General features: G+C 42.5%; 4 protein-coding genes across 5 annotated transcripts; 3 read left to right on the top strand and 1 right to left on the bottom strand.

Moving 5' to 3' along the window:
- Positions 1-654: 654 nt before the first annotated feature.
- Positions 655-8,334, bottom strand: LOC103723409 (citrate synthase, glyoxysomal). Its single transcript, XM_008814315.6, has 13 exons — positions 7,980-8,334; positions 7,324-7,504; positions 7,154-7,239; positions 6,877-6,981; positions 5,493-5,555; positions 5,130-5,239; positions 4,799-4,918; positions 4,650-4,725; positions 3,980-4,053; positions 3,753-3,873; positions 2,863-2,960; positions 2,670-2,793; positions 655-1,061 (listed from the first exon to the last, which is right to left on the bottom strand). Exons 1-13 carry the CDS (start codon positions 8,244-8,246, stop codon positions 930-932), a joined length of 1,557 nt encoding a protein of 518 aa, XP_008812537.2. The 5' UTR covers positions 8,247-8,334; the 3' UTR covers positions 655-929.
- Positions 8,335-46,726: 38,392 nt separating this feature from the next.
- Positions 46,727-47,461, top strand: LOC149768791 (uncharacterized). The gene has a single exon (XM_089927707.1). The coding sequence runs from the start codon at positions 46,727-46,729 to the stop codon at positions 47,459-47,461; it is 735 nt and encodes a 244-aa protein (XP_089783833.1).
- A 3,483-nt stretch (positions 47,462-50,944) lies between these two features.
- On the top strand, positions 50,945-57,188 carry LOC103723411 (transcription elongation factor 1 homolog). Of its 2 annotated transcripts, XM_017846720.5 has the most exons (6): positions 51,052-51,180; positions 53,818-53,901; positions 54,844-54,977; positions 55,494-55,564; positions 56,741-56,762; positions 56,862-57,188. In XM_017846720.5, exons 3-6 carry the CDS (start codon positions 54,865-54,867, stop codon positions 56,920-56,922), a joined length of 267 nt encoding a protein of 88 aa, XP_017702209.1. In that variant the 5' UTR covers positions 51,052-51,180; positions 53,818-53,901; positions 54,844-54,864; the 3' UTR covers positions 56,923-57,188. The 2 variants fall into 2 exon arrangements, with proteins under 2 accessions (XP_008812538.1, XP_017702209.1); XM_008814316.6 differs by lacking the exon at positions 53,818-53,901 and having other exon boundaries at positions 50,945-51,180.
- Positions 57,189-58,793: 1,605 nt separating this feature from the next.
- Positions 58,794-70,685, top strand: CAD1 (MAC/Perforin domain-containing protein). Its single transcript, XM_039125409.3, has 6 exons — positions 58,794-59,357; positions 62,523-62,761; positions 63,030-63,225; positions 67,668-67,851; positions 68,027-68,190; positions 69,933-70,685. The coding sequence occupies exons 1-6, from the start codon at positions 59,073-59,075 to the stop codon at positions 70,542-70,544; spliced, it is 1,680 nt and encodes a 559-aa protein (XP_038981337.3). The 5' UTR covers positions 58,794-59,072; the 3' UTR covers positions 70,545-70,685.
- The last annotated feature ends 724 nt before the right edge of the window (positions 70,686-71,409 follow it).

Raw genomic sequence — 71,409 nt, 5'->3', positions numbered from 1 at the left:
ACCTGGAATAGTAGCAGGAGCTCGTATGCTGTGCGGACCCGTTGTTATCTTTTGAAACGTACAAGAAGGCATTGTTCAAGTTGTTAGGCTGAATCATCAGCTCAAGCGCATGAAAACCTATCCTACACGGTGTGCACTATAAAATTATTTACACCACCATAAGATTGTTTACACTGATAAGCACAATCGCTTATTTCTATAACTGTGCCTCAAGATCAGTACTTGATAATGAGGCCCACTGGATCGAGTGGCTATGATTGGTAGTGTACACAGCCTCATTGTGCGCAAAGTATAAGATATAATTTCTCGACAACTATAGACCTGCCTGCGTCCAAATCCGTGGGATCTAACACATCCGACCCATTCCCCACGGCAGCCATTGACGAGACTCCGACCAAAAAATTAAAAAGTTGCTTTTTCAAAGAGAACCATACAAATTAAAAGAGCATCACGCAATGCAGTTCATTAATTCTATGACAAGGAAAATATTTAACTGATAGTAATGATCTAAATCTGGTATAAAAATTCTTATTTAAATGCACTGACAATTAGACCCTCGACTTTTGAATGATGTGCTTCTATTGTGAAAAACAGTAGTATGCACAACTAGAAAGCACAATATCAGTCAGTAAATAGTTTATAGATTGTACTGTATGCTTTTCATGATTCCGTTTCTTGCTTATTTATTATAGCATCCGAATTATCACATAAATAACAAGAAGCAAGAAAATACTGCATACATCAGCCATTCAGGAAAATGAAAAATAGAAAAGAAAAAAAATAAAATAGCTGCAAAAGAACTTGCTTTAGACATCTGATCATGAAAGTTTGCTGAAACAGTCATCTTCAAAGCTTCGGCATCAATCCTGCAATTAAGACACAAGGACGAAATTGATGCTTAGGAATTTTATCATACACTTTCCTGCGGTCTACACCCCGGACCCTGACAGACGCCTCCTTGTTGCATTTGAAATTGCCAACTGACCAAGCTTGTCAGTCTCAGCTGATGAGGTTCGCTCTTTGGGAGGCATATAATGGCGGAGCCACGCGCCCGTATAGACCTAGAAGATCAGCCAGGATAAAGAAAGAAGCAATTACAGACATGTTAAGGGCATAAATTCCAGAAGCAAGTTGATATTTTCCTGGAAGAAATAGCACATGCTTATTGAAAGACTGCATATCAGCCAATGAAAACTAAAAGAAGAGTTTCAGCTCTCATAGCAGCAGCCGAAAATGCTTCAAGAAGAAACATGGAGGGGCGCCTCTTCCATGCAAAAGATTGATTACGTAAGAATAAACACCTGGTATCCACCTTTACTAGAGAGAGGACAGATTGGATAGCATCTCACAGCTTTTTAAACTTGCCATTTTTATCAGCTGGCCATTCATGGAAACATAACAGACCCCAATAACAGATTTCTCATATGAAGTAGGATAATGAAAACTCTTGGACACCGAGAAGGCGAGGGACTGAAAATTTGAGGAACGATCAAAAGGGACTACTCATTGCTATCAGAAATCTTGACATGGACACTTCCTGAAGACTGACAGACTACTATGGAGAAGAGCACTGTGAAATAAGATACCAGAAAAAATAGCAATATTTATGGGGTCTATAAGGCAAGACATGTATCTAAAAGAACTTGGAAGGAAAGTTAAGATTCTTACACACCAAAATTTCACTACAAAAAACAGAAAAAAAACAATCTCTAACTGCCATTAGTGAGGCACAGTAATTGCTAGCTTAAGGCTTATTGGTCATGTTTTTGGTCGAGTGCATATTGAATGTACTCATCAGAAAACTGATATCAACATTTGTAAAATGTACTCAGACAAGCTAAGAAAAATACATATTACAACACTGAGAAGAAAAAAAATCAGTCAGTGATATCTACAGGAATGCTGATTATTACATATTTGCATATGCCTTGTAGAAAATATTACATATTTACAACACTAAGAAGAAAAAAAATCAGTCAGTATTGCTGTGATCACAGAGTTGGAAAGACACTAGAAAATAGAAACCACCAGGTTCACACATAGGTTACTTGTCATAAGTGACAAAGTTTATGGAACAGAGCCTTGAATGAGTCTCCATATTTTTGCCAACATGGTGACCAAAATCCTAAGGACATGCATGTGCAGTCTTGCGTTAACTACTACAAATTACTCAGTTTCTTTCATGTAATCCTCTAAGAGAATTCAAAAGATCCCAACAATGCGTGCATCCAGTCCCTCCCTAACACCTGGCATGGCCATCAAAATTGAGTCCATTTGCAAGGACAATCTATGCCCAGGTAATTCTTCTCCTACCTAGTGTTACCAAGAACCATCACCTACATCTTCTCTACCAAATGTCCTAAGCTTTTCAGAGACCACCTTATTCTTCCCCATTACAGATCCACCCCTAATATATTAGACCCACAAAGCCCTTCAAACTCAAAGACCTTAGAATTGAAACCTGCATTCACCCTCTATTTTAGTTCTTCCCAATCAACAAAACAAAACTAGAAGAACACAAAAGAAGAAAGAATTCTCAATAGTTTTATAATCTCCACGCCAAAAACCATGAACACATGACATTTTCTCACTGTGCTACGAAGGTATACTTTTTGAAGCTTACATCAGGAAAGAGGTTGAGGATCATTTCGATGTATGTTGGAATATACCTGCTGGGGTCTCATAATCTTCGTGTCAGGATCATCAAGTGATTCTCGCCAATGTGCTAAGTATCCAGCCATACGAGGGATTGCAAACAAAACAGGAAAAAACTCCGTCGGAAATCCCATTGCCCTGATTCACAATTAGTTAATTACTAGCAAAATTATCATGAAAAAATGATGCAGATATTTTCAAGCATACCGGTAAATCAAGCCAGAGTAGAAATCAACATTAGGATATAGCCTTCTCTTAACAAAGTATTCATCTGATAATGCAGCTTTCTCCAATGCAACAGCTACCTGAAAAGAGCGCATGATAGCAAAATGAACTCTCGATGGTACTATTATAGTATACTATATGTACCAAAGCTGTAGAAAAAGTCCTTGTAAGAATGAGCATTCAGTCAAAAAATGGCCATTGGCTTTGTCTGTAGTTAAGGTCCCCATGTTCGAACCAACATCGGCAAGTCCATATGCCTATTTGGGGATCTGAGTACAAAAATAAACTCAGACTTCTTTAGAAGTAATTTTTGAAAAAGATAAAAAGGAAAAAATCTAGTGGTTCCTACACAGAGAGAAGACCATGAGCAAGTTTAGTTTATCCAAAATTTGCATGTGCCAACAGAGAACTTAAATTCTAGGTCACACACTCATGCTTAAAGCCCAAAAAAAACGAATGTTCTTTTTTTTAAAAGAAGAAGAAGAAGAAGAAGAAGATATCATGCAGCTCAGACGCGCACATTGACTCCCATACATCCACTTGTCACTACCACTTGTTTTGTGCACACCATTTAGCTGATTATCAGTACCTACTGACTTCAATCTTGCACCTCCTCTACCAAAAAGATAATTGCTTGCAAAATTATCAGACACCAAAACAAGTATACTTGGTGCTTAAAGCCAGGCAAGCTTAAGCAACCATAATATTGAGAGCATAATACCAACGAAAATATGTCATATCTGACAATAAGCACAGATACTTGCGCTAGGACAGCCACAACCCAGGCATATGTAACACAACCTTATCGGTAAAATCTCACTATATAAAGTCATAGAAATATATATTTTCATGTAGAGAAGATAAAAAAAAACCTCAATGAGAGGATCCCGTCCAACAATTGAGAAGACCTCCTCCGCCAACTTGCGGATAACTTTAGCACGAGGATCATAGTTTTTGTATACACGATGGCCAAAACCTGACATTTTTCGCTTCCTATGTACAACCATGTTTTGGAAAATTCAATGAAAAATAATAAGAATCCATAGGCAGCTAACGACTGTTGTTTGGGTAATCATGAAACTGCAAAAGCATAACATACCTGCTTTTCACACCTTCGATAAACTCTGGAATATTCTCGACTGTTCCAATCTCATTCAACATCTTAAGGACAGCCTGCAGTTAACAAATCAAACCAATGTATTAATGGCAGAAAAATGAACATGGTCAAACAGAATTTACAGGTCCACAGATGCAGGCAATTTCCCAGATTGGTTCTGAAAACAACGTGATCCAAACTCCAACCTTCAAGTTAGATGATACTGATAAACTGGACCGTTCAGACTAAACTACTGGGCCCAATATGGTAGCTAATAACAGATTTTATACTTCAAAATAGAAAATGTAGCCAAGATATAAACCTGAGAGGATCCTTTGATACATTACATTCTTCCACTGTGCCAGAAAGCCATATGCGATATTATCAACATTTATGATTGATAAAATTTTCCACTTCAGCCAAAAAGACCAGCCAGTTGAATAAGTTTAGACCAGAGCAGACTCATTTAACAAATATAATGTTCTATTATACTTTCAAAACACAAAATTTAATTTGTGTGGTACAATCCTCTTGCCAAAATTAACTCAAATAAAGTTGGGTTTCCCAGAGAATGGGTCATTTCAAATCATGCACTTCTCACTCATCTCCAGGTTTGATTAAATAAAAATCATGTGGACTATAAGCTCACAGGATATGGAGTTCTATGCCTCACCTCATTTGCCCCACCATGCAGAGGGCCATACAATGCTCCAACAGCACCAGCAATAGCAGTATAGACATCTACACCACTGTGAATGTCACACCCGAAATGAGCGACAACATTTGAGTATCTGGGTTAAAGTTCTAGATCAGGTTGCGAACCTTGATGCAAGATGCCTTGCAGCAGCTGTAGAGCAGTTCATTTCATGTTCCGCATGCAGTATAAATAGAATGTCAAGTGCTCGAGCAAGTCGAGGATTTGGTTTGTAAGACCTATTACCCCTGCATTTCCAAGAAATATAATGAGGGGACCAAGCTTTCAAGAGTAGCAAGATTATTTTCTTACTCAAGCTCGAATGCATAAGCATCCGCCATGTCTAGCAATTCTTTCCCCCTATCATTTAGGTGCTTTAATTATCTTCAAACGAAATTTATACATGCATGAACATCAGAACAAGTACTGCAAAGAAGACATGGTAGCATGAACACTTACAAAGAGTCCAACATATACAAGAAGTTCTCTGAATAAGAAAGGTTGTTCGAAGGAAGCACTGGAGGCCTTCCAGCTATTCTCAAATAGGCTGCTGCTGCAATAGTGGGTGCCTGTAGATATAAAATATACATAATCAATAGGTGAGAGATTACAAAATCAATGGTTTCTATAAAAAATGGTAGATACCAAGCACATCCTTAACTTTAAAATTCAAGCCTTATTCCATTTATACTGGTCAGGCAAAACCTTAACCCAGCAGATACTATGATGCAAACATGGAACTAACCAGCTTCACTGGACCAGTATAAATGGCCACCCACAAAAAAATTGCAAGCCAGAAAAGGGAAAGAACACAGGACACACCTTTCCAAGTATCCGCACTATCTGCTTGTCTCTTACTTGCTTTGACTGATAAAGACTTTGGCCCTACATGAACAAAAGAATACATACATTCAGGATTCTTCACACAGATGCCATATGAGTTTAACATGCATGCTTAATTGATCACTAATGAGATGCTGCATATTGTAAATTAGAAGAAGAAGAAGACAAAGATCAAAAGATGTCTGATGAGTTTTGATAGATCAAGGGATGTCTGGAGATTCAGATGGTGGTTTCAAAAGAAACGGAATGGGTGACAATACATAAGAGTGAATAAGATGCAATACATCTGGGTAGCCAAGAAGCACAAACATCCATAAGGAGACCTTTTAGAAATAATAACAACAAGCAAAAGACCTATATAATTAAATTATGAAGAATTTAGTGCTAATTTACAAGGAGCATGTAAAGAAAATCCAGCTACATGTTCAGGAAAGAAACACCGAAATTTACTTGCATAGATTCTTTTTTTTTTCTTAAAAAAAAAAGTGGCTGGATAAGGACTTGAAAAAAAAAATTAACCATTTAACTTAACATGGTCAATTGATGTCACCCTCTCAGAAGTCCTTGCAGCTTCATAGGTGCTGGTTTGAGTAATTAGCACAATGTGATCAGCTAGTATCTGGTACCTATGTCTGCTGGAACCACATGCGCTATGGATACCACATTACAGCTAACCAAAACCAATACATGTCCGATGCATGATAAAGAAGAAACAAAAGATATTTTGTTGCATAACATGCTTCTCTTAATATTATCATTTTTAGCAGATTTTTATGTTAGCTCTCCACCTATCTACCTATTTTCTATGAAAAATATATATCCCACTCTTCATCTCTTAGATATGTAGTATACAATTTTCATATCTTAAATAACTAAGTGATGAATAGAACTAGGTTTCTCATCTTGTGGAACTTTGGCTTCATGTGGAGGGTGGTTACACCTAGTGCATGAAGCAGAGGTATGAAACACGAGGAATTCAAAGTCTATAAGAAGTCAAGATACAAATAAATCGAGCATGGCTACATCAATTTAAGCATATCTTTTTAGATCCTGCTAATTGTAAATATCTGACTGTTCATCTATGTCACAGTGTGGTCTGCCGGACAAAAACTTCCTTCCATAATTCTTTTTAATTTTTGGGTACACTTGTTGCAGGAACTCTCCTCAATGTATGTTTCCAATCCTCACTCACTGCTCTTTCTTTTTTATCAATATAATACACACACACTGTACCTTTTTTTCCAACAAGAACTTAACCTACATGAAATACCAAATTTAAATGTTCAGTGTGTCTAAGCAATTGAAGTAAAAAAAGTGGCTGTTGCATCTCAAACTACTTCACTTGTTAAATATTTATACTCACTCTGAGAGCAGGATTGGCATCTGGGTGGAACACAGAGAGTGCACTCATTGCACTGACGAGTACACCCATTGGGTGCGCATCATGAGGCATTGATTGTATAATGTCCTGCAAAAGAGAAAAATCAGTGACTAAGCTATTAGCAACTCAAGTATATATAAAAATCATTTTATTCATAAAATGTAAACATCATTTTCATCATAAAAACTAATTGGTGGTTACTGGCATTAGTACTCCAGAACAGTGATGGGAACATAAATTCAAGCACTAAGGGACTTACCAAAAGACCATGAGGAGCAGCAGAATGCTGAGAAATTGCAAACTCCCAGTCTGCCAATTGGCTCTTAGAAGGCAAATTCCCATACACTGAAAAGCAAGCAAGTTCGGAACTTAGACCATATAGATGAACTAACTGATTCAAATAAACTTGTTAGTAGGTAGGACACTCACTTAAGAGATAGGCCACCTCGACAAATGTGCTGCTCTCAGCTAGCTCCTCAATTGGGTAACCTCTGTACCGAAGAATCCCCTCATCTCCATCAATATAACAGATGGACGAACGGACCGGAGCCGTATTAAGGTAGCCTGGATCATATAGTTTAAGCCCCTTGTCTTGTTTTCCGGTTGCTATCTGTCATAACCCGCAATGAAAACTAACATCAGCCAAAGCAACTTTGCATGCCAGGTAAATACAAAACAGAAAGCTACCATAGTCAAAATTCGTGCATGTGATTTCAATGACTATACAAATTTCTGGAATCTAAACAAACCATCACAGCCACCAACCACTCTGTGACAATAAATAAAAATATATTACTGTTCCAACAACCACAGAAGCTACAACGACTAAAATAAGTCAATGGTGGATAAATTTTCATTTACGTTTCGTTTATTTCATTTGCGTGTTGTTTACCAAAAGGCGATTTTTTAACTAAATATCACAAAATTTAAGAATAGATGTATGACACAAGTCAAGAATTTTATTTTCTTCAGCCAGATGAATCTAGTTAATTTAACCCAAAAAATCAAAAAAAAAAACTCTCAAATAGGCATCCAGAGGCCGAAAAAAAAAGTTAAGACGACCTTGGGTGGGGAACTTTTCGTACCTTTTTGAGATCGGTGGCTTTGACGGTCCCTTCCTCGGAGATCTTGAGCTCGTATTTTTTCCCGGTTCTTCCGTCAACAACTGTCAAGGAGCCGCCGAGGTTCCCCGGAGGGAGAACGATCTCCTGCCGGGAGGCGGGGGAGGTCTCGAGGATCGGCGGGAGATCACCGGAGGAGGAGGCGGGGGATGTCGCGGCGGCGGCTAAATGGGCGGAGAGGACGGCGAGCCGGCTACGGGCAAGAGTCGCCGGATCGAAGCTCCGTTCCATCGTCTTCTTCGAGAGATATGATCGAATAGCGAGACCTGGGAAAAAGGTTGGGGAGGGAGATGAATAAAGGACTGGGTTGAATCGGAGCCATGGAAACCAGTTTATAGCCCAGGGGCTGCAAATGGATCGGATTCGGGTCTCCATGCATGACCCGATCCAGTCCCAACCCGATTAGACCCGATCTAGCCCTTTTTGAAACACAAGGATTGGGATGGGTTCAAGAATCGGACCGATCTAAAATCTGTGCTGCATCTGGGTCTTGCATTTTTAATCCCAACCCCACCCAATCTGCCTCATGTGGATCTAATTTGGGTTAATAAAAAATAGACCCGATTCAACACAAATCCGATCCAATCAAAATCCAATCCTATTCAACCCATAAACTCATATAATACAAATCTTCTTCTCCCATATTCTAAATAACTTTTTCAATTTATTAAATAAACTCTCATTTAAAATAATATCTCTCTTTTTATCTCAATAATCACAACTTCTCTCATCTATTTTCACTTAATTATATTAAAATATTTATATTTTATTATTTATTTTGATGAATTCTTATTTATAATACTCTCAAATTTATTTATATATAAATATGTATTAAAAATCATAGATTGTAAACCTAAGAATAATTAATTACTTGGATGAAAATAAAATTCTTGAATGAAAATTCAATTTAGTTGGCTCTTTTTATTTTTTTAAAAAACTCATAATTTTATATTTAATTATCAACTATTATATTTTAGTTATAAACTAAAAATTAAATGTTTGATTTGAAGTACAAATCGGATCCAACCTAGTTCCAACCCGAGTATGAACATTTCATGTTGGGTTTGAATCGTACTTAACCCCAACTAGACCCAAATGACCCATTGGATCAAAAATCTTTTCTATGGACCCAACTGAACCAACTTGATCAGCTAATGGATTAGATTCATGTTTAGAATCGAAGATCACATTCAAGCATGCCCTAGCCAATCTTACCCACTTGCAACCCTACTTACAGGTCTTTGGTTAGATATTTACTTTATATACCAAATCCACTCATTATTTGGCTACGAGGATGTTGATTCCTAGATGAAACTTGATTGAATCTCTAGTTCCTAATTATCTATTATAGGTATTGTCATATTTAATTGTGTCGATCAAAAACCAAATACAAGCAAAACTATTAAAGCTCGGCTCGAATTTTTTTTATAAAAAAAAGGAGCTGACTCAAGCCCAACAAGAGCTTCGAAACTCCACTTCGAGCTCAGCACATGTATTCTCAAGCCAGCACGATGTCAGCTTGTTGAAGCTCAAAATTTGATGCCAATCTTAAGATCATGCAACCGATGTTTCACTTGAGAATTACGCACCTTCTCCCTGTTCTCCTCCACACCCTCTTCGACAACAGATTGCCCATGGTCATAACAAAACCATACCAAATTTCAATAAATTTTAGAAAACTGAGACTAAACTTAACCCTAGTTTATCTGTTCATGTTGTGTCTCTTGATGTTGAGAAAGTTAGCCATGAAATAGGTGGAGGTGGCGCTTGGGGAGAGCTATACTCGTAGGAAAGTTGACGAGCTCCAAGATCTCCCAACTAGGATGTTCTTAATAATCTTAACAGGTACTCAGTCCATTTATCTAGGTAGGTATGTTCTTAACACTTACAAATGTCTTCAAGTACACTTTGTTGGGTGTCAATTTTATAATATATAAATTTGAGGATGATAGTGTTATTTTGATGATTAACAAGCAATTATCTAGAGCATGCTATAAGTTAAATTGATACTTCATTTATAAGTTCATTACTCTCAGTATATTTGTTTAATTGATATAGATACATGTCTTTGTTCATTTGAATGAATCTAACCTTGAGAATGCAGCAAAGTGTGGATTGAGTCGACCCAAAGATTGTTTGAGTCGACCCCGGCACATCAAGAAAGCATTTGGCACACTTCTGCAAAAATGACACAGATGAACAGTGAGTTGGGTCGACCCAAGGAAAGCATGAGTCGACCCAAACATCAAGATCCTCAAACAACTCAGAAAATGGTTCTCTGGATTTACTGAGAGGGTCGACCCAAGATGAAGTTGAGTCGACCCAAGCTTGAGTCGACCCAAAGAAAGGTTGAGTCGACCCAAGTGAAGAAAGGCTGAAATTCAAGGTTCTGATTTTCCTGAGTTTGGGTCGACCCAAGAAAAATGTTGAGCTGACCCAAGGTTTGAGTCGACCCAAAGAAAGGTTGGGTCGACCCAAGGCAACAGAAGGCTGAATTTCAAGTTTCTGTGTTTTCTGATAGGGTCGACCCAAGAAATGGTTGAGTCGACCCAAGTGAAGGTTGGGTCGACCCAAGGACAGGTTGAGCCGACCCAAACACGGGCTGAACATAACGGCTAGTTGTGCAGAAATGCTTTTTGGACTCCCAACGGCTATAAACGGCTAGTTTCTTCAATCCAACGGTCAGAAAGGACTATTTGGAGGTTGGAGAAGTATTTAAGAGGGAGTATTCATCAGAGGAAGCAAGCTTTTGAAAAAATACATCAAGTGCATTCAAGAAAGAACCCTAGCAAGGCAAGCTTCATCCAAGTGCTTCATTCAAGAGTCAAAAGAAAAGGGTTGAGCAGATTCAAAGAGTCATCAAGAGCTCCATCCTCCCTTGAAGAGTGAAGCATCCTTGACAAAGAAGAGAGAAGCCACTTCAAAGCGATAAATATTTTCTAACTCTTCTTTGTAGCTTATATTGTTTCATTTGCTCATTTAGGAGTTTAAATCTTTCTTTTTGTTTGTTAATCTCTTGTAAAGGTTGGTTGGTTAGCCCGCAAAACCAACGGGATAGGTTTTTGGTGAGCCCGCAAAACCAAGTGTAAAGGTTCATTGGTGAGCCCGTAAAACCAACAAAGGTTCGTTGGTAAGCCCGTAAAACCAACATAGGTTGTTGGTAAGCCCGTAAAACCAACGTAGGTTGTTGGTAAGCCCGTAAAACCAACGTAGGTTGTTGGTAAGCCCGTAAAACCAACGTAGGTTGTTGGTAACCCCGTAAAACCAACGTAGGTTCTTGGTAAGCCCGTAAAACCAATTGTGAAGGTTTGTTGGTGAGCCCGTAAAACCAACATAGGTTCTTGGTGATCCCGAAAAACCAAATTGTAAAGGTTTTGGATTGTGAGCCCGGAAAACAATCCTACTGTAATCCGAGGGGTTATAGTAAAATTCCCAAGGGGACGCTTGGGGAGTGGACGTAGGTGCCTTGGGGTGCACCGAACCACTATATATCGCTGTGTTTGTGTTGTGCTTGTTCTTATGCTTATTATTGCATTATCTTTCATCTTTACTCTAGTTTAATTCATTCAAGTAATTTAAGAAAGCATTCACCGCACTTAATTAAGAAAACTTTTAAAACACCAAAAGTTTAGAAGAAACCAATTCACCCCCCCCTCTTGGGTTGTCACCTCGGGCAACAAGTGGTATCAGAGCAGGTGCTCTATAATTCCTTGCCTTTTTTTTTTGTTTTGACCTAACCGTCAAAGAGCCAAAGATCATGACAACTCAAATAGACAGTTTCCTAGGAGAGGGACAGTTAATTGATCGACCTCCACTATTTAATGGCATAAACTATACACATTGGAAAATACGCATGCGGATTTTTATACAATCAGTTGATTATAATTTATGGAGCATTATAGTCAATGGAACACACATAAACACTAGACATAATGAGAAAATGGTTCAACAAAATTCAAAAGCCATGAACCTATTATATTATGCGTTAGATAGGAATGAGTTTAATTGCATATCTTCTTGCATGACTGCTAAAGAAATATGGGATATGCTTGAAGACAAATATGAATGCACTAACAAATCTGAAACATCATGTGTAGAAGGAGAGCAGTATCATATTGAAAATCCATGCTTGGTGGCACAAGAGGTACATACTGAAACTGAAAGCAATTTTACATTTGATGAACTCCATGATGCCTTTTTTGATTTGTATTTAGAATATAAGAAACTTATTTGTAAGAACAAGAACTTGAAGATTGAAAAACAAATTCTAATAGATGAAAAACTGAAACTAACCAGTAAAACTGAAATCTTAATTAAAGAAAATCAAGAACTAAATCAAAGAGATCAACTTCTCACTGAAAGTCATGATAAACTTAAGAAAGACAATGAATTACTTTCAGAAGATAACAGAAGATTAACTAAAGAAGTTGACAGATTAAAACCTATTGTTGAAAGATTTACGCTCAGCTCTGAAAAACTGAACCTAATGATAAATAATCAAAGAGCTGAATTTGATAAAGTTACATTAGGATATCAACCTTGGTACACTCAAAAATCTTTTAAAAATATGTTTGTTAAAACAGTTTTTAATTATTCTAAAACAGATTCTTATAAACAAAAGCTAATTAAAATCTCTTCTGTTGTTCCTAAATCTATACATTACAAATTTGATAAACCAAAATGGGAGAAACAGAAAACTGGAAGTTTTCCTACTACTCATGTTCGATCTAAGTTTGTTAAATTCAACAAGAGGATACAGAAATACATCCCTTGTAATACTAAAATCTGTAAATTCATGGACAAAATAGCTATTAAGAAAATATGGGTTCCAAAAGGAACAATTATAGCTAACCTACAAGGACCCAAAAGAGCTTGGGTTCCTAAGTTGAAAATATGATTATTTTTCTGCAAGCATGTCTAGCTATCCAAGGTTCTAATGAAAGACGTTATCTAAACAATGGGTGCTCTAGACATGTGTTAAAGAATTGAATGTAACTAAGAAGAATGATTCAAATGAAAGAAAGAATGAAATAAGTAATTCTTACATCTTCTCGTGTTGAAATTACTTCATTAGTTGATTAAAACATAACTTGCAAGTATTAATCATTTTTGTGATATAAGTGATATTTTTTTATGAAAAGAAAATATATTCAAATCACTTCATTTTTATAGTATGCTCCACTTACTATTGGATAAGTTGCAAAATGGTTAATTAATTTATTAAAAAATAACTCGATGAATTCTCTATATGCTTGATTAAGAATTTTTATCCATGGCATTATTTTTTATTGATCATGAAAATGATAATGTGTACTTGGTATGCTTTTGAATATTTGCACTATGAATACCAAGATTAAAGAAACCATCCTTGGCACATAGAATCAACTCATGCTAGTATGTACTTACTCCCAAAAGATCTTGCCATAGGCCCACTTAGATTATCTACTTAAAGGTCAAAGTTTTGCTATGCATGCTAACTAAGGAAACAAACAAAAATCTTTTCTAAATCTAAAGATGTTGTTTCCATCTCTAAGTTTTCAAAAGCTTACGTTGGATTTATTCTTGGGAAATAAAACTGAAGTATTTTTCTGTATTTACTAAATCTTGTAAAAGTGTTTCAAATGATAAAGGTTTCCAAACTGTGAAGATAAAGAGTATCATGGCACAGTGTTGAAAACCAAAATCCTGATAAAGGTTATACAGAAAATAATATTAAATCCAACGATTTCAGCACCAAGGACACCATAAGTAAAATAGAGTTAATAGAATTCTTGAAGAAATGCAAAAGATAATTATGTATGATAGTCATCTACTTAAATAATTTTTAAAAGACTATCATCACTGCGTGTCATACATATGATCTCTCTTAAATCTATTTTTTGATGAAAACTTCTTTTGATCTTCTGAAAAATAGAAAAAGAACTATTGCATATCTCTCATATTTTTCAGTCGTACATGTTATGCTTGATATGTTCCCATGAAAATAATGCCAAATCTGATAAAGATATTTCTATCCTTGGATATCATTCATCAAGCAATGCATATAGAACATTCATGAAAACTTCTAGTTGTAGAAGTATCAATTCACTTTATTCTTTATGAGACTAATGATTTATTATCAAAATACTAAAAACAAATTATATATATGTATATGGTTAATCTTTTACATATAACAATCTGAAAATATGTTAATAATTAGAACCAAATTGAGTTTTTCAGAAATGCACTTAATGAAGAAAAATTGATGACTACTAAAAGACTAAATCAAGAAAAGATAAAATAGATCTTGATGAGATTCTTGTATGATTAGAAGTAAAGATCACCATTATCATTTGCTTGCTTTATGAGCTTTATATGCTATCAAATGAATGTGTAGAACTCACCCCTATGTGGTTATTTCATTAAAAAGGAGATCTATGTAAAATAACTACCATACTTAAAAATACACATTACATATATGATAAAGCAATATGTGATTTGGTACAAGCATCAAAAGCATGATATATAAAAGCTTAAGTAACCTTTTTGATAGAAAGTAATAGTGATAAATCTATGCATCAAAAAGAAGAATTTGTAATATCTTATTTGCTCAAAGTATGCATTGATGACATCATTTTTGGGTTCTACTAATGAAGAATTATAATGAAGATTTTACTTAGCTCATGTAAGGTGAGTTTGAAATATGTGTGATGAATGAATTAACATCTTCTCTCAATCTCCAAATTAAGACAAACAAGAAAGGGAATCTTCATTGACCAACGGTAGTCCACAAGAAAATTCTTATAGAAGATTGGCATGAAGAAGGTACATCTATGACCCCATCTTGTAGAATTTGAAAAGGATGAGCAAAGTAGATCTATTGTTTAAAGCTGTATTGAAGCTTGATAGAATAATTATTTCATCTTACAGCTAATAGACCAGAATGTATGCTCATTATGTGCACTTGGGCAAGACTTCAATCTAACTTTAATGAATCTTATTTTATTGATAACAAATAAATCATAATCTGAATTTTTGATAGAAACAACTGATTAAGATAAAATTGATTAAAACTTAGCTAATATGTCTTATTGATAATTATCTTAAGGAAATAGAATCTAAGCTAAATTGATTCTGAAAATAAAAATTGACTTGACCTTGATAAATCTTTCCATTGCTCACATGCTTGTCATTGAACTATCTTGGTTAATGAAACTATCTCTTTAGTTCAAGTGATATGTGCTTGCTTATATTTAGGCAATCTCTTGAGTAAAGTGACTCAACAAGCAACTATTGTCATATCTTATATTGAGTCATCTAGTTTAAAACAAAGAATATGTTGGATGAATGTTTTGTATCTTGAAGAAACTAATGACTCTCCTTCAAGAAAGAAAAGGAGTTTGTTAATAATGCAGGATCCTTGAGCAAGAAAAATGAGAGATCTCAACTTGAAGGATATCTCCATATAAGGTACAATAAACATTCACATGCAAACAAGAGAGAGGACCTTCCTCAGCCAAAAGTTCATACATAAGAAATCTAGTAGGTATTTGACTGAAGAATGCAGAATGAAATGGTAATTCTAGATACTTCTCTCATAAATTAATTGAGCAAAGTCAATAACTTAAATCTTATTATGGCATGATTGAGGCCTTTAATTATTAATTTTTGATATCATGTCTATAATTGATTGACTTATACTTTTAGAGATTGTTTCATGGTTTGCCCAAACTAGAATATATCTTTGCATATGTCATAACCATGAAATACACAAGTTTATGCTTAAAATTTTGATCTAAAATAACTTGTGTGAAATTATGAATCCATGAACATAATGAAAATGTTGTTTGTATGATACACAAGATTAATTCCTCATTCTGCTCTTTCATGTAAATTACTTGAGAATAACAAAAAGAGAGAGAGATAAAGAAAAGAAAATGAATATTATTCAAGAGGTGTAGAATCTAAGCAAAGGCAAATACTCCAATCTTAAGGAAAAGTAAAACAAGCATAATATATTCGGGACATTTGGAAGGGATAAAATCCATAATTAATTACACTAAAACAGGAAGAATTCGAAGTAAACATTTTAACCCTTCTATATTGCTCATCATAGGGATGGTGCCAATGGGGAGGCTAGTGGTAGTACCCGGCACTATTTGACCCAAATATTCGGTGTAGGGCATATTAGGGACGGCACAAGAGGGAGGCTAGTGGTAGTACCTCGTGCCCCTTCCCAACTCCACCGGATAGGGAGCAAATAGAGTATAGAGCATAAGAAAGTAAAAATGAAAGACAAAGTAAATGAAAGTATATAAGAAGAATCAAGTCAAAATGGTTAATCACTTGAAAACATACTTTAAGGAATATATCAGTGCGAAATTATATTTAAATAGGGGGAGTTTATTTGAAAAGAACTGATTTTGATCCTTGACATTCTTGTTTTTAGTATTTTAATGCATGACTTAACACATGATATATTTTGCATATGGTATGATGTCTTGATTTATGGGTTCTCAATGTTTTGTAATGCTTCATACTTGGACAATTTGATTGAATGTTTGAATTGCTACATAACATCTTTTGTTTAGGTTTTATTGAAAAGAAATTTCAGATTTGTCATTCACAATCATTGTTAAAATCTGAAAGCTAAATAAAATTGTAGAAAGGAGAAGAGAAGAATATCTCTATTTAGGAAAAATAAATTGATTTTGTTCTATCCTTCAACTTGCCTAAATTTGGTATATAATATTCTAATTCATACCAAAACTCAACATTAAATACAAAGATTCTGATTATGCTCTTATATGTTTGAAATATGTGTTTTCAATCGTAATAATTTACGATGAGCTACAATGTGGAAGATACATATCTCAAATTATGACTTAAAAAGCCTCTAGTGAAAATTCTATGTAATTCAGAATCTGATTTTGTATAAACGTTTAAACTCCACATGATTACTAAATAAAATGTTAATGTAAGAAAAACAGAATTAATTTTGATGCCTTGGTTGATTGCTCTGATACGCATCCGAAACATATCTTTTCTTATCATTAAAATGTACTAATATTGGTCTAAATAATGTGTCTTTCAATGATCTTGATTACAAGCAAACATTTTTAAATATATGATTATGTTTTGATATTTAAAAATTCATTGAGCTTCATGTATACATTGCTGAAAAACTGTGATTAAGAAATTGAATTCTATAAATACACGTACCTCAATGATCATCTATAAAAACTGTGATTTAGAAAATCTCTTTTGATATTCACTAATGAATCCTAATTGACTTGATCTTTAGAACTTAAATTGTGTGCCAATTCATATTTTTATGTATCAAATTGTGCTTATTTTCTAAAGGGATAAAAGAAAGTTTGTAAAAGAACTCTAAGATGTATCAAAAACTACATGAATTCACATTTTGGTACTTGTGCCCCAATGCTCTTTTTATCATAAAAGAACCTTGAAGTCATTAAAAATTAATGATCCAACATGATGATATGACTTTCAAGTATATAAGTTTTGATCTTTCACTCTGAAAATTAATTAAAATTACTCTCCTGTTGATAAAATACTTAATAAATTGGGCAAAAGGTCTTAAACGAACAAGCTTTCATACTTAGTGAAGAGAGAGTAGATTTTCACTCATGTCCTTCCTTGAATATCATTCATGGTACTTCTTGAATTAACCTAAGGAAGATTCCACCTACACTTGATTAGAAAACTATCTTTGGAATCTACATTTAGAAATCACTTCTGGCTTACATCCTAAATATCTCATTCCTAAAGACAAACACATAGAAATAAGATAAGGGATCATGTGCAAAATGGAAACATATGTATTGAGCATATATGCACTGAAAAACAATTAGCCGATATATTCACAAAACCCTTGAGTGAAGATAGATTCTGCACGCTAAGGAGGAAATTAGGCATATGTGATCCTTTTTATTGAAGAAATATAAAAGGGAGCAAGTAGTCTCATGATACATTCCTCCAATTTCTAAAAATTCATGAAACATGAGTCAAACTTGTTATCTATAGATTCCTTACTCATGTATCATTGTCCCAGAAAGAATTTATAAGGATTGAAAGCAAGGAAAATTTTTAGAAGCAAAAAAAAAGGAAGAGAAAAGAAAAAATTCTGCACTTGGGTCAACCCAACCCAGAATAGGGTCGACCCAACGTTGAGTCGACCCAAGAAGTTTCTTGAGTCGACCCAACGTCGGGATCCCACTGTTAAAAGGGAGACCCGTGAGCTATCTAGGGCACTGTTTACCCTTTGTCCTCTTCCGAAAATCCTATTCCCCACTCTCAAATCTTCTTCAATCATCTCCAAACAGTAGATTACTTCAAGATCTTGGAGAAATAGGACCCAAGCGATCCGGGAGAGTCTCATGATCTTGTTTAGAGCCTAGAAGATATATCTAGGAACATTGTATCTGTTTTTGTTTTTGGTCTAAATGTATGAAAATGTTCCTATTTTGATCAATGAAGTTTGAAGTTTGTTATTTATTGCATCTTTTCCCATATATCTTTTTGATGATAACAAAAAGGGGGAGAAGTAAGGAAAGAGTATTAGGGGAGAAGTAAAGATATTTAAGAGTAATAGGGGGAGAAGTAAAGAAAGAGCAATAGGGGGAGAAGTAAAGATAGAGTAATAAGAGGAGAAGTAAAGAAAGGAAGAGAAATAACTTATAAAACAAATTGAAAATCATATAGGAAATCATATACATCCAAGGGGGAGCAATTTGTAACAATGAAAATCATCAAATCAAAAATTTCTATCAAATTTCAGAATTTGGCACATATAAATTCAGAATTTGGCACGCACTTCTCGCACCCCGATACATAACCTGAAACTCATATTTTATCTCAAATTTTTGAAGTTTCATCGCTAATGAATTATAAATGAAAGGGGGAGCAAGTCAAAGAGTCAAATTGGCAATATTTAAATGATATAGGGGAAGATTTCACTCTTATATATGAAAAGCTGAAATTCAGCAATTTAAACCCTTTTATAAACTGTTCTTAAAGACAAGTATCAATAGGCTTATACTCTTTATTTTGTAATCATCAAAAAGGGGGAGACTGAGGATGATAGTGTTATTTTGATGATTAACAAGCAATTATCTAGAGCATGCTATAAGTTAAATTGATACTTCATTTATAAGTTCATTACTCTCAGTATATTTGTTTAATTGATATAGATACATGTCTTTGTTCATTTGAATGAATCTAACCTTGAGAATGCAGCAAAGTGTGGATTGAGTCGACCCAAAGATTGTTTGAGTCGACCCCGGCACATCAAGAAAGCATTTGGCACACTTCTGCAAAAATGACACAGATGAACAGTGAGTTGGGTCGACCCAAGGAAAGCATGAGTCGACCCAAACATCAAGATCCTCAAACAACTCAGAAAATGGTTCTCTGGATTTACTGAGAGGGTCGACCCAAGATGAAGTTGAGTCGACCCAAGCTTGAGTCGACCCAAAGAAAGGTTGAGTCGACCCAAGTGAAGAAAGGCTGAAATTCAAGGTTCTGATTTTCCTGAGTTTGGGTCGACCCAAGAAAAATGTTGAGCTGACCCAAGGTTTGAGTCAACCCAAAGAAAGGTTGGGTCGACCCAAGGCAACAGAAGGCTGAATTTCAAGTTTCTGTATTTTCTGAGAGGGTCGACCCAAGAAATGGTTGAGTCGACCCAAGTGAAGGTTGGGTCGACCCAAGGACAGGTTGAGCCGACCCAAATACGGGCTGAACATAACGGCTAGTTGTGCAGAAATGCTTTTTGGACTCCCAACGGCTATAAACGGCTAGTTTCTTCAATCCAACGGTCAGAAAGGACTATTTGGAGGTTGGAGAAGTATTTAAGAGGGAGTATTCATCAGAGGAAGCAAGCTTTTGGGAAAATACATCAAGTGCATTCAAGAAAGAACCCTAGCAAGGCAAGCTTCATCCAAGTGCTTCATTCAAGAGTCAAAAGAAAGGGGTTGAGCAGATTCAAAGAGTCATCAAGAGCTCCATCCTCCCTTGAAGAGTGAAGCATCCTTGACAAAGAAGAGAGAAGCCACTTCAAAGCGATAAATATTTTCTAACTCTTCTTTGTAGCTTATATTGTTTCATTTGCTCATTTAGGAGTTTAAATCTTTCTTTTTGTTTGTTAATCTCTTGTAAAGGTTGGTTGGTTAGCCCGCAAAACCAACGGGATAGGTTTTTGGTGAGCCCGCAAAACCAAGTGTAAAGGTTCGTTGGTGAGCCCGTAAAACCAACAAAGATTCGTTGGTAAGCCCGTAAAACCAACATAGGTTGTTGGTAAGCCCGTAAAACCAACGTAGGTTGTTGGTAAGCCCGTAAAACCAACGTAGGTTGTTGGTAAGCCCGTAAAACCAACGTAGGTTGTTGGTAACCCCGTAAAACCAACGTAGGTTCTTGGTAAGCCCGTAAAACCAATTGTGAAGGTTCGTTGGTGAGCCCGTAAAACCAACATAGGTTCTTGGTGATCCCGGAAAACCAAATTGTAAAGATTTTGGATTGTGAGCCCGGAAAACAATCCTACTGTAATCCGAGGGGTTATAGTAAAATTCCCAAGGGGACGCTTGGGGAGTGGACGTAGGTGCCTTGGGGTGCACCGAACCACTATATATCGCTGTGTTTGTGTTGTGCTTGTTCTTATGCTTATTATTGCATTATCTTTCATCTTTACTCTAGTTTAATTCATTCAAGTAATTTAAGAAAGCATTCACCGCACTTAATTAAGAAAACTTTTAAAACACCAAAAGTTTAGAAGAAACCAATTCACCCCCCCCCCTCTTGGGTTGTCACCTCGGGCAACAAACTTCATGACCTTCTTTAAATAACAAAGAGGAACTAACCACCCGTGAAGTAGGTTCTATATTGTTTGTCGATAACCTAGACAGTATTGAAAATTATTGAGTCATGTTTTTTTTTCCAAGGGGTGGCAGTTTCATTGGGTTGGGTTGGTTCAAACCTACTCGGATACATCATACATCCTCAATTACATTAGTATGTAAGAATCTTCTGAGATATTTAACCAAGTGGACAACCATATCATCTACAAAATGCACCTAATTAGTGTTAAATAGTTACAGCAGAAACAATGAAGAAAGAAAACAAAGCAACTTTGAGGCGCGTCTAAGACACTTTTTTTAAGGTGATATTTGCCCCCACTCAAAGAGTTTGCTAATGGGTTATTGGCAAATCACCTCCATGATACAACAAAGTCACAAATCTGCAGATAGCAATTCTAAAGATTTTATGTAGAATTCTCATCAAACAGTATATTAAAACTGAGAGCCTTAAAAGATAATAAAATTATGATTTTATCCTTAAGCCTATACTTCTATTTATTGAGTTTGAATAGTTGTAAATAACTGCCTTTTCTAACCCTAATATTTCTGAAGAGGTGTTTGATTTAAATTTAAATAGGTGGTTATCTATCTGCAGTTGTAACCATATAAAGTTATAACTACTTTAAGGACTTTTAATCCAATATAACTTTCTCACTATATTATTGTACACCTAACCATTCAAACCTATAAATTAAATTACCATCATATTACAATCTATATAATATTTCTAACAATCCCCTACTTAGATTGTAATATAGAGGCTCTCAGTCTTAATATTGATATAATTATGCATAGAAGAAGGTATCTTTCGATTTAAACCTTCAATTAGTATAGATACTTCAAAGTTCTAATTAAGTCAATGGTGGCCTAAAGCTTAAACCAAAACTTATTCATATTAGAGCCGGAAATATTCCACACATAATTCTATCAGTTACAATGAGTAGTTTACCAATCATAATATACATATAGCCATAACTCAATCCTAGACTTCATGAACATGTCCAAAAGTAAACCCAAACTTTTGTTTGAAGCGGCTCCACTTCTTATGTTCTATAGGTGAGATTCCATCGGTGTCCCACTTTGAAAATATTCTTGAATCTCATTAAGAGTTTAAACTCATCCTAACTAGCGTAACAGGCAACACTGAACATCTTAGAATGAGTTTCAGTAAAGATAAAATTCCTCAGTGTTATATCTGTTATGGGGGAATTAAGCCGCCATGCCCCACGTGACCGGCACGCGCGCCCAGGAAGACTACGGCGGTCCTTTGATCCAGCAATCCGACCCCGAGCCGGACATCCTTGGCTCCGCAGCCCGACCCCGAGTCGGTTGCCCTTTGATCCAGCAATCCGACCCCGAGTCGGACATCCTTGGCTCCGCAGCCCGACCCCGAGTCGGCTGCCCTTTGATCCAGCAATCCGACCCCGAGTCGGACATCCTCGGCCCCGCAGCTCGGCCCCGAGTCGGCCGCCCCTTGATCCAGCACTCCGACCCCGAGTCGAAGATCTCTTGATAACGACAGGCTATTCCCCAGAGGCACGCCGCGGCCTCCTGCTCCACTACTCCCTGCAACGGCTGTATCCGATGCTGCTCCACGATCTCCTGTATCAGCCGTACAAAGCGGAACTCCACTACGCCCTGTCATGGCCGTACCCAGCGCTGCTCCACGACGCCCTGTAACGGCCATGTCAGTGGCCACTCCATCGTGCCCCACGATGACAAACCCCCCTGAGAGACCCCCCAGCCAGGTATATATGCGGCAGGGGGGAGAAGGGGGGGGTAAGCAATATCTCCCAGAGCATTCTCTTACTTGCTACGATCGTCTCTACTCCTCCTCCAATCTCCTCTGACTTGATCGTCGGAGGGCCCCCACTACCCCAGTGGTGGTGCGAGGCTTGCTTGCAGGTTTTCCGGTGGAAGGTGGAGCGTGATCAACACCAACCAAGGCAACTCAGACGGAACCCCGTTCACACCGCAGTGCCAATCGTTCTCGGTTTGGACCATCAGCAACAGTTGGCGCTAGAAGGAGGGCCCGAATCTCAGAACGATCGTAATGGCACGGTGAGGTGGTCGTGGAGCTTCCAATGCTTCCGGTCGCGGGGCCTCTCGCGCCTCCGGCCGGGAGGCAGCCGCATCTCCAACACACTCTCAGCAACATTCCACCGCCCCACCTCCCATTCAGATGGTCGAAGCCGCTCAGTTCGACCAGTTAGCCCAGCAGGTTCGCACCCTCGCAGAGGCAGTGCAGAACCTGCAGGGTGTGATGTCTCGAGCGCCGCAGCGGAGCCGCTGCTCCCGGAGCGCTCACCTGTCCTCCTCAACCCGCGTTCCTTCCTCTCCCATGGGGAGGAGCGCCGGCGCGAGGAAGATTCTCGAGCACGGTCCGTTCTGCCAGGACCTTCTCATCGGAGCTGCGCGGGGTACGAGAGGCGGACCCGGGCGCGTTCCCAGACCCCCCAGTCCTCGAGGAGCCCGCACTCCAGTCGGTCCCCCTCGCGCCGCTCCTTGTCTCCCACCCACCGGTCGCGCTCCCTGGACCGGCGGGTGGACGATCTCCACAGACAACTCCAGGTCCTGAAGGGCCATTCCAAAGATCCCTTCGCCGACTTGGAGATCTCCTTCCAGCCGGCGCTTGCCTCGAGGATCCTGCGGACCCCAAATCCGCCGGGATTCAAAATGCCGGCGATCGAGCCCTATGACGGGGCGGCGGACCCGCGGGATCACGTGGAGAGTTTCAGGACTCTTATGCTCCTCCATGGAGCATCAGATCCTCTCCTCTGCAAGGCCTTCCCGGCGACCCTCCGTGGCCCGGCAAGGGCGTGGTTCGCCGGTCTGGAGGCTAACTCTATCCAGTCCTTCGACCAGTTCACCCGCCTCTTCATCAGCCATTTCGCCGTCAGTAGCCGGCGGCGACTGGTCTCCGACTCCCTCTTTGATGTCCGGCAAAACGAGGGAGAAAGCCTGCGGGATTATCTCACCCGCTTCAACAAGGCTACACTGGAGGTCCGGAACCTGAGCCAGGAGGTGGCTCTCTCAGCCCTGAAGCGTGGCTTCCGGAAAGGCAGACTCACCTTCTCCTTGGACAAACGCCTGCCGCGGAGCTTCCCGGAGCTGTTTTCTCGGGCGAACCAGTATGCAGACGCCGAGGAGGCGGCCGCCCACCGGAGCAAGGAGGCCGCCGAGACTCCTCTAAAGCTCGGGAAGAAAAGGCGAAAAGAGGCGCGCCAGAGGAGGAGCCCGACGCCTCAACGTCGGCGCAGAAGCCCGTCACCGGCGAGGAACCACGGCGCCCCACGCCCTCGTTCTCCGTCGCGACGCTTCAACCGGTACACCCCACTCCTGACTCCCCGGGCCCAGATCCTTATGGAGATCAAGGGACGGGAGGACCTCCCGGTCCCGAGACAGATGAAGAAGATCCCTGGGAGGAGGCCCTCTCGGGCGTACTGTGAGTACCACCGAGACCACGGCCACGACACCGAAGACTGCTTCCAGCTCCGGGACGAGATCGAGGCTCTCATCCGCCGAGGGCGTCTCGGTCGATATGTAAACGACCGACGTCCCCCTGCAGACCCGCGTCCGGCAGACCCGGCCCCTCAGGAGCCTCGGGAGCAGAATCGACCCGTCGCGGGCGTAATCCACACCATCACTGGGGGCTGCTCTCGGCCCGTGAGGAACGCAGGGGGCTCGGCGGAAGCATCAGGGGTGGCCGTCGCGAAGAGGCAGCGGGTCGGGAATGTAATCACTTTTTGTGATGAAGATGTAAAGGGGGTTCAGACCCCCCACGATGACGCCATGGTGATCTCCCTCACTATGGCGAACTATGATGTAAGGCGTGTTCTTGTGGATAGTGGAAGCTCAGCTGACATTTTGTTTTACGAGGCCTTCCAAAAGATGAGCTTGTCCCGACAGTTATTGCACAAAACATCCACCCCCCTCATAGGATTCACCGGAGACGCTATCTCGGCCGAAGGTGTCGTTGAGCTGCCTGTGACTGCGGGCATTGCACCCGCAGAAGCCACGGTGCGGCTCGGGTTCTTAGTCGTCCGTGTTCCCTCGGCCTACAACGCCATCCTCGGACGACCCGGACTGAACGCCCTTCGCGCGGTGGTTTCTACCTACCATTTGCTCATGCGGTTCCCCACGGCGGCCGGGATTGGAGAGGTCCGAGGTGACCAACCGACCGCACGGCAGTGTTTCCTAGCAACTCTCAAAGGGAAAAAGCCCGTGGAGGCCCTAAGCGTCGAGTCCCTTGACGCCAGAGACGAAGTGGCCTTGCGGCACGGGGAGCCGGCCGAGGGCGTAATCGAAGTTCCCCTCGAAGAAGGTCGCCCGGACCGCACGGTCCGGGTCGGTGCCAATCTCGACTCGGGAGCTCGAGCCCGGTTAGTGGAATTCCTCCGAGACAATGGTGATGTGTTTGCCTGGTCGGCGGCCGATGTACCCGGGATCGACCCGGAGGTCATTTCTCACGCCCTCAACGTCGACCCGACCCACCGACCAGTAAAGCAGAAGAAGAGACACTGTGCCCCGGATCGGATCCGGGTGGTTGACCAGGAGGTAGACAAACTCTTGGAGGCAGGCTTCATAAGGGAGGTGAGCTACCCCGAGTGGCTGGCAAACGTTGTACTTGTCCGGAAGGCGAGCGGGAAGTGGAGGATGTGCGTCGACTACACCGATCTGAACAAGGCGTGCCCCAAGGATAGCTTCCCGCTTCCACGAATAGACCAACTGGTCGACGCGACTTCCGGATATCAGCTGCTGTCTTTCATGGACGCCTTCTCCGGCTACAACCAAATAATGATGGCTCCACAGGACGAGGAGAAAACTGCTTTTATAACAGACCGGGGGCTGTACTGCTACAAGGTAATGCCCTTCGGTCTGAAGAATGCTGGCGCCACTTACCAGCGCCTCGTCAATAAAATCTTCAAGGAGCAGATCGGCCGGAATATGGAGGTGTACGTGGACGATATGCTGGTGAAGAGTCGCCATGCAGACCAGCACATCGCGGATCTGGAGGAGACTTTCGCCACCTTGCGGAAGTTTCGCATGAAGCTGAACCCAACGAAGTGCGCCTTTGGTGCTTCGGCCGGGAGGTTCCTCGGTTTCATTGTCAACCAGCGGGGGATCGAAGCCAACCCGGACAAAATCAAGGCCATCCAAGATATGTCCCCTCCGACCAAAGTGAAGGAGGTTCAGGAGCTCGCTGGAAGGGTTGCCGCGCTCGGACGATTTGTGGCGAAATCAGCCGAACGCTGCCAACCGTTCTTCAAGGTGCTGAAACGCCCGAAAGACTTCCTCTGGACGGCCAAATGTCAAGCAGCATTCGACCAGCTCAAGGAATATTTGGCGTCTCCTCCCCTGCTGTCCAAGCCGCAAGAAGGGGAGATGCTCTACCTCTATCTGGCGGTCTCCCCAACCGCAGTCAGCGCGGTACTGGTTCGGGAAGAGGCAAAGCTCCAGAAGCCTGTGTATTACATCAGCCGGGTCCTACGGGATGCCGAGACGCGGTATACGAAGGCGGAAAAGATCGCCTTCGCGCTGCTGACCGCGACCAGGAGGCTTCGCCCCTATTTCCAGGCTCATTCTGTCACCCTCTTGACCGATCAACCACTGCGGCAGATCCTTAGCAATCCTGAGAATGCGGGACGGCTGGTGAAGTGGGCAGTAGAACTTGGTGAGTTCGACATCCGCTACCAGCCCCGACCCGCCATCAAGGCCCAGGTGCTCGCGGACTTCCTCGCTGAGTGCACGGTGCAGGAAGCGGAACCTAGGCCACCGGAAACGCCCAGCCTCGACCTCTCGATCTGGACGCTTCACATCGATGGGTCGTCGAACCCCGAAGGTGGAGGGGCCAGGCTGGTCCTTACCAGTCCCGATGGAGTGATAGCCGAGTATGCCTTGAGGTTCGGATTTCCAGTGACCAACAACGAGGCGGAGTACGAGGCCCTAGTCACGGGACTCAAGCTCACCAAGGAGCTCGGCATCCGGCGTCTGAAGGTCTTCACCGACTCCCAGCTGGTGGTCGGGCAGGTCCGAGGGGAGTTCGAGGCTCGGAGCCCGACCATGCAGAGCTACGTCCGAAAAGTGCAAGCACTCATTCCCGACCTCGGCAGTGTTGACATTCAGCAGGTCCCAAGAAGCGAGAATGCCAGAGCCGACAGGCTGTCCCGCTTGGTGGGCGCAGAGGCGCACAACTTGTCAAGGGCAATATACCTGGAGACCCTAGACGCCCCGAGCATCGGCGAGGCTGGAGCGGTGATGGCGATTGATCCGGAGCCATCTTGGATGGACCCGCTTGTAGCCTACCTCGCCGAAGGGATCCTCCCTGAAGATGAAGATCAAGCTCGGCGACTTGTTATGAAGTCCGCCCACTACGTACTCTATGAAGGGAGGCTGTATCGGACCTCGTTCACCGCCCCCCCTCTTAAGGTGCCTCCGCCCCTCGGAAGCGGCCTACGCCCTCAGCGAAGTCCACGAAGGCATCTGCGGATCGCACTTGGGGGCTAGGTCCTTGGCGCATAAGATCATGAGGCAAGGCTACTATTGGCCGACCTTGCTGGAGGACTCAAAGGATCACGTACGGAAATGCGACGCCTGCCAGCGCTACGCCAACGTCCAGAGAGTCCCCTCTGTTCCCTTGGCGCCAATCACCGCGCCCTGGCCCTTCGCCCAGTGGGGAATGGATATCCTCGGACCATTCCCCGTCGCTTCGGCTCAGCGAAAATTTTTGATCGTTGCAATCGACTACTTCACCAAGTGGGTGGAGGCGGAGCCGCTGGCCACTATCACGGAGGCGCAAGTCCGGAAGTTCGTGAAGAAGAGCATCATTGTCCGATTTGGGGTACCTCGGGTCCTCATCTCGGATAATGGTCGACAGTTCGACAACAAGCATTTCCGTGACTTCTGCGAGGAGTTCGGGATCGAGCATCGGTTCACATCCGTGTCGCATCCCCAAACCAACGGCGAGGCCGAGGTCACAAACCGGACAATCCTCCAAGGTATCAAAGCGCGGATCGGTCGAACGGGGCAAGCTTGGGTCGAGAAACTCGAGAATGTCCTCTGGGCGTATCGGACCACGCATCGGACCCCTACCGGGGAGACGCCTTTCAGCCTAACCTATGGCACGGAAGCCGTTGTCCCTGTAGAGCTCGGACTTTCCTCACCTCGGGTGGCCGCACACCGACCCGAGGCCAACTCGGAGCAACTCCGAGGGAACCTGGATCTCTTGGAAGAGGCAAGGGAAATGGCGCAGGTTCGGATGGCAATGTATCAGCGGAGGGTGGCCCGATATTACAACTCCAAAGTCCGACCGAAGCTTTTCAGAATTGGAGATCTGGTGCTGAGGCGAGCTAAAGTATCTCAACCTACGGAAGGTGGGAAGCTAGCGCCAAATTGGGAAGGCCCGTATAGGATTCGTTGGGTAAACCGACCTGGCTCCTACCAGTTGGAAGCCCTAGATGGCCGAAAAATTCCAAGGAGCTGGAATTCCGCTAACCTGCGGATGTATTACCAGTAGAACGACAAGGCCAGAAAGACAGTTTGAAAATGTATAACACTTTTCATTTCAATAATTTCTGGTTACAATGGCGTGCTCGTGTGATTACAAGGAATTCCCAGAGGGGAATTAGGGAGTAAAGAAAGTAAAGAAGAGGTGGAGACTCCGAGGAACTGAAGATCTGGGATCCCGAAACCTCCCTCCGAAGCAGCTGCAATCCCGCCGGAAGTGGGTGCTTCCAACCGGAGGCGCCATCGACGTCTCACGAAAAAGACGAAGAGCCGGCACGGATGAAGAAGAAGTGGACGAAGGAGAAGTCCACACTGCTTCTAACCAGAGGCGCCGTCCACGCCTCACGAAAAAGACGAGGAGCCGCCGCAGAAGAAGCTCCCGCTGCCCCCAGGGGAACGCCACCTCCAAGGGATATTCCGGTCCTCCCCAGTGTTAGGGAAAAGAAGGAATACAAGGGAGAAGAGCATATGGAGGCGCGGCCCCGGATCAAGCGTCTGGTGCAGAGCTCAGTCGGGAGGCTGAACTTCAAGGAGGGGAGATGTGATCCCGGATGAAACGCCTAGAGCGGAGTTCCGCCGGGGAGAACCTCCTTGTTGATCCCAGATGAAACGGCTAGTTGGCTGAAGTCGCGAGGGGCGCGCCTCCCGTTCCTCCAGTAGGGGCCTCTCTGCTATGCGCCGGAAAGGAGGTCCACGATCCATGGCAACCTGAACAGCTCCGGCTTGGCAGGCTCCATCGCACCTGCACCTATATATAGCCGAACTGCGGCCCCCCGATCGTTCCGATACGGGTGGCTCCAATAAATACGGGCGCATTGAATCCGGAGCCGTTCTGGCTCTCGAGGCGTATCTCCCCGCGACTTCCTAAGCGTCATTCTCCTTAATCCCATTCTTTGTGCAGGACACGCCGGGTGGCATGTACCCCTAGGTCAACCTATCTCCGCTCGCGTCCAGGCCGCATCCGCCTCGAAGAACGCGCGTATCGCGGCCGCTTAACTGACACTCCTCACAAGCAGCAACTGGCGATCTGATTTCCCAGGTAACGCATTAATTAGCGTTTAATGCCTTTCTGGTGTTCCCCAGGCAGCGCTTAGAGAAGAGGAGAAACACGATCGTAGCTGACCACGGAGAAACCCCGTCGGGTGGCAAGCAACAGGCGCACGACCAGCGAGCAGAATTTCTCGAGGCTCGGCCCTCGGATGCCAGGCTAACCCGATGATCATCCCGGGAGCAGACTAGCCTGAAGCCCCGACCGGTCACCTCGGCTTGCGCCAGCCTTGGTCGACCAACGAGCGGAATTTCCCGAGGCTCGGCCCTCGGATGCCAGGCTAACCCGATGATCATCTCGGGAGCAGACTAGCCTGAAGCCCCGACCGGTCGCCTCGGCTTGCGCCAGCCTTGGCCGACCAACGAGCGGAATTTCCCGAGGCTCGGCCTTCGGATGCCAGGCTAACCCGATGATCATCCCGGGAGCAGACTAGCCTGAAGCCCCGACCGGTCGCCTCGGCTTGCGCCAGCCTTGGCCGACCAACGAGCGGAATTTTCCGAGGCTCGGCCCTCGGATGCCAGGCTAACCCGATGATCATCCCGGGAGCAGACTAGCCTGAAGCCCTGACCGGTCACCTCGGCTTGCGCCAGCCTTGGCCGACCAACGAGCGGAATTTCCCGAGGCTCGGCCCTCGGATGCCAGGCTAACCCGATGATCATCCCGGGAGCAGACTAGCCTGAAGCCCCGACCGGTCACCTCGGCTTGCGCCAGCCTTGGTCGACCAACGAGCGGAATTTTCCGAGGCTCGGCCCTCGGATGCCAGGCTAACCCGATGATCATCCCGGGAGCAGACTAGCCTGAAGCCCCGACCGGTCGCCTCGGCTTGCGCCAGCCTTGGCCGACCAACGAGCGGAATTTCTCGAGGCTCGGCCCTCGGATGCCAGGCTAACCCGATGATCATCCTGGGAGCAGACTAGCCTGAAGCCCCGACCGGTCGCCTCGGCTTGCGCCAGCCTTGGCCGACCAACGAGCGGAATTTTCTGAGGCTTGACAACCCTCAGATGCCAGGCTAACCCGATGATCATCCCGGGAGCAGACTAGCCTGAAGCCCCGACCGGTCGCCTCGGCTTGCGCCAGCCTTGGCCGACCAACGAGCGGAATTTCTCGAGGCTCGGCCCTCGGATGCCAGGCTAACCCGATGATCATCCCGGGAGCAGACTAGCCTGAAGCCCCGACCGGTCACCTCGGCTTGCGCCAGCCTTGGCCGACCAACGAGCGGAAAAGTCTCTTGAGGCATAGCCCTCGGATGCCTGGCTTAGCGCCGGAAGAATTTCCTGAGGCCTAACCCTCGGATGCCTGGCTTAGCGCCGGAAGAATCTCCTGAGGCCTAACCCTCGGATGCCTGGCTCAGCGCCGGAAGAATTTCCTGAGGCCTAACCCTCGGATGCCTGGCCTAGTGCCGGAAGAATTTCCTGAGGCTTAACCCTCGGATGTCTGGCTTAGCGCCGGAAGAATTTCCTGAGGCCTAACCCTCGGATGCCTGGCTTAGCGCCGGAAGAATCTCCTGAGGCCTAACCCTCGGATGCCTGGCTCAGCGCCGGAAGAATTTCCTGAGGCCTAACCCTCGGATGCCTGGCCTAGTGCCGGAAGAATTTCCTGAGGCTTAACCCTCGGATGCCTGGCTTAGCGCCGGAAGAATTTCCTGAGGCCTAACCCTCGGATGCCTGGCTTTGCGCAGGAAGAATTTCCTGAGGCCTAACCCTCGGATGCCTGGCTTGGCGCCGGAAGAATCTCCTGAGGCCTAACCCTCGGATGCCTGGCCTAGCGCCGGAAGAATTTCCTGAGGCCTAACCCTCGGATGCCTGGCTTAGCGCCGGAAGAATTTTCTGAGGCCTAACCCTCGGATGCCTGGCTTAGCGCCGGAAGAATCTCCTGAGGCCTAACCCTCGGATGCCTGGCCTAGCGCCGGAAGAATTTCCTGAGGCCTAACCCTCGAATGCCTGGCTCAGCGCCGGAAGAATTTCCTGAGGCCTAACCCTCGGATGCCTGGCCTAGTGCCGGAAGAATTTCCTGAGGCTTAACCCTCGGATGCCTGGCTTAGCACTGGAAGAATTTCCTGAGGCCTAACCCTCGGATGCCTGGCTTAGCGCCGGAAGAATTTCCTGAGGCCTAACCCTCGGATGCCTGGCCTAGCGCCGGAAGAACTTCAAGAGTTAGGAGTCGGCGAGACGCTACCAAGAGTTAAAAAGAAAAAGGACAAAAGCGGGATGAAGAAACATTCAACTTGCATTAACTTTCATTGTTTCAGGGCCGAGACCCATACAACTTGGCAAAACGCCGACATACAAAGAAAAGGACAACGAAAGCTACAGAAGGTCAGCTTGGAGGAACCCCCAGGTCGGGAACGTCGGGCTCGTCCACAGGGGGTAAGGAGGCGGTTGGAGAATCAGCAGGCAATGGCGCCGGAGAGGAGTCGAGAAGGGAGATCCCACTCAGGTCAACTTCGGGGTACTTAGCCGACACCCTTGCCAGGCCTTCCTCGAAGCCTAAGATGAAGGACTCGGACCCCGCGTCCGACGCGTCACGGACGAACTCGTCAGACTGACGATAGGCCCGTACCGCCTCCGACATGTCACGGGTGAACTCGGCGGACTGACGATAAGCCCGCACCGCCTGACGCCCGATCTCCGCACTCTTCTCGGCCAGCGCCGCCTCCGCTCGCTCCGTAATCTGAGCTTTAGCCTCCAAGACCTTCGCCACAATCCGGTCGTCAGCCTCGGAGGAGACCCTCAGCAGATTAGCCTGAGCCTCCTTGTGCTTCGCCTCGGCAGCAGTGCGAGCGGCCTCAGCTTCCTCCAGGCGCGAACGAAGCTCTTGGTCGTTCGCGCGGGACTTCTCCAAGGCCGACTCCAATTCACCCAGTTTCGCCTCAAAAGACCGGGTTCGGTTGCGGGCGTTATCGGCAGACCGCTGGGCTTTCTCCCACCTCTCTCGATAGTCCGCGACCTTCCGGGACAGCTTTTCGGCTCGTTCCTCCGCCTTTTTGATCCCGCTTTCGAGGCCCGAGGCAACCTTGAGTTGCTCCTGAGCCTCCAACAATTGCTTCTCGAGGGCGGCGAAGCTGAGTGCCCGCTCTTCGGCCTCCCGGAGCCTCGCCTCGAGGTCCCCGGTCGTCCTGCCCGCCACAGCCGGGCCTCCCTCTTCCACTGCTTTCAGTCGGTCCTCGGCCTTTGCCAGAAGCCCCGCCTGTTCCTTGTAGCACTCCTCCAGACGGATCATGTACTGGGCGAGCTAAGAGATAGGAAAAATGAGGGCGTCAAGCGGAGAACAACAGAGCCAATAAACGGTGAAAAGCGGCCAGAAGAACACTCACCGACATGAGACAGACGCAGCTGGCAGCCCCGACGTCAGAGACCCCCAACTCCCGGACCCGCCGACGGTCCTTCTCCAGCAGCACTGTTTCGATGAGATTTCGGGCGCCATCGGTAGTGAAGGCCGACCCCGATTTCTCCCCGGAGCCAGATGGTGGTTCTGCAGCCTTACCCTTATCCATCGCCTGGGGAAGAGTCCTGCTGATTGTGCTCGGGGCGGGGGTCACCCCAGGAATTGATAGGGTCCCGCTCGGCCGGGGCCTCGGCGCGTCCCTCCTCGAGTCATCAGGAGCCGACTGAGTCGAAGGCCGGGCCGGGGACCGATCACGCCCGACCCGTCCGTCTCGAACAGGCTCGGATGATACCTCCGGAATAGCGGCAATCTCACCACCGGAGGGCTGATACAGCGTCAGCTGCCGGTCCGTGCCGACGGCGTCTCCCTGATCGGTGGGCCCGGACTCGTCGGTCGGCGTCGGAGGCACCTCCTTGCGGGACTTCTTCGCCGGTGGGGCCCCGCTCAGAAGAGCTCGTTTCCTCCTCCGGACCGCTTCCAGTAGGGACGACCTACCAACAGCCGGTCCCTTGTCCGACCGCATGACGTCGTCAATCTCTGCAACAAGAACGAGATGGTCGGAGGCGGAGAAACCAAAGGAAAGAACGAGACGAAAGATGGGAAAAAAGTCAAAAAAGAAACGGTGGCGGGCTCACGGTCGGTGGGGACCGAGCTCAGACCGACATTCACCAAGGTATCCTCGGAAATAAGGCGGGCCACCGGGGGGAGCTGGCCCTCGGCAACCAACTCCTTCAAGGCGGCCAAGCCATCGGATTCCTCCCTCGACAGTCTCGATAGGCCGATCGGAGACTTCATTGGCGTCTCCCAGGTCGCCCTGATTTCCCAAGAGGGATCTACATCGATGAAGAAGAAACGCTCCTTCCAGCCGTGAATGGAGGAAGGAGCCTCTTTGACGAGGCCGCACCCTCGCCGCGCCGCGAAGCACCACCACCCTTTGTCCTGGGGGTGACCGCTCAGGCTGTAGAACTCCCAAAAAACATTCAGGGTGGCGGAAATCTCGTGCATGCGGCAGAGAACCTGGAAGACCGTCAGGGCTCGCCACGAGTTCGGCACCAGTTGCGTCGGCGCCACTCTAAAACCCCGGAGCACCTGCACGACCAAGTCCGAAGGGGGAAAGCGGAACCCGGCCTGGAGAATGCCCTCATTGATGGCGATCTTCCCTGGAGGGGGATGGGACATCCTCTCCTCAGGCCCCGGGAGCGTGACGTTGCAGGCCTCGGGAAGGTGGTACCGAGCCACGAGTTTGTCTAAGCCTTCGGCGACCAGCTCCGACTTAATGTGGTCTGCTCTCACTTCGCCCATTCCTAATGGCCAATAAACCTACGGTCAGGACGGGGACAAGAAGGGGGGAAAGACCGGAACGACTGGAGTACACTAGTACGAAAGGAGAAAGTATGGAGAGTCCTAAGTAGAAGAATGGGGTAACTCACCGGAAGAGAAGGAGGAACGGCTCCGAGAGCGTCAAAGGAGCAAGCGAACAGTCCGACGGCAACGACGGCAGCGCAAAGGAGAAACTCGAAGATGTCTGTAGAGAGAAAGGCGGACGGGGGAGGGCCCCCGGTTAAATAGGCGGAAAGGCGGGTGACGCCTCGATGGCGCCAGAGGACGCCTGGCGGCCGAAGGGTCGCTCGCGCCCCAAAGGCGAATCGACACCATTAAGGAAGGATGTCCGCCGAAATCCTCAGACTGCCAGGTCAGCAACAACCGCCATACGCCATAAAGAAGGCGGGGAGCTCGAAGCGCGCGCGCCTCTCCGAGGAATGGCGGCAATCTCGAAACATCACTCCCTTCACCTGTTCCCCTTCTGGTTCCAGGCTCGGAAGTGGGGGGCTACTGTTATGGGGGAATTAAGCCGCCATGCCCCACGTGACCGGCACGCGCGCCCAGGAAGACTACGGCGGTCCTTTGATCCAGCAATCCGACCCCGAGCCGGACATCCTTGGCTCCGCAGCCCGACCCCGAGTCGGCTGCCCTTTGATCCAGCAATCCGACCCCGAGTCGGACATCCTTGGCTCCGCAGCCCGACCCCGAGTCGGCTGCCCTTTGATCCAGCAATCCGACCCCGAGTCGGACATCCTCGGCCCCGCAGCTCGGCCCCGAGTCGGCCGCCCCTTGATCCAGCACTCCGACCCCGAGTCGGAGATCTCTTGATAACGACAGGCTATTCCCCAGAGGCACGCCGCGGCCTCCTGCTCCACTACTCCCTGCAACGGCTGTATCCGATGCTGCTCCACGATCTCCTGTATCAGCCGTACAAAGCGGAACTCCACTACGCCCTGTCATGGCCGTACCCAGCGCTGCTCCACGACGCCCTGTAACGGCCATGTCAGTGGCCACTCCATCGTGCCCCACGATGACAAACCCCCCTGAGAGACCCCCCAGCCAGGTATATATGCGGCAGGGGGGAGAAGGGGGGGTAAGCAATATCTCCCAGAGCATTCTCTTACTTGCTACGATCGTCTCTACTCCTCCTCCAATCTCCTCTGACTTGATCGTCGGAGGGCCCCCACTACCCCAGTGGTGGTGCGAGGCTTGCTTGCAGGTTTCCCGGTGGAAGGTGGAGCGTGATCAACACCAACCAAGGCAACTCAGACGGAACCCCGTTCACACCGCAGTGCCAATCGTTCTCGGTTTGGACCACCAGCAACAATATCCATCACTTATCAGTAATTTGTTGTTACCCTTTAAACCTTAGACTTGCTTAAGGTTGGGTTCTCATTACTGGTGATTTATTTTTTTAAATAAAAAAAAGGTTTCAAACCCATTCCACTAGATATACTTTTAACCAAGTCTCTTGAGAGTCCTTTCATCAAAGGATTTGCTAAATTATTATTTGATCTAACATACACAATTATGATAATTCTATCTCGTATTAATTGTCTTGCATATTCATGTCTCAAGCTAATATATCTAGACTTTCCATTATAAATTTTACTATATGTTCGAGACATAGTTGCTTCACCATCACAGTGTAAAGAAATAGATGACATCGGTTGTGGCCATAAGTCTATATCTAGTAACATATTTTTTAGCCATTCTGCTTCTTTACATGCTACAAGCAATACTACAAATGTAGATTCCATGGTGGAGTGTGAAATGATTGTTTGCTTCTTTGAAGCCAATGAAATGGCTCCTCCACCAAGAGTAAAAATCCAGCCATAAGTTTATTTATTGTCACTTGCACTAGTGATCCAACTAACGTCACTATATCCTTCTAGTACTATTGGAAAGTTATTAAAGTACAATCCAATACCAATAGTTCATTTAAGATATCCAAAAACTCTATTGATAGCTTTCCAATGATCTATGCCAGGATTGTTGGTATATCTAGAAAGTTTGCAAATTGTAAATGCTATATCTAGCCTAGTGCAATGCATTGTATACATCAAACTACCAATTGCACTAGCATATTCTAGTTGGGCAACTGATCTGCCTAAATTTTCAGTCAATTTGAAAGAAGAATCATATGGGGTACTTGCTTCTTTAATTCCTAGATGCTGAATTTAAGAAGCATTTTTTCAATATAATGAGATTGGTTTAAAGCATAACCCTCACTATGTTTCTTAACTTTGACTCCTAAGATAGTATCTACTTCATTAAGATCTTTCATCTTAAATTTTGAAGTTAGATACTTATTAATTTTAGACACACCTATCAAGTTGGTCCCAAATATAAGCATATCATCTACATAAATGCAAATAATTACACCATATTCTTTTGTAAATTTAGAATAAATACATTTATCAGCACTATTATTTTTAAAACCATGAGACAAAATCACAGAGTCAAACTTCCCATGCCATTATTTTGGTGCTTGCTTTAATCCATATAGTGACTTAATTAGTTTGCAAACTTTTTTTTCATTTTCTGGCATAACAAACCCTTCAGGTTGTTTCATATATACCTCTTCATCAAAATCATCATTTAAGAAGGCTGTTTTGACATCCATTTGATGAACATAAAGATTATATATAGAAGCTAGTGCCAAAGTACTCTAATAGATATTATTCTTGCCATAGGAGCATATGTATCAAAATAATTTATACCTTTCTTTTGTTTGAAACCTTTGGCTACTAACCTAGCTCCGAAAGTTTATAAAGATCCATCTGTGTTGTATTTCCTTCTAAATACCCACTTACATCCATTAGGTTTAGGTCCTGGAGGCAAATCAACTAATACCCAAGTATTATTAGATAATATTGAGTCCATTTCATTATTAATTGCCTCCCTCCAAAAACCTGCATCTCTTGAATCCATGGCTTCACTAAACGTTTTTGGATCTTCTTCGACATTTAGTAAGATGGGTATCTCACTTAGGATAGCGTTTCTATTTCCTTCCATAAGGAAGACAAGAGCTTGTGAAGAAATAAAATCAGAATCTAAGTGTTTCTCCTTTCTAGCTCTCTGACTTCTCCTAGGTTCAGCAGATATATTAGACAAATTTTTCTTATTTCCAAGCGAAGCTCTAGGATTAGAGTTTATTTCCAAAGTTTGAGTAGGTGCTGAGATTATTGTGGAATCATGATAGAATTTATTTTCTATAAATTCAACATCTTTTGATTCTACTATTATGTTGGAATCCAAATCTAATAATCTATAAGCTTTGGAATTTTCAGCATACCCTACAAAAACACTTTTGAGAGCTTTTGGTCCTAATTTTGTTCTTTTTGGATCTGGTACTCTGTAGAAGGCTAGATAACCCCAAACTCTTAGATATTTTAGAGTGGGTTTTCTACCTTTCCATAGCTCATATGGTGAGATTTTCATTTTTCTAGAAGGTATTCTATTATGCACATGGCAGGTAGCAAGTAATGCTTCTCCCCACAAATTTGAAGGCAATTTTGCATTCAAAAGCATAGCATTTACCATATTGTAGAAGTTTACAATAGGATATAGCCGAAGGTTGTTTTCCCTTGAGAGATTTGTGTTACATGATGGGGTGTTATATAGAGAGAGGATTGACAACCACTTCTAGAGATATTCGGCATATACAGAGTATGAGGTTTGAATAAGTCTTCTATTCTTTAAATGTGCATCTGTTACTGAACAGTTGGAGAGGTCCTAGAATCTTGGATCTCCTCTTCTTCTGCTTGTGACTTGGTAGAGTCAATAACTGCTGCTGCTATTTTGGTGCAGTTAAGCATACTCCCCCTCAATTGAATGGGAAGGCCTTCCACATGAAGATTGTGCTTGAGTAACTTGAACCAAACAGAATTTAAGGTTTGGTAAGTAGATCAGCTAACTGATCTTTAGAAGAAACAAAGCAGACTTGGAGCTTTCTCTGCAACACTTGATCACGCACATAGTGAAAGTCTATTTCTATATGTTTCGTCCTAGCATGAAACACTGGATTTAAAGATAAGTATGTAGCTCCTATGTTGTCACACCACAACTTTGGAAGCTCTTTGATAGGAAGCTGAAGATCACTCAAAACTAATTGAAGCCATTGCATTTCTGCTGTTGTGTTGGAAAGGGATTTATACTCAGCCTCAGTGCTACTTCTAGCTACTGTGAGTTGCTGCTTGCAACTCCAACTTATCAAGTAGTTTCCATGGAACACACAATAAACACCTGCAGAATGCCTATCATCTTTGTCACTGGCCCAATCGGAGTCAGAGAATCCTTGCAAGGAATGTGATGTATAGGCAAATAAAAAAAGTGAGTAAGACACCGTAAATTTAAGATATCTAAGAATTCTTTTTACCGCATGCCAATGAGGCATACGTGGCTCATGCATATATTTGCTCACCTTGTGAACAGCAAAGGCAAGATCAGGCCTAGTAAATTCAAGATATTGTAAAGCTCCGATAGTACTCCTACATAATTGAGGATCAGGATAGATATCACCTTCAAAGTTAGAGAGCCGACAATTAGACACCATAGAGGTGTTGCATGGTTTGACTTTATCCATTGAAGTTTTCTTTAGAAGTTCGACAATATAATGACGTTGTGATAAAAACATGCCATTTGTAGTTCTCAAGGCTTCCACTCCTAGAAAGAAATTGAGATCACCAAGATCCTTGACAGAAAATTCATGATTAAGAATCTTAATGATACGATCAACTTGACTAGAATCAAAACCAGTCACAATAGTATCGTCTACATAAATAAGGAAGTAGACACAAAATTAAGTAGTAAGCAACATATAGAGTGAATTGTCAGCTTTGGATCCAATAAAGCCTAGAGATATTAGCTTATCAGTAAGATGAGAGAACCATGCTCGTTGGGCTTGTCTAAGACCATAGATGCTTTCGTGGAGCTTGCAAATGTGATTTGGATAATCAGGATGTGCAAATCCAGGAGGTCGAGACATGTAAACTTCTTCACACAATATGCAGTGGAGGAATGCATTTTGAATATCAATTTGTCTTAAACACCATCCTCTAGACAAGGCAATAGATATCATCAATCAAATGGTACCTGGTTTGACAACGGGGCTGAAAGTTTCATGGAAATCGACCCTTTGCTACTGGTGATATCCTTTAGCAACTAGCCTTGCTTTGAAACGCTCAATATGACCATTGGCATTCCTCTTGATTTTGTAAACCTATTTTGATCCTACGAAATTCACATTAGGCCATGGGGGAACTAATGTCCAAGGGCCATTTTGTAGTAAGGCATCAAATTCTTGATTCATTGCGTTGCGCCAATGGGCATGTTTTTTCGCATCAATGCAATAGGTTGGTTCAATGAGACCGAAGTTAATAGCAGCCAGCAAGGCTCGAGGAAGTGGGTACCTGATGGTGCCCTCATGAGGAACTCTGGGCTTCAAGGAATTGGTTTGTGACCTTGTGACCATTGGATGTTGTTTCTGTGTTTCTGGTAATGGAGTAGTATCTGCGCTAGATGGAGAAGGTTCAGTTGCAGGTTCAATAGGGACACCGGCATCTGCTTCAGAATCCATCATGGGAGAACTCCCTCCACCTGAATCTTGAGAGTGGTGAGCAGCTGAATCATGTAGGATGGGGAAGGATTGATCTGGAGTACCTACAGACACAATGATAGCTCTTAAAGGAATTTGATTAGTGGTGAGGTTTGGGGGAAGGTTGATACGGGTTGGGCTAGTTTGAGCTGGTGTTTGGGATTGGGCTGAATAGGGAAAGATGGATTCATTGAAACTACATGTCTTGAAACAAATATTTTTCCGGTTGATAAATCCAAACATTTGTATCCTTGATGGCAAAGACTATAGCCAATGAAAATACAAGTTTTGGAGCGAAAATCTATTTTATGTTTATTATAGGGTCTAATGTTGGGCCAACATGCACCACCAAAGACCTTTAGGAAATTATAGTTGGGTTTTCTATTATAGGCTACTTCAAAAAGGCTTTTGTTGCTTAAAATTTTTGTAGGAAACCTATTTATAAGGTAGGTAGTTGTTAAGAATGCGTCCTCCCAATATTACTTAGGGAGATTAGAATGAGCAAGAAGTGCTAATCCCATTTCTACTATTTGTCAGTGACGTCGTTCTACAACACCCATTTGTTGATGCTAAACGATGTTGGATGCCACAAGTTTTGAAGAAGGTATTTAGCCTTCGATATTCACCACCCCAATCAGTTTGAATTGACTTAATTTTGCAATCAAAATGTCGTTCAACAAGGTGTTGAAATTGAAATATGGATTCAACTTCAGATTTTTATTTTAATGGAAAAAGCCAAATAAATTTTGTAAAGTCATCCAAAAAACACACATAGTAAGAGGAACCATATATAGGTAAAATTGAAGAAGGTCCCCAGACATCTGAATAAATTAATTCAAGAGGCTTAGAAGCCGTAAATTGAGATAAGGGAAAAGGTAAATTATGACTTTTAGCCATTTGACATTCTGGACAAACAGGTTGTCTTTTATTAACAACCGAAATCTTATTTGCTGAAAGAACTACAATAACAATGGGAAATGAGGCATGTCCAAGCCTCTGATGCCAATCAGAATGAGAAAGACAAGTACCAACAAGGGCCGAACCGGAGATTTGTTGAAGTGGTGGCGAGAAACAATATAAGCCATCCCGAAGATAGCCTTTATGCTAGATGTTCCCCAAGTAGTCCTTGATCAAGGAAAAAAAATCATGAAACTCAAAGCAAACATGATTGTCACGAGCAAATTTTGCAACAGATATAAGATTTTTTTTGATTTCAGGGACAACAAGAATTTGATTGAGGACAAAATATTTGGAAGGTGTTTGTAGGTTAGCTATACCAGTGTGAGAGATATCCAAACCTGATCCATTCCCCACTTGAATTTGATCGGATCCACCATACTCATCACTACGTATGTTGAGATTACTGATGTCGTTTGTCAGGTGATGGGTAGCTCCCGAGTCGAGATGCCAAGCAGAGTCTGTGTTCTGTTGGTTGTAGGCAACCATAGCTTGACCATTGTTATAGGATGGAGGCTGGAGGTAGTTGATATTGAATATGTGAAAGCACTTGTGGACTGTGTGTCCTAGTTTCTCACATAACTGGCACCAAAGAGATGATCGATCAGAATTGGAATTGTGATTATAAATTGGAGGGTTACCTCTACTATTGTTCTGGCCTTGATTATTACGGCCCCGGTCGCGATAGTTATTGGTGGGATTGCCACGACCTCTCCCATGATGTGCTGATTATTGCCGTTGCACAGTATTTGCGCTAGCACTAGGAATAGTGATCGGCTGAGTGTTATGAATAATACGAGCTTCTGCTGTGAGAAGAAGAACATACAGTTCTTCAAGAGGTATAAAGTCTGCGCGTGCTATAACCATAGTGACAAGAGAATCATACTCTAGGCCAAGCCCTGCAAGAACATAAGTGACAATGTCGTCATTGGGAATGGCTTGCCCTGCAATAGCTAACTCATCGGTGAGCTTTTTGATATGAATGAAGAAATCACTGGCAGTCATATTGCCTTTGTGAGTTGTTGCAAATTGAGAGTGAACTTGTACTGCCTTTGCGTGAGACTGAGAGGCGAAGCATGTCTCCAACGCAAACCAGATATCGCGAGAGGTTTTTGATCGATACACCTGGGCCAGAACCTCATCTGTCAAAGAGGAATTGATAATGCTAGGAAGCAAGTTATCCTGCGTGGACCACTTTGCATATAAAGGATTGAGAGTTTGGGTGCCATCTGTAGCAACAAGTTTTTGAGGAAGTGCTTTCACAGATCCCTCAATGTACCCGAAGACACCTTGGCCTTTCAAATATGGAAGCATCTGCGCCCTCCACATGGGGTAATTGATTCTTGTGAGCTTGGAGATATTGATGTTGGAGGAGTGGTGGAATACTGGGTATTCTGTGGTGGAGTTCTCAGAGGAGACGTCAGAAGACATTCTGTTTTTGGGATTGACATTGGTCTATAGGCGGTTCTGATATAATGTAGAAGTTTACAATAGGATATGGTTGAAGGTTGTTTTTTCTTAAGAGATTTGTGTTACGTGATGGTGTGTTATATAGAGAGCGGACTAACAACAACTTCTAGAGATACTCCGCATATACAAAGTATAAGGTTTGAATAAATCTTCTATTCTTCAAATGTGCTTCTATTACTGAATAGTTGGAGAGCTCCTAAAATCTTGGATCTCCTCTTCTTCTGCTTGTGACTCGATAGAGTCAATAACTGCTACTGCTGTTTTGGTACAGTCAAGCATGGTTCCTTCAACACATATCAACTAATGTTCTATTTTTTCTTTCGGCCAAATCATTTTGTTGTAGAGTGTAAGGTGCACTTTTCTGATGTATAATCCCATATTCTTCAAAGTAGGAGTTAAAATCATTGGAAAAATATTCACCACCTCTATCACTTCGTAGAATCCTAATTTTCTTTTCCTTTTGATTTTCAACAATAGATTTATAGAGTTTAAACATCTCAAAGGCTTCATCTTTGTGTTTCATTAAAAATACATGTGTGTACTGTGAAAAATCATCAATAAACATTATGAAATATCTATTGACTCCTCTAGTTAAAATGCCATTTAACTCACAGATATCAGAATGCACAAGTTCTAATTGTGAATTTCTTTCTACTTTAGGAAAAGGTTTCCTGGTCATTTTGGCTTGAATGAACACTTGACACTTGTCATTATTATCATGAGTATAAGAAATCAAACCATGCTTAGATATATATATTTCAAAGATCTATAATTTAAATGTGCCAAACGAATATGCCATAAAGTAGAAGATTCAATAATATAAGTAGAAATATATTGTGCTTTATTAATACTTAATTTAAACATTCCATCATATATCATATGAGTACCCTTTTCCAACAAACACTCCACTTTTTGACAGTATTAATTTGTCAGATTCTAGAACAACCTTTATGCCTTTCTTACATAATAGGCTAGCAGATACCAAGTTCTCGATTTCTGGAACATAAAGGACATGAAGAAGAACAAACTTCTTTCCTGAAGTAAACTGAAGTTCAACACTTCCTTTTCCCAAGACTTTGGCAGAATTGTGGTTCCCCATTAAGACTTCCTGTCCTTCTGCAACATCTTCAAAGAACTTGAACTAAGATTTGTTATTGCAGACATAAACAGTGGCTCCAGAATCATACCACCAATCAGAGAATATGGTTGTTGTTGCCATATGTAATTCTGTAACCATACCAATTTGCAATCCAGAGACCATGGCAATAATTTCAGTAGTTTCTTTCTCAACCATATTTACACTATTGGTATTTCCAGCATTTTCTTTCTTTTGTTTCTTCCTATATCTGCATTCACGTTTCAAATGACCCTTCTTTCCGCAATTATAACAAGTTTTATTTTTTTTGTTATTATTGCTGGAGTTGTTTGTGTCAGGGAACTTTCTTTTATTTCCTCTAAGATTTGTCTTATTCTTTTGGTCCACATAGTTCACTTTAGAGTCAAATTCAACTGGAATTCTCTTCTCACGAATTCTGGTCTATTCTGGTCTCCTCTTCAATTCGTAAGTGTTTTTGAATTTGCTCTATAGTAAAATCTTCTGTGATATGGAGAAGTTTCTTTCTATAATCATTCTAACTAGGAGGAAGTTTTGCATTTATTGCTCCTACTTGTAATGATTCTGGAACTTCAATTTTCAAATCTCGAAGTTTACTCACAAGAATTTGCAATTCATGAACTTGATCCATAACAGAAAAACTATCAACCATAGAAAATTCAAAATACTTGAGAGTAAGAAACTTATCTGCACCCTGTTTCTTAGTGTTGTATTTGGACTCCAAAGCCTTCCATATCTCTCTTGAAGATTTGACAGAAGTGAATAGATCATAAAGTCTGTTCGATAGCGCATTTAAAATATGTCCCCTGCAAACCAATTCATCTTCTTCACGTTTCTTTCTATCTGCCTTAGTTTCTTCAGTATCATTTGGACTTGGTTCTGTAATTGGCGGCAGACTTGGATCAAGAACATACGATATCTTCAATGCAGTAGGTAAGAAAAGCACTTTGTCTTGCCAACGAGTGAAGTTTGTTCCATCAAATCTGTCCAACTTCACAAAATCTTGATTCGTAACTTTGAAAGCCGCCATGTTTGATCCTTCTTCCATTCAAATATCACCTTAAAATTTTAAATAGTTACAGCAAAAACAATGAAGAAAGAAAACAAAGCGACTTTGAGGCGCATCTAAGACACTTTCTTTAAGGTGATATTTGCCCCCACTCAAAGAGTTTGCTACTAGGTTATTGGCAAATCACCTCTAGGATACAACAAAGTCATAAACTGCAGATAGCAATTCTAAAGATTTTCTGTAGAACTCTCACCAAACCGTACATTAAAACTGAAAGCCTTAAAAGACAATAAAATTATGTCTTTATCCTTAAGCCTGTACTTCTATTTATAGAGTTTGAATGATTGTAAATAACTGCCTCTTCTAACCGTAATATTTCTAAAGAGGTGTTTGATTTAAATGCAAATAGGTGGTTATCTATCTGCAGTTGTAACCATATAAAGTTATAACTGTTTTGAGGACTTTTAATCCAATACAACTAACTCACTACATTATTGTACACCTAACCATTCAAACCTATAAATTAAATTACCATCATATTACAACTATATAATATTTCTAACAATTAGCTTAACCTCTTCCCTTTCCTCTAAGAGTGATACTTGATTGGTACAACAATCAAAACCAAAAATACATTAATTATTCAATATTTAGTATAATTTTTGATTTTTTTTTGTCTTGACAATATGCTGCCCATTTGGTTGTGCGCTAAGTGATGGCCCATGCATATGAAAGGCAGTTTTGATGAGAACTCTCAAACGCATTTGCTTATAGAATTGAGTACAAAGTTGAGAGGAGTATGGGAGGATTTGAGGTATGCCCTGAGCAAGCCGCGTCATCCTAAAAAGGGATTTAGCGAGGATGGGTGGCTAGGCCAACTGTCTATAGGAAGGGTTACTTAAGAGTGTTTGGAGTATGACCAGAAGCCTTGATAACTTTTGAGCGCTCTATATTTATGATAAGATGAACAATCGAATTTTTTTTTAATGGGTAAGCTCAACATGTAAATTTTTAATAATAAAATTAAAAAGTGCGGAGACATGATTCGAACTCAAGACTTCTGCTCTGATACCATGTTAAAATCACGACTTGTCCTAAAAAATTAAGCTCATAAAATGAGATAAATTTATTTATATATTTTATATTTTTTTTATTATATGATAGAGTATTCTGGAGATGAAAGATTTATGATGCTCTTTTTATTTACTTACTTTGGAAATATTTTATTTTTGTTTTTTTTTTTTATGTATTCAGAATCATCCGGTCAAAAAAAAAAAAAACAATAAAAAGTGAGGAAAGGAAACTAAAACCTATTAGGCGCCGGGCAGCGGTGCGAGGAAGAAGCCGGTTAGCTCCCCTCCGAGCCCCGGAACGACTGGAGATACTCAGGCAACGGCGGCTTCTCCGGTGGACCTCGATGGTTGGCAGAAACCGTCGAAGGTGGCCCGCCGGAGAACGCCGGAGAAGGACGTTTCGGTGGCGAACGCGGGCGGAACGATGGGGGAAATGAGTCAACTCGGCCCGCGATCCGAGTTCGAAACCGAGTCAGGGGCTGGGTCTGACTCAAGCCGGTCCGTTCCTTATCAGGGCCGGAGTGAGGTGAGGCCCAGCTCTAGTGATGGGCTTCGCCGAGGTGGGCCGGGCCTGAGCCCGCTGAAGCGGTCCAGAAGCATGACGGGCATCCAATCCGTGGAGGGCTCGATTGGTGGCCACCTGAAGCCGAAAGGAGGGAGGATGCCTTCCTTTGTGAAGGGCGGACGTCCGGTGCTCCGTCGGAGGAGCAAGAGCTCGCCACCGCCCCTCGCGCCGGCGCACGGGCGACCCCCGGTTGTGCCAGGTGGAGGCGCTTCACGGCAAGGGGTGGAGGAACCCTACGGACGTCGGTTGTTCCGAGCTCTCTCGGTGGCGACGGGACTGTCGGAGCAAGCCCCGGCGGCGACACTCGGGCCGTGTTCGGTGGAGGCGGCGGAGCGGCGGAGGTTTGATGGGGATGGTGGTCTCGATGCTGGTCGGGAAAGGAAGGTAAGCTCTCCATCCCCTGTTTCCACTTCGTGCCATTTGGCACGGTTGAATAGTCCCAGTTCCACTGTTCTTAACAAGGGGAAGGGGAAGTTGGTTGAATCGATGGAAGGGATCAAGCCGGATGCTTGTGGGAAGGAGTTTGGGGAGTCTGGGGTTTGTGGCACGGGCTCCATGGGCACTGTGGACCCTATGGCACAAGGTAACAGTGGCGGGCAGCATCTTCAGATATTCCACCAAATGATGGCTTCGGCGAAGGGAGTGAATAGGGAATCGCAAGGTTTTGAAGAGGGTATGGTAGTGGACACAGGTGGCAGCAACAGCTCTGGGGATGCGGGCTGTGCGGTCTCATCCGGTGATTTATGAAGATTTTTTTTTTGTGGAATTGTCGTGGTGCGGGGAAACCATCCTTTGCCCCGGCTTTTCGCAGGATGATGCAACAGCATAATCCGGATATTTGTGTTTTATTTGAGACCCGGCTTTCGGGAGGTAGTGTACAGAAGGCAAGAAGGGCGATTCCGAGATCTTGGGGGTTCTATGCTGTGGAATCCCAAGGTTTGTCAGGAGGCATTATTGTTACTTGGGGACATGGACGGTGTCGATTGGATTGTTTCAATGTCTGCAATCAGGAGGTGATTATGGTGATTTCAGAGGACAATCGTAGCCCTTGGGTATTGTCAGCGGTATATGCTAGCACAGATTATAGGGTGAGGAGGACTCTGTGGGAGGAGGCTTCACAGATGATTAGTCAGGGCTATCCTATGCTGGTGGCAGGTGATTTCAATTGCATTGTTGATCCTCAGGATAAGATGGGGGGTAAACCTTTCTCCCATGAAAGGAAGATTAAGGAGTTTCAGGACTTTCTTACATCAAATGGTCTGATTGATTTGGGATTCACGGGCCCTAGGTACACATGGTGCAACAATCAGCAGGGACGGGCACGTGTGTGGGAGAGACTAGACAGAGCATGTGCTACAGCTGGGTGGATCCAGAGTTTTCCTGATCATCATGTTAGACATCTGCCGAGGATAGCTTCGGACCATAGTCCATTGTTGGTAAGCACGAGGTGCACATCCCAGTCCGATCCCCCTTCAGATTTGAGAAGTTCTGGCTATGCTACCCACGGTCCTGGGATATGGTGCGGGAGGCATGGAGTACCCCAGTGAGGGGTGATGCTATGTATCGGGTGTCCCGGAGGTTGGAGTTGACCAGGAGGCGGTTGCGTAGGTGGAACCGCGAGGAGGTGGGGAACATTTTCAGGAGAACAGAGGAGGAGGAGGCGGCCATCGACAGATTACAGGCTCAGGAGGTACAGATGGGAGGGTTATCGGAGGACGAGATGGGGGAGCTCAGATCGCACTTGGCCTTACATGATTCCTTACTCAGGCAGCAGGATACATTATGGAGACAGAAGTCCAGGGTCCAGTGGATCTTGGAGGGAGATCGGAACACTAGATTCTTTCATCAGGCGACAGTGATCAGAAGGCATCAGAACAGGATCAGAGTCATCAGGAGTGAGGATGGGCAGCTGTCGGAGGACCCGGACACGATCCGGAGGATTATGGAGAGTTTCTTTAGAGTGAGGTGGACGGAGCCGTTAGATGGGGGGAGTCGAGTGGAGATGCCGATGCCTACTGGGAGGGTGTCGGAGGAGGAGACAGATGCACTGATTAGACCGGTATCAGAGGAGGAGATTAGGGCGGCAGTGTGGTCACTTGAGGGGGAGAAGGCACCAGGGCCAGATGGTTTTCCACCGTTGTTCTTCCGGAGGTACTGGATGGTAGTGGGACAGGATGTGACGGCGGCCATACAGCAGTTCTTTACCACAGCTGTGATGTCACCGGACTGGCAGAGAACTTTCATCACCTTGATTTCGAAGCGGCAGGATGCTACTGAGCCGGGTCACTTTCGACCGATCAGCCTATGTACCACTTTGTATAAGGCAACGGCGAAGATTCTTGTTGTCAGGATGAGGGACTTACTCCCGAGATTGATTAGTTTGGAGCAGGATGCTTTCATAGGCGGTCGGAGCATCTCCGACAATGTATTGATAGCTCAGGAATTCATGTTCGATCTGGGGAGGGCCCCGATGAGGAGGAGCTTGATGGGGGTCAAGCTTGATATGGAGAGGGCCTATGATAGGATGCGGTGGGACTTTGTCCATCAGTCTCTGCAGGTGTTTGGCTTCCCGGAGATTTGGATTCAGTGGATTATGGGTTGTGTCAGGGCTCCTTCTTTTGCCATCTTGGTGAATGGCACACCCTCCCGCTTCTTTGTGTCGTCAGGAGGTTTGCGGCAGGGATGCCCGCTTTCTCCCCTACTGTTTATTATCTGTGCGGACGCTTTATCCAGATTCTTGCATCAGGCTGTATCTTCTCAGGAGCTGGATGCTTACAGACCCGCAGTGGATGCCCCCTCGATCTCTCACCTGCTGTTTGCGGATGATCTATTGCTATTGGCCCGGCCGACACGACAGGACGCCCGAGTGCTGGGTAGGGTTCTACGGGACTATTGTGCTATATCAGGTCAACGGGTTAATTTATCGAAATCTGCAGTTTGCTTCAGCCCGTTGACCAGACGAGAGGAGAAGAACCCTATCATGGAGATTTTGGGGGTGGCAGAGCAGGATGGCTTGTTGAGGTATCTGGGGGTTCCGCTGTCTGGTCGGCGGCTTCGCGGCAGGGATTGTACTTTTCTGGAGGCTAGCATCAGGCAGAGGGTGGAGGGTTGGCAGAGGCACTCACTATCTATGATGGGGAGGATCACGTTGGTTCGGTCAGTCCTTTCCTCGATCCCTACCTATCTACTTTCTACCTCCTTCATCCCGGTGGCGGTTCTGAGGACCATTGAGCAGCTTCTCAGAAGTTTTATCTGGGGGAGGCAGGGTGGTAGAGATGGCATTCATCTGCTGGCATGGGATGTGGTGTGTCAGTCGACTAGGAGGGGTGGTTTAGGGGTACAGTCTTTGCTGGTGAGGCGGGAGGCTTTAGCGGCGCGACATGTCACTAGATTTGTTATGGAGCCCGATTGCATGTGGTCCTCGCTGTTGAGGGCTAAGTATGGAGTTTTGATTCCCGGAGGGAGAGCAGCCCGTCACCACTCTCCAGTGTGGAGGGAGATGTGTGCTAGAGCTGGGGCGGTACTGCCGGAGATCAGATGGGTTGTTGGCGATGGATGCTCGATTGATGTGCTGGAGGACTGCTGGGTGACTGCGCAGCCGATCAGCCGCTTGCCCACCATGGTGGACTCCGGACGCTTAGCCGGATGTAGGGTCAGCGATCTGAGGTTCCCAGATGAGGGCAGGTGGAGGGTGGGGCTGGTCCGAGAGATGTTTGGGGAGCAGCTGGCAGAGATGATCTTGGCTATTCCGGTGCCCTCCAGAGGAGAGTCTGATAGGCTGATTTGGGTACCATCGGGACGGTCACAGGTGCGGGCTAGGGATCTTATGGTACTTTTCAGTGGGGAGCCAGTCAGGCAGATTGAGGGGGGATGGATTTGGAGGATGCGTATCCATCCGCGGGTGGCACTTTTTATCTGGAAGGTGGCCTGGGGTTGCCTACCTACCAGCAGTGTGCTAGTCAGGCGGGGAGTGCGGATCCCCCAGTTTTGTGTGTTGTGCACAGACGTCGTGGAGACCATTGAGCATGTCCTCCTGCAGTGTCCCAGGGCTGGGGAGATATGGAGGAGGTCACCTATTCCTCTTCCTTGTTCAGTGGAGTCGGCACAGGATCTGTTACATTTGCTGAGGGCTTCTATGCGGAGCCCTAGGCTCGCCCAGGCGGGTATACTTAGTGCATATCTGGCCTACCATATTTGGTTGGATCGGAATGCACGTCTGTTTGAGGGCAGGAGGCTCACGACGAGGATGGTGGTGGACAGAGCTGTGCTTCAGGCTGGGGAGGTTTCTTCCGGCCTCGACTTGTGTCCTTTCGGGACGGCCAGGGACATCTGGGGTACTCATTGTGCTGTTCTAGCGCCCAGGTTTGTGTTTGCTTCTTGGGTGCCCCCACCCCCCTGGCTATCTCAAGGTGAGTTTTGATGGTAGTGTAGCATTGGAGGGCAGGTCCGGCGGGGTTGGATTTGTCATCAGAGATCATCTTGGACGGCTGGTAGTGGCGGGTGGCCGATATACGCCTGGGCTCACAGTAGTGGGAGCTGAGCTACGGGCAGCTTGGGAGGGTGTGTCCTATGCGAGGCGGGTGCTTGGCGCTAGGCGGGTGCACCTCGAGGGGGATTCCTCTATAGTGATCGACTGGATTCAGGGTGCGGACAGATATGGTGATGGACATCCTCTCATTCGGGATACCCGTAGGATGGCCCTGGAGATGGACGACTTTGAGGTAGTACATGTGTTCCGGGAGGCGAACAGTGTGGCAGACTGGGTCGCCTCTTACGTTGCACGACATTCAGGGGACATTTGTTGGACTTCCACGGTAGGGCTCCCGCCCCCACTGTATTTTTTGCTTTCTTCTGATATGGCAAGGTGTACTCACGTTAGAGTTATATGAAATTGCCGTTCACACCAAAAAAAAAAAGAAAAAAAGAAAAAGAAAAACTTGCCGCCATGCTGCCACGAATGTGCGGAAGAAAAAGAGAGAGAAAACAAAACAACTCACCATTGGACAACAAACACCTTGCATGCGCAGCTCGCGCAGTTGCGGTCTGAAAAGAACAATTGGACCCGATCGGTTGCGTGTCCGATGGAGGACGGTCCACACCAACGGTTTCGTTAGGTTTAATCGAACCAAGGGGGGGCGGAATCCTGTGGCCGCCTCCACGGAAGGAGCTCTCTCTTTTTTTTGGTACAAAAGGAGGAGCTCTCTTTCGCTGCAGGTGCCAGAGCCCCTTCTCTCCCGTCGTCGTTATCATCCCCAATCTCTTTAAGGTAAGGCTTCGAGTTCCTTTCTCCTCTCTTTTCGATCGTTCTCTCATCGCATTCTTTTATAATCTCACGTCTCCTTTCCAAAGTTTATGTGATCAGGACGGATTCTTGACGCATCGGCTAAAATAGGGTGTTCTTTTAGAAAAAAGACAAATTTCTGGGTCTTCTGTTTTTTCCCCCGCAATTTCTGTTTATAATTCTACACTATAATCTGGATCTAGGGTTTTCAAAGGCTTTCAAGATTCTTTCTGACCTCTTTAATTAATCTTTTTCTAGCTTCAGTTGACTGCAGTTTGAACTGTTCCCAAGGAATTTATATTGCTTTCTTGATTTGTTCTGAGCTGTCTTCGTAGATTTGGATATAGTCGTGTTATTTTTCAGAGGTCTGATTTATTTAAGAAAAATCTTTGGTGATAAATCGAGATATTTAAAGTTTCGAGCTTCGCTCATGTGGAAAATACGAGAATTTTTTGAAAAGAAACATAATAATGTCTCGCAAAACAGTATGAGGTGATGAACTTGCTGTGCTATGTAATGCATGCAATTCATTTTATTATTTCACCTTACTCCATATTACTGATTACATTGTGTTGAATTTCTGGTTATCAACTAGCTTACTGAAAGTACGGAATCCAATCTACGAATAATGCAAACTAAATTTCAACGATCATTGGTTAATATATTGACATCTTAATAAAACGATATAGGATTCTATGGTTATGGAACATAATATTGCATTTAAAATGCCCTTCTTAGAACCTCTTGTTGTCAGAGCTTGGTGAAAGAGATTGCACCTGTTTTGATATTTCTTCATGATCCTTCCTTATGAAAGTTTTTATGATTGCTTGAGTGGATTTTTATTTTGTTCCACCTTGCTACAAATATCATTTGGTGAGAATTTCTTGAAAGATATGATTCCCTATTAGCTTCATTCTTATCTTGCAGCTCTCTGGTGCTTTTTCCCACTTATTTTTTGTTAGCTGCGCCAGGAATCCTTTGATTTTTCAAGAAAATAATCTCATACAATCCATATGCCCGTCTTATGTTTTCACTTGAGCATCTATATTATGGAATTTGAGACCTTAGTTGCTAGAATCGAGAGTAAGTGCTAGAGCGGACAGGTGTAGATGCAGAGAAGAGGATATTTTAGAACCACTTCTAATGAGAAAGCACTTAGGGAAGCATATGCAGTCTTTAGATTTTGAGAAGATTCTGAAATGGGGGTATCATCCTGGTAAAGGATTCTGGCCACTAAGTTTCAAACCTTAGGAAGCAGCAGACTAAATTTTTATATGGCTTTATGTTGAGTTGAGGTGTCAATGGTAAAGGATTGGATTCATCTTAAATGTCAAATCATTGAATTATAACCAGAGATGGAAAATTCTACCTATAATTTATTAATCAAGCTGCTGCAAAGTTATTATTCTAAACATAGCTTCATTTGAAAACCATGAAAATGACTGGACAGAATTCAAGTAAACTAGCAATGTATTATATGTTCTTCTTACCAGATAAACCTGTACTTTTAAACTAAATTACTTAGCAAAATGACTGCACTCCACTGAGATATGTAAGACTAGTCCTAAAAATAGTTCCAAAAGTGTAAAATTTGTGAACCTGTTCAATACGCTTTCCATTAGCCACAATTCACCGGAGACTGGCATCAATTTTTTTCTGCTTAGCAACTGAGGAATCCAATCTATGGTACTAACTAGCATTCTAAGAAAATGGGGAAAAACTCTCTGCTGGTTGCCTATTTCATGGGCATGACTGCACACCTGGTCTATCCATGTGTCCATGTCCTTTAGGTTTACATCCAGAGTTGGATTCAAAATAAATCAAGTATGACATGATTATAAACTCAACTTGCCTGCTTTGGTTTATATCAAATCCTTACATGAAAATATTTAGAAATTTCTTCAAAATTGCGACGTGGATCTGATACAGTTATTACTCTATCTGATTCCTATGCCATTATATAAAATGTCATAATAATTATTGATATATTAGCAAGAAAAGAAGGTAACAAAGTATGGATATTCTAAAAGCAATGAGTACACATATACTGCCGAGCCTTCATTTATGAGATGGTAGGCTTTCCTATATACCTACAGCAGCTCTGGTGTCTTGTAATTTTATGTATATACTATATAGTATTATTGTTTGTATCTTGTTATGCAAATCTTTCCCTGGTCAGGTTAAGTCCAGAAACAAAAAAGCTCTCATCCTTGTGTGGATTATTATCATACGTAATTTTTTAACATGGCAATTACTTGGTCTGAGAATTGGCCATTTGTATTATAAGTTACATTTTTGCTAGTAGCCTAAATAAAAGAAGAGCATACACATTTGGATGTAATAAAGAAGCCATTTGCTTGTGGGATAGTTGCTAGGTGGTCCTTATGCAGATAAATAACATGGTTTTAGTGAATTTTTGTTTCAAATAGTTACCTACTTTAAGGACCAGATTTTTTGAATGCTTCATAGTTTTTCCAGTTCTTTGTACCTCTCTGCAAATTTGATGATTTAAGCAGTTTTCGGCTAATTTCCAATTTAATGCTGGTTGAATGAATGCCTGGTCCTAGGTGGATGATGTCAGACTGGTAACTACAGTTTGCTCTCTGTGTTTTTCTTTCACAGGCTTCAATTCTGATCCAAGCCAAAAAAATGAAGATTTTTTCTGGGACTTGTTCATCCGGCATCCATACTTCATTAATTATAAAAGTATAAACCTATCTGAGGCAGTTAGGGCATAGTCAGATTCTCTGAGGATCCATTTTCTGAATTCTTATGGGTTAAATATATGTTGAGTATATCTAAGCACAAAGTTTTTGCAGAAAGAACCAAGATCTGATTGATTAGCAAAAGAATAAGGGATGCTGCAAAATGTTAATTTTACTCTTCTTTTGTCTTCTTAATGCACAAGGATACTGTGCTTCTTGAAAATTGAAGTCCTATCTTCTTATCTGATTTCGACAGTTTAGCCACCTTCAGAACACGTCGTGGCTTTGTATGTGTGTTGTTCTTCCACACTAGAGCTGTTACATTAGTAATAATTAGATGGCCAATTAGGATGAGACCTTTATACAGTATTTTACATCCATCATTTTCATTTCGATATGTTAGCAACCTAAGGTTGTATAGGATATATCCTAGCTACATGAATGGTTGAACTTCCAAAATCATGGTAGTCATAATAAATGCTATTTTCTTAAGATAGATGGTCTTATTTATAGCGCACGCACATTTACTTTGAGTGACAGTGCTTGATAAATGTGTTCGTATTGACTGGTGTTGTTTACATACTTCTGTTTGCTAAATAAGAAGCTATAAACATATGATATTTTATAAAATTTTAAAAATAGTATATATTGTTTGATTCCCGAATCCTTGGTTCAAGGTCTTGAAGGTAACTCTGACATGTTAGATTTTGTTTCCCATGCTGAATGTGTTAAATATTTCAATTAAGAGCTCCTTCATTGTCTTGATATTTGTGAAACATATCTTGTCACTTCTTTAAACTTTTGGTATCTTCTTTCTTTCTCTATTCTTCTTCTTCTTCTTTCTAAAGTCTTGCTTGAATGAATATTAAGAATTTAGCCTGTTTGTTGTTGCTAATCATTATACATACTGGAATTAACTAATTGAATTTTATTACTGATTCAGTTGAAAAATTGAAGCTCAATCATGGGAAAGAGGAAATCAAGGGCAAAACCACCTCCAAGGAAACGAATGGATAAACTTGATACTGTATTTTGTTGCCCTTTCTGCAACCATGGAAGCAGTGTTGAGTGCCGCATGTATGCATGATCACCTTTGATCCTTGAAATAGGCTACAGTAGACTTGAATATTTGGAAAATCTTCCTTGTTTAATAATTCATTTACTGTTGGTAATCTGTAAAACATATTTGAAAGTTACCAAATCTAGTTAGATTATAATTTTTTTAGCTATGTTTAACTCCTTTTGTTACAGTTGTAGGTTTTTCCTAGCAGGTATGTCTAGGGGTTAGAGACAGGTTCAAAGAAGATGAGTTGTTTATTGACTCTCCATGTATAGATGTATCCAACTGCTGAAGAACTGTAGGAATTTTCCTGCAATCAATAACAGTCACTTTTTCACCTTCCTTATTGATTTTTCTTGCAGCATTTCTAGTTCCCACATGGCACATAGTATGACAAAATAGTCAGGACACATGATGCTTATTGGCTTTGTTCATGGTATACTAAAGATAGATTTATGATGTTCTCTCAGTAGCTTATAGAGATCATATATATTTTAATTTCAGTCGCACTTAGAAACCATCTTATTTTTCAGTGACATGAAGAATTTGATTGGTGAAGCTGCATGCAGGATTTGCCAAGAAAATTTCAGCACCACCATCACAGGTATGTTCATGAACAGTTAGTTAGATTCAGGCTTTTGAGTTTGCACTACTACATGGTTTTGTGGTACTACTATTTCTAAGTATCAGCAGAAGCTGTATATGCTTAGGCCGTCTTTGGGTAATCCTACTGGATGTGTGGGATTGGGAAGGGAGGGAGACAGAGGGAGAGGGCAGCAGGATGGTGATGATGAGGAAAACGGAGAGGCCTGAGCATTGCAGGAAAGACAAGAAAATGATCAATGGGGGGTCTTTTTTCTTTCTTCTTCTGCAGTATATGGGCTGGGGGGAGGGGGCTTTCCAAGTCTCACAAATCCAGTGGGATCACCCAAATAGGCCCTTATTGGGGATTGCTACCTCATAATTTTCATAAGATGCCATTTCTTCTGTTTTATTTATCCTGAAAAAAAGTTAATGCATTTTCAATTGTAAGCTTTATTGCTAGCTTTATCTGGGCTTCTAGCATGTGGCAGGGCTAATGCAAGTTGGCTCAGGAGACTGTCTTCCAAAACTTCTTAACCCCCACCCACCCCCCACCTCCCACCTCCCACCTCCCACCCTTCAAAACGGGAAAAAGGGAGAAAAAAACCACGTCCAAGTTTGAGTTGGACTCTAATTAGGGAATTCTTTGTTCAGATTAATAGTAGGATCTTGGGGCAGTTCAGATACAGGTCTGAGTGAAACTGATTCCGGCCAAGCATATCAGAAGAAGGTTAGGGCATGCTAAAGAAAAATGATTGATACACTAATGAAGGACCGGCATCATGAGATGGTCATGGTTGTTGGTGGGTTAGCTTGCCTTCTGTTAAACATTGTTAATCTTCTCAAGGACCATGTCCTTTTTGCAATTCAACAGCGAAAAGAGTTGGTCTTAACTGATGCTAGCCGAGGTCCAGTCTGATGTTGATGTTGGCCCCTGATCCATAGTTGAGGTCTGGCCTTCTGGATGCCCTACCCACTGTCCAGACTCCAGATCTAGCTGAGGCTGGAGTAGACCTGGTTAATCAATAAGCTTTAGTTGTTGGTGATGACCAAAAAGAAAAATAGAAGGGCACAGAAAACAATGGTATCATAAATTATGAGATTCACAGCTAACCTTGATTTTTCAATTATTCTAGCTAGAACTCTACTGATTCTTGTGAATGTTCTGGCTGACCTCTTATTTTTCCTTCCTTTGCAGCGCTGACCGAGCCTATAGATATGTAAGTAGGCTTCTTGTCCACATATTGTATCCAGATTCTTATTTAGCCCGATTTTTAGATATGCGAGCACAACATCTGATACGAGGTCATGTGTTACAGATACAGTGAATGGATCGATGAATGTGAGCGGGTCAACAACCTTGAAGATGATGCTAGCTAAGTTCCTAGTTTTCTGGGAAGTTGTTTCTACCTAAAGCTTCTAGTTTGTGGGTGTGTCCTTTGAAGCGGTCTGTAGAAAGATGTAAACAGAACCAGCATATCTGATGATATACCATAATAGTACATAGTGGACTCTGGTTGCGTGCTTCATCTGTACTTCAAACCAAATAGAGCTATCAGTGATGCATGTATTTGCTCATATTGTAAAGAGTTGCACAGGATGCTGGATTGGACGGTTGCTGTTGAAATAGTTTGCTTATTCATGCGCGTGATGAGGTACTAGTGATTGTGTTTAAATTGAGGTGAATTTCCCAAATCACTTGTGACCACTGACCAGCCACTTTCTGGAATGGGCTCTTAAATATTAAATGGAAAAGAAAGGAAAACCCTCAGAAGCATGCACTAGTTGATGAATTGGCCCTCTGAGCTGAGATGTGCCATTGGTATTGGCACTTCTTTCTTGCACATTAAAGCATTTTTCTTTGTCTACCATCATCTACATTTCACATGGAACTCTTTTAACAATTAAGTGCAAAACAAATTTGTTCACACAATCTAAGTGAGAAGGAAAAAGTCAACGAAAATCGATAGCGCTTTCTCAGTGAGAAAAAGAAAATCCAAGCAATCAATTGCAGGATAATATTTGTTAGCACTCTATTTGTGAACACATGGGTTCTCGTATCTGTGAAGCCATGTGTGAATTGTGATGAGGGAGAATATTGGCCATTATGATCTTGAATTGTTCCGAACTCTCTAACCTACATATTAATCGGTGAGTTATGCTGATCGGTCCAGTCGTGGAATAATGCCAAGAATTATTAAATATATAATCAGTGCATTAACATTGCAAGGAGCCGTTGCCAAATATTAAACATAAGAGGCTAGCTGTCACTATGCAGTTACCGTGCCTCCTGACGATTAAGGTAACAGATCATCACCCCATTCTATACATAGAGATGATCAGAGGATCCCAAATAAGCACTCCTCTACTCTGATTCTCTCTCTTTTCCCACTGTTGCTTTAGATTTTTACTAACTTAAGCATCGAAAGGTTCCATGCCGAAAACTTTTTGGCAAGCGGACTTTCTTTCAGGTCGTTCTTATCTTCCAAAGTGGCGACGTTGGTCCTCTTTTATCTTGAAGCTACTTCTCAACTCTTGACCTATCCGCTGTTCACCTCAGTATCGATTGACTTCAACGGACCTCGAGCAGTAATCGACCTCAACTCAGATTCTAGAATAGATTGGCGCCAACTTCAAACTCGTATTTGCAAAAAGAGAGACCAAACTACTTTGCAATCAATCATGAAGTCCTTAAGAAGTCGAGGTTCATCCAGTGCATCACAACGATGGACTCAACCCAAATCCAATGGTTCCTTACAAAGCCTGTCGCATGCTCCGGTGCCATAGATTCTAGCAGCAACAGATTATATCATCCATCAACTGTTCTTTATTGATAAATAACGGATTTCCTTATATCATTGCCCCAAAGCTCCTGGACCATTTTGGTTCATCCAAATTAATCACTTCCTATCTTAAGAAAGACATGATTTTATGGCATGTTTGGGGACCCTCCTTGGCGCTTGGACATCCGCAGATCATCCACAAAGTCCAGCTGCCTTGATGTTTGCAGCGGCCATAAAATTACTCCGTTAGACGTCGAGGGCAACGTTAGAAAGCGAAGGGGAGAGGAAGAATTGGCATGTTAGGTAAAACCGGTTGAGATCGTCGATTACAGTTTGACTATGATGCTAATTTGACCTTTTGACTTCTATAGGACATGATGCAAAATTCTTTAGCGTGCCAGCGAATAGCAGATGGACGGCTACGGGATCCAAAGAAGGAGCTAAAGAGACCGCAAGCTCGGTTTGATTGATAGACAAGTCAAAAGCGTCTTTTTTCTTGCAATCTGTCGCGGCGGTCAAAATGCCCTCAACCGCACCCTTTTCTTTTTCCCCTTTCTTTCTCTTCCTTGGAAAACCCAGTCGACTCGCGAGGAGGAGAGAAGAAACACCTAACCACGCAACCCCCTCCGGCCTTCGATTTCAACGATAACAATTAACAACGAGAGATGCGGAGATTCCCACTTCCGCCGGAGAGATGAGATGAGATGAGAACAAGCCCTACCCGTGCCCATCTCTCCTTCTTCTCCCATGGAGAGGCCGCGGCCGCCGCCGGCGAGCTCCGACGCTCTAATCTCCAGTCTCTCCAACGTTGTCCAGGCCCTCGGCCGGGGCTTCGATGTCACCTCCGACACCCGCCTCCTCTACTGCAAGGGCGCCCCGGGCTCCCGTCTCGTGCTGGTCGATGACGGGCGCACCAGGGACGTCGTGATCTCCGAGGACGGCGGCGTAGTCCTTCCTGATGTCTCCCTGGATATCGATATTTTCAGGGAGCAGAGCCAGCGGGAGACCACCCCTGTTTGTAGCTTCCAGGAAGTAAGTCAAATAAATCCGATCTTTTTCTCACTCGGTTTCTTTTTTTTTATTCTCCTTCTGTTCCGTGATCTGGGTTTGTCTGGACTTTTGAAGTTATGAGATCGGGTGTCTGTTCTTTCTTGGACTAGATGCTGATGGGGTTTTGGTTTATGAGTTTCTTTTTGGGAGGGAGTTAGGGTTTCATTTGCTATGTTTTGATAGGTTGCTTCTGGTCTGATTTCAATTTCTTTTCGGCATCATTTTTTGTTCTGATCAAACTGCGCTAGCCTTGAATTTTGATGTTATTAATCATAGTAGTCTTGGGTTATCTGAGCCTTTTCGTTTAGAAGAAAAGGTGTTCTTTCTTTCCTTCCCTTATCAGGTCGCCCGACAGACTTAGATTTCAGCTGGAAATGCTTTGGCTTTACTTTTGTTAATTACAGCTTGTCAAGTAATCATAATCCTGGCGTGAATCTGATCTCCAGATATAGGTGAATCAATCTTGAAGTGTGGGCGATATCTTAGTGGTGGCACGGTTTGAATATAATAATTCTTTTTGAGAAATATAGGTTTGACATCAAGTCTAGAATATGGTCAATCTAAAGAATTACATTCATGTGGCTATAAAGATGACACTTAGGCTGCCAGGATAAGTTCCTTACAGAATTCCAGGTCTTCATGAAAGCTCGAGTTTTGAGGAGAGTTAAAAAGAGGAATGTAGACTTGAGGTTGACTTTGTGCTATAGAGTGCCAGAATTATAGCACACATAATTGCAGGGTTACAGACATCCTAATTTCCCTTGCTGGAATGTCTGAAACTGGACATGGCAAGCTTGCTTGTTGCAATAGTTGGTAATGAACATCTTTTGAAACAGCCTGTTCATTGCATCAAGGAAAGGTTCATGAATGACGATTATGCATTTGCTGAAGATATTGTTTCACAAGTTCAAAAGTACTGAAAAGTAATCAGAATTTCCAGTGGCCATTGATAAACATTGATGTTATATTATTTGATTGAACTAATGGCTCAGACTGTGGCAAATTCTGTTGGGGAGGAGTAAATTTATATATGATTGAAGCAATAGGATTTTTGACCTTTTTGAATGATCTGTTGCCATGCAGAGTTAAATTTTATAACATTTTTAGCATTGCTTCAGCATTGTTTGAATCACTTGTTTTTGCCTTGATGGGTACAATTTCTATTTCGTCAATTGGATAAGAGGTTATGAAGTTCTTGATAAATATTGTTGTTTTGGTATGCAGCAGAGGTAAAGATGGTGGTTCATGGTGGGAGTGATTATATGGTCTCTTTAACATAACATGCACATTTCAGAAATTATCATGAAGGAGAAAAATATTGAGAGTATATGGAGAACCATAACAAGATCGAGTGTTGCGCTATTTTAGGTTTTATGTATTCCTAGTTATGACTTAGTAGGGCAGGATTTTGGTCAGGAATAATGGGTTGGATATGGTCCGGTTCAGATGTAGGACCTATTGCTTAGATTTAAATGCATGCAAATGCGGCACACAAGCTGCTACCAAATCTAATTATTTTAATTTTAGATAAGTATCTTGAACCCTCGCAAGGTGCTCATGTGCTTTGTGGTGATGAGCTGATTAACAATTTGATTTATTCAGTATTATACTTTGGACATGAACCCTAGTGCACCTATATATATTTAATTCTAGAGGACCCTGGATTTGGTGACTTGAGCTGCAGATTTAGGCACTGAATCTGTCTTTTGTTTTCAAAAATTGCAACAAACTTTCTGAAGTACTACTCTTAATGACACCAGGAGTTGTCTTCATGTAATTACGATCTAGCACTTTATCTTATAAGATACTAGTTATTTACATCTACTAATTCAAGTTTTGGAATATTTGCTTGATAATTTGGGAAAATATGGATGATTATTTTATTCAACATATATAAATAAACCATGGCTCAAAAAATTTATGACTCTGAAATGCTTATGCTTTTATGTAATGTTTGTGCAATTATCATCAAATATCTTTTATGTGTTTGATCTTTTATGAGTTGCTCAATCCAATTTGGATTCCTGATATCTTCAGGTTGAAAGGCCTTTTTTAAAAGTTGTCTAGTATGGAAGTGGAAAAAGTCAAATGATTTGCATCGGGTTCCTATTCTAATGCATACAAACTTGAGCTAAACCTAACCAAAACCACTCATGCACTAGCAATACTTGCTCCATTTCCATTGGTCGGTCAACTTTTGTCAGTTGATCTCGTCTGTTTGAGCAAAATGCTGTAGTTTATATTGTTGATCGTAGTTTTTGTCAATTTTAATCTTTGTAATTCAGAAGGTATAAAAATGCCTCAACAGTAAGCTGATATTCTCAAACCATTAGAATGTGCTGCTAATTCCAAATACCAAGTTTTGAAAAATCAAAGTCTTGCAAAACTTATCTTAGTTTGCAGAATGACTCAAATTGTACCTTTTGATTCATTTATTCAAGATCAACAATATTTTAGTCAACATAATACTGAAATTTCTTACTAGAAGCCCATTTGACCAGACTTTAGGATAACAAAGTTATTACCTATCAGCATTTCAATTATTTTAAAAAAAATCAGAGGCGCTGAGCCAAATTTTTGCTTAACAGATGGTTCATGTTAGATAGCGAAAGTGACAGGAACTATGAGGATTACTTAATTGATAGTGCCTCTATTTGGCAGAAATTCCAGCAGAAAGAGTTGTTGTTAAATACTGAAATTGATAGGCATTTTAGAATGTTAATCTCTGCAAACCTTTTAAGTAACACTCCTTGAAGATACCAGAAAATGTCGTGAATAAACTGGTAAGTTTGGTCTTCTTTAATGAAACCAATATAGGCGAGAAGGAATTCGTGTATTGACCGTTTTCTTTGCATTTGATTATAAGCACCATAAATATGATTATCCATAATGTTTACTTTTGCCTGTTGACCTTTGTGGTTCAGCATGACAAACTAATATTTGTCTCATATACTACCCAAGTTCCTTTAGCATTCACGGAATGTAGTTACATATGATACCACTATCTATTGAAAAATAAATTTCTGCATTATACTGAATACAGTTATCATGCCTGATCAGTCTCTGCATCTCATTTATCTATTTTGCCTGCGATATTTTCTATGAGATTCAAATACTAAGTACCATGGGATTCTGTATTATCCTCAGATGGCTGAATATTTTAATGAGAAGTCAGGTTTATCAGAAAATGTACCTCTTGGCAGTTTCGATTCTATGTTCAGTTTTACTGGCTCTTGGAAAATTGATGCTGCAGCAACAAAAGCCCTTGCAGTGGATGGTTATTTTATTCCTCTATACAAAGTTGTTCTTATGAATGCTGAATTGGTGTTGCGAGAAGATGTCAGGCGTGCTGTTCCACAGAGCTGGGATCCATCATCCTTGGCTAGGTTAGTAGGTAATAAACTTGTTCACTGTGTTTAGGTATTGTCAGCATAGTTTTGTCTTGAAATTACAATCTCTGGACTAGGGACATTTCTAGATTTTTTTACTGGTCTGTGCTACTTGTCACAACCTTGTAGTCATGGAAAAACCTCTGCTTTTATCTCCAAGGCGAAGGCATTGAATCTATCAGTTGTTTCTTTTCTTTGTTAGTGCTCTCTCTCTCTCTCTAGATGCTCTTGATTATCAAGTGACTCTTTCCTGTTCTTTCTTCAGCTTTATTGAGAATTTCGGTACCCATATTATTACATCTGTGACTGTCGGAGGTAAAGATGAAGTGTATATCAAACAGCACCATTCATCTCAGTTATCAGCATCTGACATTGAAAAGTATGTGAAAGACATTGGGGACCAGAGATTTCTAAACTTGGGTAACCAGTCTGATGCTGCTCCCTACAATTACAAGGACAAGGTTAGTGCCTTTTGCTACTTTAGATGCATAGATCATAATGTATTATGTGAGAAATATTTTTGTCATACAATTTTAGTATCTGTTCAAATGCACGGATTGCGGATCCTTCTCTGCTTAACGACTGTGACATGCGCTCCTACCTATGAAGTGTTCCACATCTAATCAGAAAGGAGTTAACTATGTTCCACTTCATTTTACTTTGTCATAAGGTTTTCTACAGTAGCTAATATATCACCACTGAATTAGGTAAATATTTATGATTACTTTATTCATCTGTAGATGATTCAGAAAATTACAAATAATTTAATTACCGTCAGCCATGTATTGGCCAAAAGTGTTTACCATGGACTTTAGTTTGTGATAGTTATATGCTCCATCATTTTATTTGGGACAAAAGTGTATCTGATTCCCTTTGATCTTATAATTTATTTGTATACACATTTTAGGATACAAAAAGACCTTAACCAGTACTGTTGCTTTTTAGGTCTTCCTATTCAATTTTAAATATATTGTTGATATAATTTATATTATCTCATACTGCTTTTATGCCCAATTATCCTTGAGCCTCTGTCCCGTCACATCAGTTTGATGTTATGGACTTGAGTTTCAGTTTAATCATGAGCTTTGGCATTTTTTTTATTTCACGGTTTCATAGGCTGACATTTTTCATCGTGCATATGATAGTTTGTTTGTTGCTGCACCACAGACAATTCACTTTTTTTCCTAGCTTAATGATTTCTTTGTTGGCTTTCATGCCATGGTAAATTTGGTTTCATCATTACCCCTAATCTATTGTTGATTGAGCTGATTATTTCATCAGTCAACAATATGCTAATATCTTTGGACTTTGGTGTGTTCAGTTAGTGACATTTGGCTTTTGAACTGCTAAGAAGGATGACATTTAATGCAAGAAAAATTCTCTTAATCAACATATGGACAGCAGCCAGGGTGATTGAGAAAATAACAAAGAAGAAAATGGAAGGAATGATTGAAAGGAGGGGTTAGATCTCAAAGTGTTTGATCAGATAAATCGGATTTATTTTCAGTTTTCAGAATTTTATGTTTTAGTTTTTAGGCTGAGATCAAGTGAGCCTATTACAGTTTTGAAGATCCTCATGTTTCATACGAGCCATATTGTAGCATACTGTTCATGGGTTCTGTTCATATTACATGGGGGAGGTGGTGCTTTTTTCTTGGGGATTCAAAATAAGGCTAAATTAGGATTTTTCTATTTATCAAGTCTGGGTGTGAAGGATGTGTTTTTGATGATGGAAAGGATGAAGTTTTGAAGAAATTGTTTTATGTCAAGGTTATTCCCTATGTGAGCCATGAAGTTAGTGTAAAACCCATAGTTGCTAGATTAGGAAACGAGTTCGAGAAACAATATGAGAAATAGGAGCATGAAAAAAATTGATAAAAAATTCTGCAATTCAGGAAACAGGAAATATTTATATAAATATAAAATTATTCATATACTTAGTACAAGACATAAAAAATATATCTTAACAAAATTAACAAATTATTAAAATTTTTATCCTAATCAACAACCTCCTTACCCAAACTTGTTTAAAGACTTCAATAAATTGATAGATAAAAAGTCTCTTTAACCACTCATTCCCTATATATCTTTTAAAAAATGCAGAAGGGGTAAATTTTTTTTTTTCTTTTTTTTATGGGAGTGTGGGATCTATATTGTGATTCCACATATATTCTAGTAGATAACAGTTATTTAATTAAAAATAATTTTGGATTTGTAAGATGCGTACTCGAAGAAGGAAACTTGAGGAAGAGTCTTTTATGGAAAGATAACTCATATCTATCGGGCTTTTTTTTTCATTATGTGGAGTGGGAATAGAATCACATGTGGAAGAGAGTATATGAAGCAAGGTTGGCGGAACCGTCCCGAACTAGGCGGTTCTGGCCGTTTTGAGCTATACTAGTGGCTCATCGGTACGTTTCGGCAACTGAAACGAGACCCGTTGCCGGAGCTAGAGAAGGAGAAGGAAAGAGAGCGAGTGGGGGAGGGAGGGAGGGAGAGGGAGAGGTTGGGACGTCGGCGGAGGAAATGAAATAGGGGAAGCGGCCGCGGCCTCGCTTTTCGCGGACTCGGCTAGCCTCCATCGGCCCTCCGCTGGCGTCCGCTACCCTCCTCCGGCCTCCCTCCCTCTCTCCCCCTTTTTTCTTTCTCTCTTTTCTTCTCTCCCATGTACCGTGCCCTCTGTCGGTGTAGGCCCTTCCGTTCCGTCCCGTACTGAGTCGTGCCATCAGAGAACCAATATGGTGCCCAATACCGGTTTCTCCGACCTTAATATGAAGCATGGCGAGAGCAAGTGCATGAGAGCACTCATTCTTTTCTCATCCAATTTTGAGAATGCAAATTCTGCATTTCTTAAGACAGGCTTGGCGCTCATTTCTAAGTTCGATTTTTTGAGACACTGCTTTTGGAGTGGGAAACACATTTCTTGTCATCTATGGCAAAACCTACTCTTGGGTGCGGTGTGATTCCTATGTCTTTGGTGTGAGTCCATTATATCTTTCCTTGTGCTGATATCATTTTCTTCCTCTTCATTTTTCCCCTTGTTAATCTTTATGTCAATTCTACCTGACTTGCCCTGGAGTAATTTGTGTCAAAGATTTATGAGTTGGGCTTAGATCTTGATCTAACAATTTAGGGTGGAGATATTAAGATATAAGATAGGGGCTAGACTCCTACTCCTCTCTCTCTCTCTCTCTCTCTCTCCAGAGGCTGAAACCCTTAGTGGTTGCCTTTGTGGCTCTGCTTTGCTTCCTCCCAGTTCACTGCTAATGACCATGAGTCATTCGTAACCAGCACATGCTCTACTTCCTTTGTGTTAATCCCATATATGGAACCCCCAACCTCTCTCTCTCTCTCTCTCTCTCTCTCTTCCTATTCAGATCATGAAGCCATTTTTTCCATCCATCCTATTTTTGCTTTAGAAGTTTGAATTGATTTAAATCTGCATCATCTAAGGTTTTTCTTCTTTTTTTTCTGTGTGTGTGTGTGAGAGAGAGAGAGAGAGAGAGAGAGAGAGAGAGAGAGAGAGAGAGAGATTGGACTCAGTCCACTCATCTAGGGTTGTTTATTCCTTCAATTTCTTCATGATCTGTATGATTTTGTTGGTGCTAGAGAAATGAAACATTGATGACACTATCCTAATCTAGGGTTTATAATTGTGATTAGTTCTATGTTCTATTCCTCTGTTGTGATGTCTTGTCAATTTGGCTTTTATTTGTTGGGAATCTTGTGATTTTGTAAATCTATGTAGACCAGAAGTACATTAGATGACTGAAACATCAGTTTATCAGTTGCTCAGATTTAAGCAATCTATCAGTCTGTGTAGTCTAGGGATTTGTAACTGAGATGTTCTAATTTCCTACGACTTTGGTGGTCCTTGTTCTTTAGTTCAGTTGGTGATTTGAAAATCTTGTGTGTATTTTTATGAAAACTCGATCCATGGATCTAGGTACTTCCATTAGGAGAATGAATGGTAGACCTTGAGTATATATATATGTATGTATGTATGTATGTTCTTTTATGAAAACTCGATCCATGGATCTAGGTACTTCCATTAGGAGAATGAATGGTAGACCTTGAGTATCTAGGTCCACTTAGAGCTAAATTTTATGACACATTTCTCTCTCTTTCTCTCTCTCTCCCTTGCTCTCGCTCTCGCTCTCTTGCTTGCGGGCTCACTCCCTCCCCCCCCTCTGTAGTTGTTGTGACTTATTCAAATGAATTCAGTTGGGTTATTGTGTCACACATCTAGAGCTCCAAACAAATGAGAGTATACATGAACTGCTTACAGCAAGCTCTATAATAAGCTTGTTTGAGCTCGTTCAATTAGAAAACAAGCAAACTCAAACTTCAGTTAACTCAGTTTGTAGATGGGCCAGGCAAGAAGACTCCAGTGCTGAAAAAATGAGTAGAAGCTCCAGTGTGGCTCAATAAGAGGCGCAGTCAAGCTTGTTCAAATATTCAAATAGCTTGAATATTTGCCAAGGTCAAGCTTGGCATGAGTTTAAACACCTGTCTCATATGACAAGCCAAGGGAGGCCTCAGCAACTTAAAGCCCAGCTTGGCTTGTTTGCGGTGCTACGGATATCTGATACCCACCCAGTCGGGTTGAGGATGGCTTTTTGCTGAACCAACAGAATGCTGGATTGGATCGAGTTGGCTGTTTAAAAATTTCAGGTTGCATTTGGTTTGACCCTGATCTGACCAAACCTGACCAGTTTACAGGCCTGTCTGCCCATATTTGGGCATGTACTTTGTTTTCTCATGATTGTTCAAACAGGCATGTGGTGATCGTCTTTAGCTATTTGAGAAATAGTTTTGCAAATGATGTCATGAATGTCCAAATTCTTCGATGATGATTCTTTTTCATGTTTGCTTTGCTTAAGTGTTTTTTCTTACTCTGCAGGATGTTACAATAATCTTTAGAAGAAGAGGTGGTGATGATCTTGTTCAAAATCATGCAGAGTGGAAAAACACTGTTCCTTTTGCACCAGATGTTATTAACATGACATTTTTACCCATTGTTTTTCTTTTGAATGGACTTTCTGGACTCCAGTATTTGGCTCGCTCAGTTGATCTATATTTGGAATGTAAGAGTTATTATAATCTCGGATTGCTCATTGACATGTTCTTTTTAATCATTGCTGGCTGATCTATATGTTTATGTTTTTAACCTATGCAAACCTGTTCGCTTTCACATCGGTGGTTGGAGCATGTGTGGCATGACACCTTTGTTTTTCTATTCTTGTGTTTCCATTTCTTCAGACAAGCCTCCTGTAGAGGAGCTGCGGTATTTCTTGGAGTTTCAAATGCAACGAATTTGGGCTCCATTGCCTTCAACTATTCCTGGTCACCAGAGAAAGGAACCTGTATGTCCTTCGCTTCAGTTTAGCTTAATGGGCCCCAGGCTCTATATCAGCTTAGAGCAGGTATGAAGTTCTCACTGTGAAATTCCGTAATAACAGATTCTATGTAGTTCATCTGTATCATTTGCATAGAGTTGCCATACTTGTAGCTAATTCCAACAAGAGTCTTCTTGTAGCTTAGGATTGTCCTCCATCATCCTTCCTAGGTCTGCTTCTGTATATTGACAATTCAGCATATAAAAACAGCTAGTTTCACAGAGTTGTTTTTTGGCAAAGAGAATATTTATGCTAGATAGGGGTACCAAATGTCAGCTTCTTCTACAATGACTAAGAAGAAATTCAAATTCACCATATATAAAACACAACGAATAACTCATTCTAATCAATTTTCTGTTCTATTATCTGGCAAATCATCAGCTCTAAACCAGATATGAATTAAGAGTTATGTCATTGTTTGCATGACTAGATCTTTAAAATGAAATAATTCTATAAATGTCTAACATCTACGTGCCCAGTTAGTAATGTTCCTCACATCAGTTCCAAATTAATGATTAATAGATAGTGTAAAAAGCATGCCCATCCTTGTATGTGTTTGGGCAATTGGTTCATCATATATTTTTTGCTTTAGAAGGCTGAAGGGCCCAAGATGAATTTTCTTGTCGGTATTTTTGTTTAGCCCCTCACTAGCAGTTAATGGACTTGTATTTACAAGCTTCAATTAAAGGAGGCTCTCAACCAAAATTCTTCCAAACCATGAGTATCCTAGCCTACTTAATTTTGAAGAGGTAAAAAATGCAGATCAATTTCTCAATCAAATGGTTTCCTTTTTAATTCAATTTGTCATCACTTACTCATGATTATTGCGATTAGCAAGAATTGGTTCTTCAAATCTTGCTTCTATTCACAATTTGGAAATTATTCTTTCAATGCTGACTCAGCAGTCGAATAGCCATACTAGAAGGAAAACAAGTTTGCCTTTAATAATGATGAATCTACAACCATAAAACATTCTTTCTTGATATGACAACCTCTTTAAAGAGGAAATAGAATTGAAGCTAATTGCTTTCCTAATGTATGTCTTCACGTGTATTTCTTTAACAAATCTTTTCCATTCAATCACTGTTAGGTTCTCCAGGGCTACTTTGTAAGGAGGCCCATTCGGCAAAAAAACCCCATTAGTTTCTGCACCACCTTTTAACTATTTGGAATCGACTTTATGAATCCTTAGTGTACAATCATTGAGGACACCGTTGACGTCTATAAGAATAACCCTTGGCATCTCGGCTGTCTCTTTCAGACAGGCTACATCTTTATGAGCTGATATGCAGAAGTCCCTTTGGCTTGTCCATTGTGGTCCTCAAGTCATATGAGATGGGTTATAAAATCGGAGTAGAAGAGACATGGTCCTGTCAGATGTGGCCTTTGGATCAGACAATACTTGCCAATGGAGGGTTGACACCTCAGCTCATGAAGTTATATTTTGTCTTGAAGGAGACTGCTGAGTTGCTGTCTCAAATAGGACCAGCATGCTGGTAATACTTCCACCTGTTTAAGAATCTATCGTGCAAAATTTTCATATTCAGTATTCAGATATGGAATAGAAATATCCAATGCACACAAGCACTTCCAAAGTTTACCATGCTTGACATGTTGTGTACCAGTGGATTGGAAATCATGGAAAGCTTGACGTGGTTGACGTTCTGTCGGAATTTTATCTCCATTTGTTTATTTTGGAGGACTTGTCAAGCCCGTTTAAGTTGGAAGTACATGCCTAGCTGCTAACTTTAGTTGTCCGTTGGATGCAGGTATCTGTTGGTCGGAAACCAGTCGCTGGCCTCAGGTTGTGTCTAGAAGGAAGCAAGCAAAATCGACTAGCCATCCATTTACAGCACCTTGCTTCCCTTCCAAAGATTCTTGTGCCGCGCTGGGACTCTCATGTGGCAATTGGTCCACCAAAGTGGCAAGGCCCTGAAGAACAGGATAGCCGTTGGTTCGAACCAATTAAGTGGAAGAACTTTGCCCATGTCAGCACTGCACCAATAGAGAGCACCGAAACTAATATTGGGGACCTTTCTGGTGTCTACATTGTGACGGGGGCGCAGTTGGGGGTGTGGGATTTTGGTGCCAAGAGTGTCTTACACCTCAAACTATTATTCTCCAGGGTTCCGGGGTGTACCATAAGGAGATCAGTGTGGGATCACAGTCCATTCAAGACTCTTGCGCCATGTCCAGATGATCCATCTTCTTCAAGCGACAGGTCTAGTCAGATCAGTAAACTTGCGAAGATAGTTGACATGACGGAGATGTCAAAGGGACCAGAAGATACACCGGGCCACTGGTTAGTTACTGGAGCAAAGTTAGGGGTCGAGAAGGGGAGGATTGTTGTACGTGTAAAGTATTCCTTATTAAACTACTGAATCTGATATTACCTGTTTTTCTCCACGTTCACCATCCCATGGTGCATTCTTTCCGAGCTAGCAATTTGTTCTTTTGTTTCTACTGTACATTCCTGGATATCATTGTTATTTATCATAGGGCTTTCCTCTGGGTTTTGTTAATATTTTGGCTTCTGTTAGATTAGAAGTTTTCAATTGATGCGTGCTGTTAATTTTTGATTAATGTATTTTGACTTTTGAGGCTTGAAAACGTAAGGCAGTGCCCCTTTTCGCACAGGCGTAAACCAAGAAAATCTTTTATCAAGACATACGAGCTCGGATGCGACAATTCTAGGAGTCATCAGCCATCGAGATCCTGACCAGAAATTGTGCTAACAGTGAGCTTCTGATCTTTTTGAACTATGGACCTGAATGTACAAAAAATCTCTATCATATTAGCAACTAGTACCGGTGCAAGTGTATATTGTCTTTCCCTCCATCCTAAATCATATCTTATTTATCATGATTATTTGCTGAGACAGATATTGTTAGTTCAATTCTTTTGTTTATATTTTCTCTTACAGGCTAGAAAGTATTTCTTGTTCGTACAAATGACTAAGGCATTTATGAAGATCTTTTTTGTAATTAGAGCATTAAATTGTTGAATTTCATTTCTTCTCAATTAAAAAAATCTGATATCTCATTTGGGAATTGGAGATCAACCAACCAGGTTAGCAGGTTCGGTTATGGAAAAAAGCTGCCCATCTTAGCCTGAACACAAACAAAGTCAGGTCCTAGCAAGCCTGCAACCTAGCTGAAAATAATGTACACCCAGTCCTTGATAGGCCTCAAGTTTTATTTATCAGGAACAGTTTTTATAAAACAATAATTAAAGCAAACGTTTTCT

Source organism: Phoenix dactylifera, chromosome 1, assembly GCF_051530095.1.
Source record: "Phoenix dactylifera cultivar Ajwa chromosome 1, Ajwa_hap1_PhDact_Kaust_v1.1, whole genome shotgun sequence".
Lineage (NCBI taxonomy): Eukaryota > Viridiplantae > Streptophyta > Magnoliopsida > Arecales > Arecaceae > Phoenix > Phoenix dactylifera.
Note: the sequence above shows the minus strand (reverse complement) of the source record. Positions and strands in the feature narration are given on the sequence as shown.

Bases quoted from the DNA above. Each gene is read 5' to 3' on its own strand.
- LOC103723411 (XM_008814316.6), top strand. From the start codon at position 54,865: ATGGGAAAGAGGAAATCAAGGGCAAAACCACCTCCAAGGAAACGAATG. The intron at 55,565-56,740 runs GTATGTTCATGA...CTTCCTTTGCAG, and splicing joins TTTCAGCACCACCATCACAG to CGCTGACCGAGCCTATAGAT. The intron at 56,763-56,861 runs GTAAGTAGGCTT...CATGTGTTACAG, and splicing joins CTGACCGAGCCTATAGATAT to ATACAGTGAATGGATCGATG.
- CAD1 (XM_039125409.3), top strand. From the start codon at position 59,073: ATGGAGAGGCCGCGGCCGCCGCCGGCGAGCTCCGACGCTCTAATCTCC. The intron at 63,226-67,667 runs GTTAGTGCCTTT...CTTACTCTGCAG, and splicing joins CCTACAATTACAAGGACAAG to GATGTTACAATAATCTTTAG. The intron at 67,852-68,026 runs GTAAGAGTTATT...CCATTTCTTCAG, and splicing joins AGTTGATCTATATTTGGAAT to ACAAGCCTCCTGTAGAGGAG.
- LOC103723409 (XM_008814315.6), bottom strand. From the start codon at position 8,246: ATGGAACGGAGCTTCGATCCGGCGACTCTTGCCCGTAGCCGGCTCGCC. The intron at 6,982-7,153 runs GTAAGTCCCTTA...TCTCTTTTGCAG, and splicing joins CTGCTCCTCATGGTCTTTTG to GACATTATACAATCAATGCC. The intron at 5,556-6,876 runs GTGAGTATAAAT...TTGTTCATGTAG, and splicing joins ATGCCAATCCTGCTCTCAGA to GGCCAAAGTCTTTATCAGTC.
- LOC149768791 (XM_089927707.1), top strand. From the start codon at position 46,727: ATGATGCAACAGCATAATCCGGATATTTGTGTTTTATTTGAGACCCGG.